This window comes from Ylistrum balloti, unplaced genomic scaffold (genome assembly GCF_031769215.1).
Source record: "Ylistrum balloti isolate Yb309-2 unplaced genomic scaffold, AGI_CSIRO_Ybal_v1 Utg370634, whole genome shotgun sequence".
Lineage (NCBI taxonomy): Eukaryota > Metazoa > Mollusca > Bivalvia > Pectinida > Pectinidae > Ylistrum > Ylistrum balloti.
This window is the reverse complement of record NW_026782387.1, coordinates 1-72,089: the sequence shown is the minus strand read 5'-3', so window position 1 is coordinate 72,089 and position 72,089 is coordinate 1. Positions and strand designations below refer to the sequence as shown.

Below are 72,089 nucleotides of genomic sequence, written 5' to 3'. Positions count from 1 at the left end.
TCAGTTTCATTAACTGTCTACCAAATAAAAATATGTTGGTTTGAAACCTGATAGTTACTTTTACTTAATTTCAAAACTTAATGAATTCAATTTATAATTTACAGTGGTATGAGGTATTGATAATACCAACTGAGTAGGTTTGGTGTCAGGTTTCCTGACGTTAATAACCCACTATACATAATATAGCCCACATACTAAAGCAACATGAATTTGCAATTTTTTATCACAATGTTTTATTATATTTAAAGTTTATTCAAATTATATAGGACCAAGTAATTTTGTATAGTATCTATGTTCTATGTTACTAATACAGTGGCTCAAGCATATTTCTTACCAGGAGCCGAGGAAGGGTAACTTGAGGACAGTTTATTCCCGAATGTAACCCTTATATTTGAACAGTATTTCTAAACAACTTTGTAGGGGCAATTCTGGGTCATCAGTGATAATGGACAATTTCAGGGTTTTGGAGAAAATGGATGTGATTTTTCCTTTTATAACACATTCTGAGAATAACCCCAGTAAGATTTTCAGAAAAAAAGAAAAAACAGATAAAAATTGCTATATCTTGCCCAGAATGATTCAGGTGCTATCATTTTTAAAAGTAGTTACATTATTACAAAAGTGAAAGATTTCAGAAAATCAATACATTGTGTTTACAAAGTAAAGTGAAGAAACACCTATTTCAAAATCATCAAAACCTTCATGAAGCTTACATAAAATCTAGACATCAGTTTTCTATATTAAAAATAAAAATAAGTAAAAGTGATTATACGTGTTAAAAAATAGTGTTATAAATGAGGACATCATAGATCTGCATCAAACAAAAATATTATATATTTATGATATATATTTATGATACAATGTTATATATTTATGATACAATGTTATATACTTATGATACAATGTTATATACTTATGATACAGTGTTATATACTTATGATACAATGTTATATATTTATGATACAATGTTATATACTTATGATACAATGTTATATACTTATATGCTTAAGATACAATATTTTATACTTATGATACAGTAATACATACTTATGATACAATGTTATTTACTTATGATTCAATATTATATATTTACTATACATTATACATTGAGAGTAATAATACGTTACACATCAAGAGTAAACAGTGAAAATACATTGGAACAAGGGAGACAACTCAAATTTTAAGATAATCAAAATATTGAGGCAATCAGTTAAAGAGACAGGAAAAATCCCTGGAGCTTAGACCGATGGGGCATTTTCATTAGTATTTAGTGTCAAGAATAAAGTGGACCTTCTTTTGTTGAAAAAAAAAGAAAATGAAAAATTGGAGGGGTTGATTTTCATTAGAGAGGCCAAGCTTTGCCCCTTTGGCCCATCCAGGATATGTAAACCCGAAGAGGTTCCCTGTAAACTAAAAAACAAGAGTGTGGGGTAAGCTATCTGACCACAAGTGTTTTTGCCACATATTTTTAGTTTCCACAGTTAGACCCCTATTCATTGCTTCCACCCAGGCCAAATAGTGGCATTAATTAAGTTAACAGGTATGGTATATATACTACCATCCAAACAGGACCTGTGTAGCATATGTAAACCTCACATCTGAACTTACACATAGTGTGTATTGACTCGTGAGGACAGATGGTGGAGAGATTAAAACAGGCTATAGGTAACAACATGTATATCTATTTTGTTATAGAGCAATGATTTCTGCAGGCCTCATGTAATTGAGGGGCTGTAGACTTTGAAGGTAAGGAAGAGGGAAATAGAAAAAATATGGACCTTAGAGTATATGGTTATGTAGGGCAGGAGACAGGGATCAATCAAATTCTGGTTTGGGACTCAGCAGGGTGATTCAACAAGTTCTGTTTTCTGCGTTATGATTTTTTCAAGGTTTTATGTTTAAAAAATGTACTTTAAAACAATCTACATTGCCTCCTGCCAATTTCACCATCAATTGGTGTCAGAAATGTAGAAATATCTAATTGCAGACATGATACGTAATAAATGTCTTTTATAACAACTATATAATATATTTCTTTTCCGATTTCAAAATATACTAGATCAATATTTTATGGAAAAATTAACAAAATGTGTTGGTTGGAATGAGATTCTCTAAGGACAGAAAGATCTTTCACATATAGGGATGGGGCAGAGGAAATGCAATCATGGGTATTTTGGGAGGGGGGGGGGGGGTGTTGAAATAAAATGTCCATTGGCAGCCTGTCCCATGGTATCTGGTGCCATCTCGTTTCATCCCATTCTAAATTGATGTCATAATGTTGGTATCATTAGACATCAATTTCACGATCAGATCATATGGCCTGCATAGCAGTAGGAGCATTAATATCTGATAGACATTATCTAGTTCACTGTAATGACAATCTCACCATAGTATTAGGGATTATGTCTTAATGCATTTGTAATGGAAGAAACACCCAGCCTCCACTGGGGTTCAAACTAGCAATCATCCAGTCTGTAAGTGGACACTCTTGCATTTAACAATATAAGTGAAATTCCCACCAGCATAGGTGAGTAAGCTAACATGAAATCTCAACTTCAAATTCCTTCACAAAATCTTTGACAACAATGACAGCAACAATCCTTGTTCTCCATGGAAACATTTCAGTCTCCTTTTATCATTGGAGTGGTCAATGGCACCAAATCTGTAATAGGAAAGAGTTGTGAAAAATACCCTGCACAAGCTGGAGTTCAAACTTGTACAGCCTCACACACCTGAATCAAGAGTAACCCCTTCTACAGCCTCAGACACCTGAATCAAGATTAACCCCTTCTACAGCCTCAGACACCTGAATCAAGAGTAACCCCTTCTACAGCCTCAGACACCTGAATCAAGAATAACCCCTTCTACAGCCTCAGACACCTGAATCAAGAGTAACCCCTTCTACAGCCTCAGACACCTGAATCAAGATTAACCCCTTCTACAGCCTCAGACACCTGAATCAAGAGTAACCCCTTCTACAGCCTCAGACACCTGAATCAAGAGTAACCTCTTCTACAGCCTCAGACACCTGAATCAAGAGTAACCCCTTCTACAGCCTCACATGCCTGAATCAAGAGTAACCCCTTCTACAGCCTCACATGCCTGAATCAAGAGTAACCCCTTCTACAGCCTCACATGCCTGAATCAAGAGTAACCCCTTCTACAGCCTCACACACCTGAATCAAGAGTAACCCCTTCTACAGCCTCAGACACCTGAATCAAGATTAACCCCTTCTACAGCCTCAGACACCTGAATCAAGAGTAACCCCTTCTACAGCCTCAGACACCTGAATCAAGAGTAACCCCTTCTACAGCCTCACATGCCTGAATCAAGAGTAACCCTTTCTACAGCCTCACATGCCTGAATCAAGAGTAACCCCTTCTACAGCCTCACATGCCTGAATCAAGAGTAACCCCTTCTACAGCCTCACACACCTGAATCAAGAGTAACCCCTTCTACAGCCTCACATGCCTGAATCAAGAGTAACCCCTTCTACAGCCTCAGACACCTGAATCAAGAGTAACCCCTTCTACAGCCTCAGACACCTGAATCAAGAGTAACCCCTTTTACAGCCTCACACGCCTGAATCAAGAGTAACCCCTTCTACAGCCTCACACACCTGAATCAAGAGTAACCCCTTCTACAGCCTCACACACCTGAATCGAGAATAACCCCTTCTACAGCCTCACATGCCTGAATCAAGAGTAACCCCTTCTACAGCCTCACACACCTGAATCAAGAGTAACCCCTTCTACAGCCTCACACACCTGAATCAAGAGTAACCCCTTCTACAGCCTCACACACCTGAATCAAGAGTAACCCCTTCTACAGCCTCACACACCTGAATCAAGAGTAACCCCTTCTACAGCCTCAGACACCTGAATAGAGAGTAATATTGTTACAGACCAGATCCATCTACATCAGGATTGCGAAAGAAAGCTTTCGAGATCAAACTTGACACTTTGTTTTTGAGGAAGTTAAGTGTTTAATCACGTCTACACCATGTGTTGAGATTCTGCAGTTACAACATATAATCTTAGCTGTGAAAGGTCTTATCCATCTGTAGGCAGGACCAGGATTGTAACATGTGTTTATAGCAATGGTTTGGTTAACTTCTGTAATTCTTATAATCCTAGTGATTGTTGGTATCTATAGTATATTTGGATTGATTAAGATTTAGTAGTTGACCTGTAGGAATTTTTTTTTCTGCAGGATTAAGGCCTAAGATGTGGCTCCATTCCAACTGGCACAACTATATGTTTCTCCCAATATTAACATTAAAGTTCCAAGAAAATGATAACAGTTAGGTTTACAAGTTGTCAGAAATTGTAACCAACTTGGTTGTCTAATTGCTTTAGGACAGTTTGAGCAAATCTAAGAGCAAAATATTCAAAACATACACAAAGTGCATGTAATGATTAAATTGTAGTATCATAGTGATCCAGACCTGCTAATTTTACTACTATTTTAAAGAAATTACTACTACTTTGTGCTGTTCATTACTACTTTTTCTCTATTTTTGATGTGTACATATATAGTGAATTTTGAATAATTGTTATTTTTCTTTGAAATATTCACAAAACTACATTATTTATGTTAAAAATTACTGAATTTTATTCTGAAATGTTGGCAAGTCTGGTGATCTGTTGTTTTTCCCAAATTCAAAGCCATATAGCAATGGAACCCATTCTGAAATTAAGAAAACAGGCAGAGATATATAAAATGATACAGTTTGTCAGTTGGCATGGTGATACAAGATGATACAGAATGCCAGTTGGCATCATAATACAGGGTGATACAAGATGCCAGTTGGCATAGTAATACAAGATGATCCAGGATGCCAGTTGAAATAGCAATACACAGTGCCAAGTGGCACGATAATCAATACAGGGTGCCAGTTGGCTGGTTGATACAGGATACCATATGGCAAGGTAATTCTCACATTTTCCTTCTTTGTCTTACAACCTAAACCTACAGGATGTTTCTACCAGATCAAACCTTTTTACTGGTTGGCATGATAATGCCTGTACCTGATACAGATTGATGTCAGTATAATTCCAGTTAATAATTTGAAGATGCCTTTGTAGCATAGTGGTATAGGCAAATGGCAGGGTAATATGTATATAGAATGTGAATTTTGTTAGTCAAAGCAGGTTGCCAGAATGACTTAATAATGTGATAACGGAAGGTATGGCAGAGGTCTAGACAGAGATATGATCAATGTTCAGAGTTCTGCATATAGAAATGTGAAAAAGTTTACATGTTTGTTTGCCCTATATTTTTCCACCCTACTCCCAAAGTAATGCGCTTTTACTCCAATAGTTGCTCCCTTATAAACACCCCTCTCCCTTCTTACTATAGAGGTGTTTTCATTGCCAGACTTATGCTGTGAATTCCAGAATATACAAACTTGTGATTCCAAAACGAAGTAACAAAAAGAATTCAATATCTGTCAACATAAGTGTTAACATGACCTGAGAGTCATTCATGGGCTCAAACATGAGCTCAAAAGTCAGTTCTGGACTCTAACATGAGCTCAGAGTCAGTCCTGGGCTCTAGCATGAGCTCAAAGTCAGTCCTGGGCTCTGACATGAAGTCAGAGTCAGTCCTTGGCTCTAACATGAGCTCAAAATCAGTCCTGGACTCTAAAATGAGCTCAAAGTCAATCCTGGGCTCTAACATGAGCTCAAAGTCAGTCCTGGGCTCTAACATGAGCTCAAAGTCAGTCCTGGGCTCTATCATGAGCTCAGAGGTACTCCTGGGCTCCATTATGAGCTCAGAGTCAGTCCACAGCTGTAACATGAGCCCAAAGTCAGTCCTGGGCTCTAACATGAGCTCAAAGTCAGTCCTGGGCTCTAACATGAGCTCAGAGTCAGTCCTGGGCTCTAACATGAGCTCAAAGTCAGTCCTGGGCTCTACTTGAGCCAGAGTCCACAGCTGTAACATGAGCCCAAAGTCAGTCCTGGGCTCTAACATGAGCTCAAAGTCAGTCCTGGGCTCTAACATGAGCCCAGAATCAGCCCTGGGCTCGAACATGAGCTCAAAGTCAGTCCTTGGCTCTAACATGAGCTCAAAGTCAGTCCTGGGCTTTAGCATGAGCTCAAAGTCAGTCCTGGGCTCTAACATGAGCTCAGAGTCAGTCCTTGGCTCTAACATGAGCTCAAAGTCAGTCCTGGGCTTTAGCATGAGCTCAAAGTCAGTACTGGGCTCTGACATGAGCTCAGAATCAGCCCTGGGCTCAAACATGAGCTCAAAGTCAGTCCTGGGCTCTAACATGAGCTCAGAGTCAGTCCTGGGCTCTAACATGACCTGAATGTTAGTCCTGACTCTAACATGAGCTCAAAGTCAGGCCTGTGCTCTAACATGAGCTTAAAAGTCAGTCCTGGGCTCTAACATGAGCTCAAAGTCAGCCCTGGGCTCTAACATGAGCTCAAAGTCAGTCCTGGGCAGTCTTTTTGGAGAATTTCACACCCCCTAGGTATTTATTAGAGTAAATATGATATACATATGTATAAATGAAAATATGGTATGAATCTATTACATCACAGAATAGGTTCAGATACATTGGGAAAAGCTCTGATTGGTTTGAAAGGTTGTTTATAATTTTATGGAGATATATCTGTAAATATCTTAGTAATGTTGTGACGATATCATTACGCTAAAATGGCACAGGGTGCTTTGGAAACTACAATATCACTAATGGTATAAAAAATTAACAGATGGAATCACAACTGTTAATGTAATACTGTGTATGATTGACCTTGTTGTGTAAGCATCTGTTGGACTAAGTAACCTTTGTCTGTGTCACTATTGGTTCCTCTGCCATATTGAATATAAACACAATTTGGCATCCGTCCCTGTAAAACAAACCACATGCTGTTGTTGTACAGATTCAGTCATCACTTTCACCAAACAGATGGTTTTTACTACCATTGTCTCAATGTAATAAATCTCAGTTTGGTGGTAGAGCATTACTTTACCATTAAGTCATTTCACCCTCAAGTTCTACAAACCTTCCTAAATCAACACATGTCAGAAAGTGTACCCACCATGATGATTGTAATTCTTTATCCTCCTTCCTTCCTTCCTAATACTGGCTAAGCTTTCTTTCTTTTACCTCAACAGCAAAGATGGCTGCCATGTTTAGGCTAGTATCAGAAGGATTTCCATTGCATTGACTTAATGAACTTTTTGAAATTTTCATGGGGGAAATTTTACATGCTCAAAAATAAAATCATAAGTAGATTGTGTGCAGCAATGAAATAACACTTGTAAGGTAGGTTATTAATTCAAATGAAATCATCAGATCTTGGAATGTAAGAATATTTTATCAAATTCACCTGTTGAAAATAGAAAAATTAGGGGTCTGAATCTCCTTCCTAAATAAGGAAGGTTGGCAAGTTTGTATTCATGAGATGATCAGGGATTAGATCAAGAAATTATCCAATGAAAACATTTGTTACATAAGCATTATCTTAAAAATACAATTAGGTGTACTGAATCTGTAATAATGTACAGAATTAATGCTGTTGATAACTAAGGATGTTGTATTCAGATTAATAGGTTTCAGTATATCTCTACAGTTATTAGTCCTTGTCTCAGCAACTGCAGCCATTCTCACCTAAAGAATAAGTGGCATGATTCATTATGGTCGTTTACTGTTATAGGCTCTACTAAAATCCATTGAAGTTTACACTCATCTCGTTCTGATACATTTACAAGACTTGACAAATTCTAATTTTATTCTTATAATACGATTTCAAACATGGTTATTATATTTTATAATGCTTGGCACTTCTTGCCCCTTTTAACAGAGACAGAGGTGATTATATCCTGCAAATGATTGGCATGTTTTACCTGTTTCAACAAAAGGCTACTGACATGGTTATACCATTCTGTGCATGTTTAGCACTTCTTGTCAGTGTTGATGAAACCAATAACATTTTTCTGTCCACCCACCAATACCTTGTGTGATTTGGTGCAGTCTGAGATTGAAGTAAACTTCATTGCTATTGAAGCCCGTTACAAACTAATTACTGTAGACAAGGATTTTCTGCAAAGAGAACATCATAATCTCCATCATAATTACATATTATGAAGAAACCACTTGTCTCTATGGTTAAATGTGAAATAAAAGAAATTTTCTGCTTCATGATGCATTTATTTTCTCATTAGCTAAATATTTAAACTGATGGTTAAACAATGTCAGGTCTGGAACAAGCATAACTTCTGTGGAATTACACCTGACTCATTATCTCCTCCAGTCCTGGTGCTCCAATACACTGAACACCCAAGCCCAATCTGTACTGGAGAATCCCACAGCTCCTACTGTCACTATTGGCAGTTTGATGGTGTTTCTGTGGGAGGCAGTGAGGTGAAGTGGAGTTGAAAATTAACAGTGTTAGTCTTGGTGTATATGGATGATTAGCAGGTCATTCACTAGTCAACACTTATGTTTATATATTTCTGTCTAATGGAAACATTGACTGTAGTTTAACTTTTGCATGTTTTGCCCTTTTGCCAATACCACATTTAACAAAAGGTTGGCATGAGTTTTATGTTCAAATACTGTAAGGAATCTGCCCTATATTTTAAACCAAACTTGAAACTTATGTTGAAAATGATTACAAAACCCACCTGTTTCCTAATATGGAACATAATTCAGTATTGGATTCTATATCTGTAGCTCTGTATATAGTATTCAGTATATATAGGTGTTAGGATTCAAGTATGGACATATTTATTGGTACACTAGGTGTATGAAGAAAGATGATGGGTGTGTGTGGCAGTAGTAATATGATAATGAGGTTAATTCAATCATGTGGAATTTTCAGATGGTGTTGAGTGAGTGTGTGTACACTAGATGTATGCAAATGAGGATATACACATACAGGTGTGAGGGTGAGTGATTGAAGGTGATGAATGGAAGTGCATTCAGTTGTATGTAAGTGAGGGTATACACATACAGGTGTGCGTGTGTGAGGATAATGGGTGAGTGTGAGTATACTTGTAAGTAAGTGAGGGTATGCACATACAAGTGTACGTTTGTGAGGGTAATGGGTGAGTGTGAGTATGCTTGTATGTAAGTGAGGGTATACACATACAGGTGTGTGTGTGTGAGGGTAATGGGTGAGTATGAGTATACTTGTATGTAAGTGAGGGTATGCACATACAAGTGTACGTTTGTGAGGGTAATGGGTGAGTGTGAGTATGCTTGTATGTAAGTGAGGGTAAACACATACAGGTGTGTGTGTGTGAGGGTAATGGGTGAGTGTGAGTATACTTGTATGTAAGTGAGGGTATGCACATACAAGTGTACGTTTGTGAGGGTAATGGGTGAGTGTGAGTATGCTTGTATGTAAGTGAGGGTATACACATACAGGTGTGTGTGTGTGTGTGTGAGGGTAATGGGTGAGTGTGAGTATACTTGTATGTAAGTGAGGGTATGCACATACAAGTGTACGTTTGTGAGGGTAATGGGTGAGTGTGAGTATGCTTGTATGTAAGTGAGGGTATGCACATACAGGTGTACATGTGTGAGGGTAATGGGTGAGTGTGAGTACGCTTGTTTGTAAGTGAGGGTATACACATACAGGTGTGCATGTGTGATGGTAATGGGTGAGTGTGAGTATGCTTGTATGTAAGTGAGGGTATACACATGTAGGTGTGCGTTTTTGAGGGTGATATGTGGATGTGGGTCCAGTTGTATAAAACTGAAGGTACATACATGGTTGATATGTGGAGTGTGTTACCTTCTTTGTGAGTCATACATGTATGATGGTGTATGGGTCAGGGTGGAAGTGGGTATTTTGCAAATGAAGAGCAAGCAATATCCAGCCTGCTGCTGGCTTTAACCTTGTCTTAGGTACTTTCTGATGCATGCAATTTTAATTTGGCCACAATTATTTTTAAATATTGCTTGATTCAAACAGCAAACATTTTCCGGCCAGTTTTCATTAAATTCTAATTTGGATTTGATTCATAAGTAGTGCTATCACTTGCTGATTTACATATACATGCTCATGCCCCACCAGGTGTATATACAAAGTAAGTACAGAAAGGCAGCATTTCGTAGATAGCCAGGAGAGGGTTCAGGAGCATTGTAAGACAGATGGTGGCACCATAGATAGAGTGGTGGAGAGTATACAGGCTGTTGAGGGCCAAATGGTGGCTTGGACTTTGGGTGTGTCAGCTAAAATGGGTGGTGGTGGTGACCTGTGGTGGCTTACATATGGCTACAAGTTTCAAGGGAGATAACTATGAAACAGTAGTGATACAGTATTTAAATGGTCACTCATTGAAAACAGATTTGATAATAGGTGATCCAATAAGTAAAGGCTTTGATTTTGATATCAAGAAACCTACTCTGATGGTGATAAGATCTGGTAAAATGTGTCATATTCCACACGGATTAAGAGGAGTCAGATATCTGGAATACCTTGTCATATTCCACACGGATTAAGAGGATTCAGATATCTGGGACACCTTGTCATATTCCACATGGATTAAGAGGATTCAGATATCTGGGACACCTTGTCATATTCCACATGGATTAAGAGGATTCAGATATCTGGAATACCTTGTCATATTCCACATGGATTAAGAGGATTCAGATATCTGGGACACCTTGTCATATTCCACATGGATTAAGAGGATTCAGATATCTGGGACACCTTGTCATATTCCACATGGATTAAGAGGATTCAGATATCTGGGACACCTTGTCATATTCCACATGGATTAAGAGGATTCAGATATCTGGGACACCTTGTCATATTCCACATGGATTAAGAGGATTCAGATATCTGGAATACCTTGTCATATTCCACATGGATTAAGTGGATTCAGATATTTGGAATACCTTGTCATATTCCACACGGATTAAGAGGATTCAGATATCTGGGACACCTTGTCATATTCCACATGGATTAAGAGGATTCAGATATCTGGGACACCTTGTCATATTCCACATGGATTAAGTGGATTCAGATATCTGGGACACCTTGTCATATTCCACATGGATTAAGTGGATTCAGATATCTGGAATTTTTTGTCATGTTTAATATAATGTTATCATTGTTTAAGTGTTAAATATATTAGATAAATATTGCTGATGTTTCCTTTAAGTCAACACGATGAAATCTTTAATTAGAAAGTTACTGGGATTTCTGCATGTGCATGTGAGGAAGTATTCTGTCTACTAGAAGTGTTAAATACCTGCATCTTCTGTCAGATCACAACACTTAAATTACCAGTCATGTTCGTGCTGGCTACTAATTAATTTACCGGTGGGTTAAACATCTTTTACTCTGTGTGTGAGTTTTCACTTCACAATTTACTAGTAGGCAAGCCATGTCTGGTATTAAACTGGGGTCGTTCAAAAAGCCTTTAGAGAATAGATGTATTTAAAGTTAAATTCCATGAGTTAGATATCAATAGATATTTTTTAATGTTGAAAATGAAAATATTTTTCAATGGAAATGCATTTATATGATAAAACAGAACATATTCAAAACCTATTAGATAGGAGTTTGTGGATTTTTCATTTTCACCAACTGATTCATTCAATATCAAAAAGATAGGAAGAAGATACAAGATATAGTTATATTTAATGTCAAGTGTGTTTTAACATTCAAACATTATCATAGTAGAATTATTGCTACAACAGAAGTAGCTTATAAGTGGTTAAAATGATATTCTCTAAGTCTATTATTGCCTGTTGATACCTGTCTCACCTTCATTTGCTGGCTTCTTTTTGATAATACTGATAAATATTTTGAGATAAAACAAGTCCCAGATAAGAATTGACCTTGTTGATGAGTGACCAAGTTAGGAAGGATACAAATGCGTATTATATGAACAATTTCAACAATTTCCGTTCTGTACAAGTTTAATTCCAGTTCTGATAAAATAAGACGTAAGCAGAACAAAAGTGGGCTGATAATGACAAAGATATTGAGTACTTGAGATCTGGAGGAAGTTCATCCTACAGACTGATATCTGAGATAGAATTTTGTTAGGACTCTACCGAACAGAGTGAGTGGTAGCCTTTACTGGTGAGTGGACACCAATCTGAGGTCTCTACCGGACAGTGTGAGTGGTAACCTTTATTGGTGAGTGGACATCAATCTGAGGTCTCTACCGGACAGTGTGAGTGGTAGCCTTTACTGGTGAGTGGACACCAATCTGAGGTCTCTACCGGACAGTGTGAGTGGTAACCTTTATTGGTGAGTGGACATCAATCTGAAGTCTCTACCGGACAGTGTGAGTGGTAGCCTTTACTGGTGAGTGGACACCAATCTGCGGTCTCTACTGGACAGTGTGAGTGGTAACCTTTACTGGTGAGTGGACACCAATCTGCGGTCTCTACCGGACAGTGTGAGTGATACCTTTACTGGTGAGTGGACACCAATCTGCGGTCTCTGCCGGACAGTGTGAGTGGTAGCCTTTACTGGTGAGTGGACACCAATCTGCGGTCTCTACTGGACAGTGTGAGTGGTAGCCTTTACTGGTGAGTGGACACCAATCTACAGTCTACTTCCAACATTGGGACATGTGTTCTACCAGTTTGATTGGTTGTCTTTCCGATGTCAGCAGCCAGAACACAGTATTTCTTACCTGTTAGCCACCTGTCATCTTGTGGTATCAATTCTAGGAGAATCGCAACAGAAGCAATAATTGGTATTTTTTGTTCTGGAGGTGTAACACTGGATGTTTGAACAGTATCTGTTTTCTGTATCCTTCAAAAAAAAAATCCTGATAAATCACTCTGAAAATGATATACCTGGGTATGCTTATATGTATATCATCCCCTTTGCACTCAAGAAACTTTTGTTGTGAAAACTTTAAGAAAAAGCATGGTCAGATTAAAAATTCTGATATATTGGATACATGTACTTTTGAAAGAGTATTAGGACTATGCTTCATTTTGTTAAAGCTTTTATTAGTAACAGAATTGGGATGCTTGTTTCTAAAGTACATGTAATTTGATGAGAATGATGTTCCCCCAGAAACTGATTGATTTAGTAATGTTACAATGTTTCTATTATCCCAGCAGTGTTAAAGACATTAACTGATTCTCTGTGTAGAAAAAGCAGGCACACCGCTAAGTTTAGATTAGAAAAACATTTTTGTATTGTCTTGTTTGTCTTGAGATTATACATCCGTGTACTGAGGGTTGCTCAGGAATAAGTAAGTTAACAGAGATTCTAGTTATTTTCTGAAAGCTCAGAAGAGTGGGACATTTTCAGGAGTTTTTGGTTAACACTTGAAAAAAATGGGTTGTTATATGTTAAATCAAATAAAAATAAACTAAAGAAAAATGGAGAAATTCTTGTGGAGGTTATGAGGCCTTTAGACAAACATTTCCGAGTGTCTCTCATTACAGTCAATGATTTTTTCCTTTTTGTTTTATTTCAAGAATTTTTGCAATATCTGTTTTGATCAAACTTTATTTAATGGAGATATTTAAATGGTTTTATAAAACAGTATCTAATTTAGTTGTTACTGGATATAAGGTTTTCACTTGTTGAATGAAAAAAAGCCCAGATCATTTGCTTATATCCCTTAACGTCTAGTATTTCCTTAACCCATTGTCCAGTATTCTGAAGGATTGACCAGTGATTGGATTAGAGGGACACATCTGAAGAATTCGTCCTAGATTAAAATAATTAATAAAGGAAAAAACATACAATGTAGATGACTGTAATCTTGGAAGGTGATTTTAGATTTGTCTATGGCACTGTAATAAGTATCCTTCTGTGCTTATCTAAGTCATGTCAATTACTGGTCACTCATCACAGGGATTTGTCTCATACTAAAATTTGTATACTTTGAGTTATACCAAATGAAGGAGAACTAGACCAGGACTTTGTAACATGGTGTAGATTCCATGTATACTGGAACTAAGAATCAATTTAATTGACCTTTGGAAGTTCTCCACTCAGACTGTATTGAATTGTTAAATAATTGACAGAAATCAATCAGGCTTACATCCACTTGAGGATAACAGTGGCAGTTATTTGTGTTAGCGTTTGAGCAGACCATAGTCACTGTGGAGGATAACTAATGGTGATTTGTACTGTACCTGATCTTGTCAATGTATGATGGTGATGTGCTGGAGGACATTACAGGGATTAAGTATCGTCTAGAGGTGATTTGATTGGTCCTTTACTAGTCACATGGTAACAAGATAGCATAGTTGTAGTGATATGAGATATTCCTGTATATTTAAGATTTGTTTCCAAATTTTGATGATCCATTTAGTAATGTGTTAATGACTGTGTTCACTGTTGATGAAAACTATTTACTTTAGATATATACACATGATCTTGCTTAAAAACCAATTTTTTCATCAATACTTTTCGAGATTTAAGATATCAATTATTATTTATAAGTCTCAATGTTATGGATCCGGTTATTAAATGGATTGAAAACCTTCATTGTTGAGACTCCTGGCTCTAAACTTTTCTCTTTTTTTTAGTTTTAATGGTGAAATACCAATCTGTATGGTTTTCTTGAAGGTAAAAGAACATTCAAAGTAAAGTCTGATTGTTTATTTTTCAAGATTTTTGAAAAACCACATGTGAACATAGTAATAGGACTATATCAGTTCAGAGTCTTGCATTCATATACACGTAGTCAGATTGTAGGACATTGTATTAATTAGCAAAACTACCTGGTTTTCTACTCAGAGATAAAACACTATTTAAAATGCTAATGGATGAAAAAGGACTTCAGGAAGTACACCAGGCATGCAGACCAAGGGCTAGTATGAGACTGTTTAGACAACAGCAGCAAAAACGCTTTGGGCATAAAGATCTGCAAAAATCCTTTAATCAAACAAGTGAAAAAAATATTACATGTGAATGTGGGAAACAAACTGGGAAAGAGTTGCAAGATTCTTTAAATGTTTATAATGATAATGTTAAATCTTCTCCTCGTGAAAGACTGGTAAATAAATACTTAGTTTTTATTGAACATAAGAAAAAGTATACCTCACACTTTAACACTTTAAACTCTGACAAAATTTGTGATTTAAATTCACCGGGTAGTGCACTTGCTAATAAGACTGTAATAAATGGTCTACAAATAAAATTTCAGACTAAAAGATGTCAAGGCCGTAAGTCAACTAAACAAAACTCTACCGATTTTTCTTCAAAGTCTGAAAAGAAAACAACAAAATTTCTCGGAAAGCTGTTGAAATTATCATGTACGGGTCAAGACCAGAAAGATAATAGATGTAAGAAATTTGAGAAAAAATTCAGTAAGGGGAAATGTGACGATGACCAACCAAATGACCTTGACTCTGACCTTGGTGGTTTTGAACTTAACAAGGAATCGGAAGCTCAAGATTTGTGGTCTGCAGTCTCTCCTGAAAGTTATGGTAGTGATATCTCCAGTGTAGTGGAGAAAGTGTGTGATCAGACAGAAGTAAGTCTACAGGGAAGTCCAGGACAATATGACATTTGTTCTAGTAAAATTGATGTTGTATGGGATGGAAAAGGTCAAATGTCAGATGTCAAACATCAGGATTGCACTTTACCGAAAAATTTTGTGAGAAAAAGTGTTAAGGACTCCAGAGGGAATAGGACACCCTCTGGAAAATTATGTGATAATGACTTAAGTCATCTAGACAAAGTAAGGCAAGACCAGAGACATAATTATGGCCTGGTGACAAAGCTGAGATATAGGAAGGAAAGATGTGAAGATGTAAACAGCGTGCCTCATCGAGAGGGGAGGTTACACAGACAGTTCTGTGACAGAACTCCTGATAGTGAGAGATCACTGCCTAGTTTATACGTAGACAGCCAGAGGAGTTCCCCTTCCTTAGGAGGATGTACCTTGAGTAATGATGAACATGATGTTAGTTTACAAAGAGATGAGGCTGAGAGAAGATATTTCAGTATGTACAAATGTGTAAAACCAGGAGATAATCCAGCACATTTTAATGATGACCATACTAAGAAAAAATGTACAAACATGATACATTATGACAAACATACTCAAAAATCTGCAAAGAGTAAAGTTTCTCTTTGTATGTCAAGGAATATTCAAACCTCATCCATAGTAAGACCTATAGTTGTGTGTGAACAGGACACAGACAGTGTAGATAGAGGCACGACACTAGGTTTGATACATACACATCCTGGCAATATTGGTGGTAATGTGAAGAAAGGACACCAGGACAACTATAGTCGTAAAACTTGGGTAGAAAGCTATGGGAATAATGTATGGAGACAAGACATGAACACAGGAGATCTGAAGCATGATGGATGCTTCAGGCCACAGAAAGGTTCTCCAGATAGGATTTACAGAGGCATGGAGGATAAGTCTAGCACTGATACCCTCAAGGTTAGAAAAATTAGAAGGATGCCCACTGCTTCAGCCTATGATCAGGAGTTCAGGCAAGATGTAAACCACGGACCACACAGAACAAACAAATTTACAATATGTACATGTCAGGAGCTAGGGCCTAGAGTAAAATGTGGCCTGGTTAAAACTAGTGAGGAACTGAGTCACAGAAATCAAAATGTACGCCCTGTTTACTATACAAATAACTCAATAGACTCTGGATATGACACTTCATATCACGTGAGCGATTCTGTTGAGCCAGTTGATGAGAGAGTATGGCAGTCAACAGATAGCTGTAATCCAAACCTTGGCATGACCGGCTGTCATCAAAATCATTGCTCGCAGAGGTACATACCGACAGAATCGGATGATTTTAGTAACCATAATATGTTCAAGGGCAGTTATATGTCTTGTACTCCTGAAAACAGGACAGAATATCTTGGATCACCATCACACTACCAACAGCAGGGATGGTATATGACAAGTCACACACCATACCACCACAAACAACAGTTACATACCCAGTGGCATCAGGAGGACAGTCTTGGGATAGACCACAGGTCATCACCATCTCGCACCCCAGAAACTCTGTGCCAATATCACACACATGGTCACTTGTGGAGGTCTGAGAGTAGGCTCCAAAATTCAGATGTTGAGGAATCAAACTTCCTGCCACAGATCTCGAAAAGTCACCATCTGAGCCACGTATCCAGAGATGAAAGGCATACTCAGTATGTCTCTCCTCAAAACACATCTCAAAAGTTATCTCACACAGGTCAGAGGTCAAGGAGTTCTGTTGGCAACAGAACAAGTGAGAAAGATTGGGGAACCTTCTGTAAGAATAGGACAGATTATCTGCCCTTGGTAACTGATACATTTACATTGCCAAATAAGGAAAAGCTCAGAAGAAAAAGCCCTCATTACAATGTTGATATTGATGGTGAAATAAAACCATTTCATCAGCAACAATTTAATGTTGCTGGTTCAGGGTACAGCTCAGTCTGTACAACTAAGTCCCCAGCACTACCCTCTCCTGGCTTTAAGTCCCCAGTACCCTCTCCTGTCTGTATATATTGTGGCAGGAACTTTCGAAATGCACTTCATGACAGTGTTGGCTCCATATCAAAGGTACATTTAGCATATAACAGATAAGGCTGTATGCTACTTTGCTACTGCTAGATTTATATATTACATTGCCACTATAACATTTAAGGTGTCTAGCTCTTTCTTCATGGATTTTACTGTATGTATCTGTTGTGATGAGAGCTCTGTACCCTTCAGATCAATGTAATGATCACCATGGTTACCTAATTCTAATAACGGTTCTGTAGTAGGTATTTATTGTGGTGAGTGCTTTGTACCCTCCAGGTCAATGTAATGATCACCATGGTTACCTAACTCTGATAACGGTTCAGCAGCAGGTATCTGTTGTGATTAGAACATTAAAGCATCAATTCTAAATTAGGTTTAAATATGATATGTATATAGATTGATTTATTTAAAACCAACCAAAAAGAACAAAAATGTCTTAAGTGAAATTGATTTTATTTATTGCAGAGTCCTCAGCATGCTAACATACAGCGGTCCAATAGGATAAATGCGGAGGGCAAATACCAGTCACAGGTCAGCGGGTCTGGTCACAAAGCATCCTCAAAGCACAAGGCTGGAGTTATCCATCAAGAGGTCAGTCAGGGTCATCAATTTTTTTAAATGTCTCAAAAGATGACATCTATTCCTTCACTTTGGATGTAATTCAAACATCATTGTTGAAGAGTTCAGGTGTAACAGAATGTGTCACCTTCATTCCTAAAGCCAGAGGCCAATACTGAGGATATCAGGGCTTAAAGGATGACTCACTCAAGTCCTTCACTCAAAAGTCAAAGGTCATCACTTAAGAGGTCAGAGGTTACCAAACAGATTATTTTATAGTCCTCACTCTCAACAATAGTGGAGTTATTACTATAGAGGTCATCAGATGGGAAATCATTGATAAACAGTTCAGGACTTCATGAGAAACTTCACAATATATTTACTGTTGAACTGTTTTATTCTACATTTACAAAGAACCTTTTTTTGATTCAAACATTTTTAAATGTTACAAATTTCTGTTGTCTGTTGCTTTCAAGACAGGTAGATTCAAAGGGTAGTTTAAAATGTCTTTTAGTGTGGTCAGAATATAACTAACCTTACAATATTTTGTTTCAGGGTGGTAAACTTGCAGCCACTGTAGCTCCTACCACACTGCCTCACCTTAGCCACCAGAAAGATCACCATCATAGCCACCACAAACATGGTCACCATGAAAATGACTCCAATACATTGCCGCAGCTGAACAAGTCTCAACCCGAACCAATCACGCGGCAAAACTCCTTCTCCACCACCGCCACGCCCGATCGCACAAAACGCGACCAATATGGCAATAAGCTCCCCATGTCTCCCTCGGGTAAGATCACATGTTAGTCCACTTTTGGTTTTAGAGAGAAACTATTTTGCCAACATTTAAAAGGTAAAATCTTAGACGTCAATATGGCCAGACCTGCAGATGTTAATACAAGTCATTTTGATTTGATTGTTCGGACTCGTTAGAAAGCAAATCAAGAGTAACTGGTCTGTCTTTTTAAATTAGTATGTGTATAGAGCCTTATTTAAAGTTATGTCGATCCGGGAGTTGTGCCATTAAGTAATAATATCAGAAATGAAATTTCAATCCTGTGTGATGCTTAAGAATGGTTTTGTTTTCATAAATAAACACATTACTCTATTATCATTATTATTTTGAAAGTATCAATTGTTTTACAATAATGTATAGTAATATAAAGTATATATGAGTAGAAATTTCACTTCTAAAAGAATAAAAAAAATAAATGTGTCTCTCTGGTGGTTTTATCCGAGGACAAATTTTAAAATGTCTTTGGTCTTGGAAATGTACTGGTGTCCTGTGTAGTGGCCCTGTCTGAGTCAGTACAGAATACACATACTCTGCTAATTGTTTAGAAATATTTAACTTGCAGAAAAAAACCTGCCCAAGAAGAGATTTCTTTTGAATAAGCATATATATATGTGATTTATTTTAAGTTCAGACCTTAGCAATAAAAATTAATGTTATTTCTTTCTATCAGTTCACAACAGATATCTGATACATTATAATCATTTTGATTCTCAGAGGCCCTAAAGCTGTACAGGAACAAGCTGACGGCCTTTGAGCAGACAGAAATCCTCGACTACCCAGAAATCTGGTTCTTGGGTTTGGAGGCTAAGAAGATAGAGGGCGTTCCTGGTGGTGCACAGAATAACGGATATGATGATGAAAATGGGTCTTACATCAAGGTACATGAGTTTGTTGTCTTGATCCAGTTCACCCAAATCTCCAAATCAGAACTTTGATTCAAGTTGTTATCTTTTCATCAATTTGAAATTGGAAATGACCTTTTATCATTAAAAACATGTGCATATTGATTAAATTGTGAGTTACTGGTATGAGAATTTGCTGACATGTAAAAAGAAAAATTAAATTGCTATATATCTTATTAAACCGATTTTTAAAAAAAAAAAAAAGTGGAAAGACGAAAACAATGCTTATCCAGTGAAAATGTTTATACAAATCTATGACTGAAAGTAAGATTTTAAAACTTTTTTGAAACATTTGAAATTTTATGAAATCTTTTTTTCACTGAACAGTCATTAAAATCATGTAATTTTATTACCATTATCTCCAAAGAGAGATAACTCAGATATGGAGTATATTTTTTGAAGATATATCTAAGAGAATAGAATAACTGCTGGCTAAAATACATAAACAGAGGACAGAAATGAAACTTGGTACTATAAAAAAAACAGGTAATGTTAGTCACAAAATTATCAGTTGTACAAGATGAAAAAAATCCAGAAAATCTATAGAACAGTCTTATTTAAAAATTTGTTTTTAGCTGGTTAACGACCATCTTGCATTCCGTTATGAAATTTTGGAGGTTCTGGGAAAAGGATCGTTTGGTCAAGTGATCAAGGCGATTGATCACAAACGGGGTACAGAGGTTGCAATCAAACTTATCAGAAATAAGAAGAGGTAATGTTATAGATTGTATATACATAAGCTAGCTACATGCCTTGCTGCTTATATACTGCTTGCTGTATCCTAGAAATTAGTATTGATATAGATCATAGAAACATTTAGCTGAAGTTTATCAATAACTTCAATAATATCAGGTGGTGAATCTAGTGGATATAGTTGTGAATGTGAGAGTATGGTGAGTGACATTATCTTCTCTTTGTGTATACAGTGGTGTAAATATGAGAGTATGGTGAGTGACATTATCTTCTCTTTATGTATACAGTGGTGTAAATATGAGAGTATGGTAAGTGACATTATCTTCTCTTTGTGTATACAGTGGTGTAAATATGAGAGTATGGTGAGCGTCATATCTTCACTTTGTGTATACAGTGATGTAAATATGAGAGTATGATGAGTGTCATATCTTCACTTTGTGTATACAGTGATGTAAATATGAGAGTATGGTGAGTGACATTATCTTCTCTTTGTGTATACAGTGGTGTAAATATGAGAGTATGGTGAGTGACATTATCTTCTCTCTGTGTATACAGTGGTGTAAATATGAGAGTATGATGAGTGTCATATCTTCTCTTTGTGTATACAGTGGTGTAAATATGAGAGTATGGTGAGTGACATTATCTTCTCTCTGTGTATACAGTGGTGTAAATATGAGAGTATGATGAGTGTCATATCTTCTCTTTGTGTATACAGTGGTGTAAATATGAGAGTATGGGGAGTGACATTATCGTCTCTTTGTGTATACAGTGGTGTAAATATGAGAGTATGGTAAGTGTCATATCTTCACTTTGTGTATACAGTGGTGTAAATATGAGAGTATGATGATTGTCATATCTTCTCTTTATGTATACAGTGGTGTAAATATGAGAGTATGGTGAGTGACATTATCTTCTCTTTGTGTATACAGTGGTGTAAATTTGAGAGTATGGTGAGTGACATTATCGTCTCTTTGTGTATACAGTGGTGTAAATATGAGAATATGATTGAGTGACATATCTTCTCTTTGTGTATACAGTGGTGTAAATATGAGAGTATGGTAAGTGTCATATCTTCTCTTTGTGTATACAGTGGTGTAAATATGAGAGTATGGTGAGTGACATTATCGTCTCTTTGTGTATACAGTGGTGTAAATATGAGAGTATGGTGAGTGACATTATCTTCTCTTTGTGTATACAGTGGTGTAAATATGAGAGTATGATGAGTGACATATCTTCTCTTTGTGTATACAGTGGTGTAAATATGAGAGTATGATGAGTGTCATATCTTCTCTTTGTGTATACAGTGGTGTAAATATGAGAGTATGGTGAGTGACATTATCTTCTCTTTGTGTATACAGTGGTGTAAATATGAGAGTATGATGAGTGACATATCTTCTCTTTGTGTATACAGTGGTGTAAATATGAGAGTATGATGTGTGTCATAATCTTCTTTCTGTAGACATGCATTTTGCATATAGAGATGTAAATAACTTCAACCAAAGGACATAGTTATCTGCTTTCATTGCCTGGTAGATCCCCTAATAGAACAACTTCTTTGCTATGATGGTGCTTTCTTTGCCCTTTCAAAATTTCATTCTACCAAAAATATATCAGTATTTTAGTCCCTTTTTCAATGTGAGGATCCCTTTGCCATGAAACTGGGGTTATTTAACAGACAAACAATATAAGATCAACTCAAAGGAGGTTACCCAAATCACTGAAGCGTGAAAGTCTACATGAATGGAAGATCTTTTCAAGGTGTTTTGAGATGAACTTGAAATTTCGGCACCAAGTGGCACAGCACGTTGGTTGCAGTGTTAGTACAATTCATATGAATCAAACTGGGACATCATCTGTTTACTTCCGAAGTGACAGACTCTACAATGGACCACAGAGGATGATTGTTATATATACAATTAATACACTTGGGTAATTGATTGGTAACTGCAGTAGGGATGACAAATCCATGGTTTGGTCATCATGTGCTATGTTTATAAAATATAAACTTTGTCTTATAGTGATTACTAAACAAGCTATCAGCTTATTTGTATCACTCTTGTTGGCCTGCATGTAAGTGCGAGAGGATCTGACTGTGGGTGGAAACAGGGATACCTAGGAAAACCCAAGTGGTTTTGCAGGTAATTCCCATACCTTTTCACAATCCCAGACTTGCCTGTGAAAGGTGAATGCATTACCACTGTGCCCACCAACCACCCATATGTCTTCCCAAACAGTTCACAACAGGTTGAAAGCCTACCAATGGAAAGTGCAGAGTTCCATCAATTGACCTTCTTTGTTGCTATGCCACCGTTATAATTGCCATAACTGGATCCAAGTTCACCATCATTGGACCTTCGACAATGGAACTATGATTTGTTTTCAGAAGTTACCTGATTTTAAATGAAACACAGTGGTATAAGAAACAAGTGTAGTGGCAACAGGTGGTGTTTTGGAAACTGCTGGGTCCCGGAACAGGACTGCTTTGTAGTCAGAAGTGTAATGGTTTAGAGCAATTCATTCATTCTGGAGGACATTGTACCTGACATGTGGTAGTAAATGGCAATTCAATATCACGAGGTAATCTTAAGGCCAGTGATTCTAACACACTCAAGACACCATGGCAACAGCACCATTTTTTAGCTGGATAACATGCCAGCACATCCCAGTTGTGTCACAGAACTTTCCTGTAACAAAATAATGCATTATAGAATCACTTGATTTGTTACCAATTGAATATGGTTGCAGGCGCAGGCTCAAGCCGTAAACAAAGAACGGAACAACATCTTTCCGTTGGTTACCATGCAACAGTACTGCAATGCTGTTTACCTCTCAAACAGTGGTCATACCCTTTGCTGATAGTGTTATATTTAAAATTGACCCCAACTGAACATAATTAAAGTTTTGTAATTAATCATGACAACAGTTTTATCTGAATTAAGCAATTTCTTTATTTGCACTGGATTGATAAGGAATAATAAAGGAAATAATTACTGAATGACAACATAAAATAGAGTTATCTTTCTTGTTCTGTTTAATTAGAACAGTATAGGTTAGATGTAAAGAAACTTGACAGTCATGGATGATTGAAAATCTGGAGTGGAACTTTTTTTAAATACATTAACATGATTGTGAAAATTTAATGCATGACATAATGAGACACATGTGTATTCAATATTCTATTCAAGTGAGATTGCAAATTTTTTTTAAAAGTAAATTTGTTGGTAATATTAGTTTCAAGGTATCAATAGCTAAGTCTGATCGTCAAGCTTTCTATTTTTCAGTTCAGTTAGTTTGTGAAACAAATTGCATTAAAGTATTTAGCTATGAGGTATAAATTAGTTGGAAGCAATGGTGAAAACCTACTTCATTGAGGTTTGGAGCATTTGACTTCTCTGTTTAAATGAGATTTAGAATAGTGCTTGTACCCCAGTGTAAAACTGTACCCAAAGAAGGGGGTATTGAACCACTAACAATTTAAACTATGTAAAAAACACACATGTAAAACCTGCATAGCTTATCCTGTATATGCTTGCTTATAACAAACGACCTATTCCTTCCTGTGTATGCTTGCGTAGTTATGACCTTGCTGTTTTGCGCTTGTTTTGAAGGTCATGCATGACCACATGGTGTATCGCTATGAGATCCTGGAAGTCCTGGGCAAGGGGTCCTTTGGTCAAGTGGTCAAGTGTTATGATCACAAGACTGACCAAATGGTAGCAATCAAAATCATACGAAACAAGAAAAGGTTTGTAATGTTCTTTTGTTGTAAAATATTGGTTGTTGTTTCCTTCATCTACTCTTTCTTCACTTTACATACTTGCTAACCAGATTTGATTTTGATTTTGCAGTTTTGTGATAAAAAACATCATATTAAAATGAGGTCCAGTGGTGACAAGATGTATTATTGACATCAGGAGCCATCATTTATAGTCCTGTGTCACTGCAATGTCAAAAATATGACCCATATTTATAAAAATTATGCCACACTCAAATTTGTACTCAATTTTGTATCCTACTTTAGGTGAAAGTAATTTTGAAAAGTATTGGAATTATTAATAACGATGATTGTACAGTTTTAAACCAATCTAGCTGTTGCTATGCCCGTGATTATAGCTGATTCCAACCTAACCTAATTGTTAATTATTAAGGATTGTCTCCTAGTTTAGAATGTTTGGTTTCTTGGCAGTCTTTGATAACAGTGATGACTTTTAATAAAGATATATGTAAGGTGTTGTATTACCTGTTTTTGCCTCACTGGCCAGGAGAGGATTTTGCCCAAATTTAGTCTGAAGCATTCTTGTGTGAACAGGTATCAATTTTCTTTAAATGGTTGATCTCTGGCCCTCCAGGTGGGAGGGGGCAAGAAACAGAGCAAATTCTTTTTAGATATTGCCCAAATTTAGTCTGAAGTAATTTTGTATTATTCCCCAAACCAAGAGAATGAGGCACTGATGAATGGAAGTATTTTATGAGCTTCACAGTATCTCCTCATATCACAAGTTTGTGACACACCATTTCTCTTCTCTTAATATCACCAGTTTGTGACACATCATTTCTCTCATCCTAATATCACCAGTTTGTGACACATCATTTGTCTTCTCTTAATATCACCAGTTTGTGACACATCATTTCTCTCATCCTAATATCACCAGTTTGTGACACATCATTTCTCTCATCCTAATATCGCCAGTTTGTGACACATCATTTGTCTTCTCCTTATATCACTAGTTTGTAACACATCATTTCTCTCATCCTAATATCACCACTTTGTGAGGCATCATTTCTCATTATATTAGTAACAATGCACGAACATTTGTGTATTTTTGTCAAGATGTTGTAATGAATGTAGAAAAATCTATTACTTACATATTGGAATCAAATATCTAATTAATACACAGTAAAATAAATCAGTTAATTGTTTGTTTTATGAAATCAATGATAAATTTGTAATGTTGTATACATGTTCCTATTGTCATGTTGTATTTACAGGGTCAGTCTAGGTCTCTGAGAAATATTCCCTATTTACTAGATTGAGAGTGAATTTCCCTGTTTTTATAAATGTTTAATAAATCAAGACAAAAAGTGAAATTTGCATACATACAATACTTTTGATATTTTTTTCTTAAAATTCCAAATGGATCAGTCATTAAATTAAAATCAAAAGTTTCTTGTATTAAAAGGAATTTTACGGTTAAACGGTACAGAAGTTGGTCTAGATGTAACCCTGATTCACACCATAAAGTGGACTATTGTTTAATTTCTTTGATGATGTTTTTTGTGATTCTATGACAAGAACTCCCCCAGATAATCCCAACAATAAAGAATTCTCCCCATCCACTGATAAATCAATTTTTTATGTCTTTTCCATTCCATGATAAATTCCTCAATATCATAAGCTCCCAATCCTTCGTTAAATATGTTTGAATTAATGTTGCCATTTTCCCCATATCTTTTATTTTCTGCCATTCTCCAGGTTCCATCACCAGGCCTTAGTGGAGGTAAAGATTCTGGATGCACTACGTCGTAAGGACAAAGACAACCAGTTTAATATCATACACATGGGAGAGTACTTCTGTTTCCGTAACCACTTGTGTATTACCTTCGAACTCATGGGGTAAGTCTGACTTTAAATCTCTGTGTCTGCATGTTAAATTTGTAAAACCTTTATTTGTTTCACAGCAATAAAAAAATAAATTATATTAGCTTATCCTAGTGCAGATGGTTAATGTGCAGAAGGAAACCACTGGTTTCTAGAGAAAACCCATATGGTCTGGTCCAGCAGAAAACCCATATGGTCTGGTCCAGCAGAAAACCCATATGGTCTGGTCCAACAAAAAACCCATATGGTCTTGTCCAGGAGAAATTCTATATGGTCTGGTGCAGCTTAAAACCCATAGGGTCTGGTCTGGTAGAAAACCAATATGGTCATGTCTAGTCTGTATGAGAGATTAACAGATGTCACCCTTGTAAAAAGACTGTCTTATATGTGGAGATTTTTTTTCTTTAGCTCCACCAATAGTGCTTATAAATAGTAAATGATTGGTCCAAGGTTTGCTCCCTAGCAAAGACAGTGAAAAAATGACCTCTGTTACTTAAGTTGATAAAGATTTGTGTCATAATCGCTATAACAGGAATAAATTTCAAAGTTTGAAAATAACATTGAAAATATGACTGTGTTTTGCAAAACTACAACACAGAAGAATTTGATCAGCAACTACCTTGCATAGTTGTAAAATGTTTTTTTGTTACTTGACAGAATGAACCTATATGAGTTGATCAAGAAGAACAATTTCCAGGGTTTCAGTATAGCTTTGATTCGTCGATTTGCCTTTTCCCTACTACAGTGTCTGAAGCTGCTGCAGCGTGACCGTATAATCCACTGTGATTTAAAACCAGTAAGAAATTTGACAATTTGTCTGAATTTTATGTAAACAGACAGACATTTTTCTTATGTTGACATCCAACATTTCATTCCCTTTGCCATCATGATCTACATTTATGACAGCAAAATCATAATTCCTGTAAAAAATAACTAGCTATGCATGATGTTATGGTATATATCCAGTAATCAGCACAGGAGCCAGCATACAATTTTAGTCATGTTCAAAGTGAAGAAGGTGAGCTTATTAGCAGGAGAGTGATATATAGCATTTGTTGAACAGCAATAAATATGCATAGGCTTTCTATAAAATCATAGAACTAAATTTTGTGTTTTTTTCAAAAATTTGCAGTTAGGTTGGCACTTCATTTTTGTGGATAATTATTGTTCATAAAATTCACTAGGACTATAATCCATATCAGTTCTTATTAAACGAACATTAATTGTTGGCTTGCTAGAATCTAGAATAACCTTTAGCTGTAATTACATTACAAGACAGTCTTTTTCAATACTATGCTTTCTTTACTACTTGTGGTTCAACCTAAGGCTGTAATCCAATATGGCTGACATTTAAACATTCGCTTCAAACAAATTGCTTTATAAAATTCAGTCACCTACCTTTCTTTTTATTGTTTGTAAGTACACATGGAAGCATTTAGGTATAAAACACATTATGGTTTATAAAGAACACACATACTAGCTTCTTTTTAACATGTTACATATATAGAGACAGCTCCAATGCCTAGTAATGTTATGGATACATATGTGTGAACATAGACACATTTGAATTGGTAACACAAGTTGTGAATTTTGTTAATGTGATTGACCTCTTATCTTTTGAAAGGTTACAGGGGTCAAATGTGTTAGAATCTTCAAACAACCTCTTCTCATTCATAAGAAAGTTTCAGACTGGTACTTTAATATAAGGGACTGAAGTAATGACATTATTGTATTAGTGTAGATAAAGAATCTGATTTCAAGCTTTCAAAAAATGTTTTTATGAACTAACAATGTCTTCTTTGAAAGCTGTAGAGTAGTTGAGCAATTTCGTTTAGGCCTATGAGGCCTCTTTCATATATATGTCTTTACAATCAGATGACCATTAAGGCCATGGGCCTCTGGTCTGTTAATCATTTCATGGACGTAAAAGTTTTTGGATTAAGTAACAAAAATAAATTCCCTCAAAATCAGTATTAAACAGGCTTGGGCATATTTGACTAAGTAAATATTACACATTAATGAATCAGGTCTGCTAGTGTGTTACTTCTGGATATCTACATGTTTGAATTTAGAATTATCTCGTGCCTATAATTAGCCAGTCTGACAATATATAGTCATCCACTTTTAATAAAAAAAATTTTGTATAACATTCACTTGTGAACTACAAATTGATATGTTCTTTCTTTTTTTCCCCTAGGAAAATATTTTATTACGACAGAGAGGTCAAAGTTCAATAAAGGTCATAGACTTTGGTTCAAGTTGTTATGAACATCAAAGAGGTAATTATAGATCTGGTTTCTGGTTCAGTGTCAAGGTTAAAAAAACGTTAAGGTTTATATACATTCACAGGAAAGAATTGTTTGTTTGTATAAGTATAAAATCCATATATATCAGTTAAATTGCCAAAATCTAATTTCTAGTGGAATAATTTGGCAAAATGAAGAAAAAAATCATAGATTAAAAAAATCATGGTTATACTCTTGTAATGAAGATTTGCTTATTACTATGCTAGTTAAAACATGTTAACGATGCTGTGATTGTACATATTTCAGTACTTTTCACATTGATAGTATGGTGCTGAGAAATGAGTACACAGATTACAACTACTATGAGCTGCTTATGTAGTAATTGTTATAGAGACACAAATTTGTGCTGATTTGCGAAAAAGTGAAAAATCACTAATATTCTATTGTTCCAAATGAAGTATGTTTATAGAAATACTTTGAAATACAGGTATTAATGTTCAATCATGTATTATTTCTCATGTTTAGAAAATGTCTATCTTACAGTGTATACCTACATCCAGAGTAGGTTTTACCGTTCTCCTGAAGTGATCCTCGGCTATCCTTACTCAATGGCTATAGATATGTGGAGTTTTGGCTGTATCTTGGCTGAACTCTACACCGGCTACCCACTCTTCCCAGGGGAAAACGAGGTGGAACAACTTGCTTGTATAATGGAAGTGTTAGGTTTACCACCCTCACAAGTCTTGGACCAGGCCACCAGGAGGAGACTATTCTTTGGTAACTGATATTCAACCCACTATCTTCACTCCCCTCTTGTGATGTAGTAACTGTCCACTTTAGCTAGGTTAAAGGGTCAAATGTCACATCCATCCATTACAAAAAAGCTTAATTGTGTACAAGATATTTCTTGAATTGATACATAGTAACATCGTGGAATAACATTGTAACTTGATTATTGTTGGTGGTCATTGGCCATCAACAGTGATTAAGCTAATTATTAGCTTGTTTTACAACTGATGAAGTTTATAAGTCTATAACATAACATACATGATGACTTAACCTTGTCAATCCTGTTGTAGATTCCAAGTGCAATCCACGATGCATCACCAACAGTAAGGGTAAGAAGAGACGTGTAGGATCAAAGGATCTGCAGCAGGCTGTCAAGACCAGTGACGCTAATTTTCTAGACTTCATCCGACGTTGTCTGGAGTAAGTCACATGTTGACATGGACAAATCGGTCAAATCTTACAGGCCACCTATATAACACATAGCTACATTATTATGTATCTATATCTATTGTTATAAGCCACAAGTACAACAGATACCAACAAATATCTCTCTTTACCTGTCCTTAAAGGCCAACAGTACTACAGATACCAACAAATATCTCTCTTTACCTGTCCTTAAAGGCCACCAGTACAACAAATATCTCCCTCTACCTGTCCTTAAAGGCCAACAGTACAACAGATACCAACAAATATCTCCCTCTACCTGTCCTTAAAGGCCAAAAGTACAACAGATACCAACAAATATCTCCCTCTACCTGTCCTTAAAGGCCACCAGTACAACAGATACCAACAAATATCTCCCTCTACCTGTCCATAAAGGCCACCAGTACAACAGATACCAACAAATATCTCACTTTACCTGTCCTTAAAGGCCAACAGTACAACAGATACCAACAAATATCTCTCTATACCTGTCCTTAAAGGCCACCAGTACAACAGATACCAACAAATATCTCACTTTACCTGTCCTTAAAGGCCAACAGTACAACAGATACCAACAAATATCTCCCTCTACCTGTCCTTAAAGGCCACCAGTACAACAGATACTAACAAATATCTCTCTATACCTGTCCTTAAAGGCCACCAGTACAACAGATACCAACAAATATCTCTCTATACCTGTCCTTAAAGGCCACCAGTACAACAGATACCAACAAATATCTCTCTATACCTGTCCTTAAAGGCCAACAGTACAACAGATACCAACAAATATCTCTCTATACCTGTCCTTAAAGGCCACCAGTACAACAGATACCAACAAATATCTCTCTCTACCTGTCCTTAAAGGCCACCAGTACAACAGATACCAACAAAGATCTCACTTTACCTGTCCTTAAAGGCCAACAGTACAACAGATACCAACAAATATCTCTCTATACCTGTCCTTAAAGGCCACCAGTACAACAGATACCAACAAAGATCTCACTTTACCTGTCCTTAAAGGCCAACAGTACAACAGATACCAACAAATATCTCTCTATACCTGTCCTTAAAGGCCACCAGTACAACAGATACCAACGAATATCTCACTTTACCTATCCTTAAAGGCCACCAGTACAACAGATACCAACAAATATCTCTCTCTACCTGTCCTTAAAGACCACCAGTACAACAGATACCTTTTTTTATTAAACTCATTGTAAATACTGTAGACTGGGAAATTTTCACCATACGTTAAGTAAATTTTCATCATTAAATTTTCACCATAATTAAATTTTCACCATTTTTGTCTATGAATAGTGAGGGCAATCATAAAATGGGGGCAAATTTTTTTACATTTTTGTACTCATTTTATATATCTCCTGAGGGATAAATAAACAGGATAAGGGCACTAGGGCAAAAAGTAAGCTGGGGCAAAAAAATCTGGCTGTACTGTACAGTCAAACCTAGCTACCAATAAATGCAGTTTTTTCTTTGGTTGGCCTTTATAGACAGGTCTGACTGTATAAATCTTTAGAGAATTTTTCTTTATAATCACAAGGAAACAGATTAAACATCTATGGTATTCATGTGATTAGCTAGGTTGTTGATGTCATGTGACTGACTTGGTTGTTTGTGACATTTGTTGGTTTTTTTTTTATAGATGGGACCCCAGTATAAGGCTGACACCAGAGGAGGCCCTGCAACATGAATGGATTAAAGAAGGGTTGGTTCATCGTAGAGGACGCGAGTCAAATCGTAATCAGAAGTCTGTACATCGAACTTCACCAGCTGTGTCTGAATCTACCAATGCCTCGGAGGTGTACAAACCTGATCCCTATAAGGTTCCAGCACAGCCCCCTGTAAAGGGTAATGGTAGGTCTTTTCAAGTGTACAAACCTGATCCCTATAATGTTCCAGTACAGCCCCCTGTAAAGGGTAATGGTAGGTCTTTTTAAGTGTACAAACCTGATCCCTATAAGGTTCCAGCACAGCCCCCTGTAAGGGTAAAATGATCTGTCTTTTCATTTGTCTGATGAAGGTGACTGTGTAGTGATCGAAACCTCACACTCTAATGATCTACTGGTTGTGTTATAAGACGAAGGTGACTGTGTAGTCATCGAAACGTCACACTGTTATCTTCTACTGGTTGTGTTATAAGATGAAGGTGACCGTGTAGTCATTGAAACGTCACACTCTTATCTTCTACTGGTTGTGATTTAAGATGAAGGTGATCATGTAGTCATCAAAACGCCACACTCTAATATTCTACAGGTTGTGGTATAAGAACTTCAAATCTAGTGTAATAATTTCTGTTTATGATCGGTCATATTGTCTCACTAACAACTTGGGTTTAGTATTCTGTGTTAGGTACTGTTGTTTAACAAAGAGATCAGCTCAGCATATCAAAAGCTATAACTGTCATTGAGGAAAACAAAAATTCAGAAAATATTTCAAAAAGAAGCATGATGTTTGTCTGTTTGATAGAACGCCAAAAGAGCGGAGAGAACTGGAAGGTGAACCTGAAGGAGAGAAAGAGTGCCAAAGTAAGGGAACGGGTCCCTCCTGTGGGGGCGTCGGCGGAGCAAAAACACGATGAAGTAGCTCGAGGTATGTAGAGTATCACAACAGATTTAAAAAGAAAAGGCAAGAATTAGAAAAGAATTAATGCATTTCTAAATTACAGAAGAAAAAAAACTACGATCGTGTCCTATATTTTCTCCAGAATATGGCAAAATAATTTAAATGTAATTATGCTTATATTTGTTCATATATCATTTAGATGATACAGTACTTGTAAGTGTGTTGACACTATTAAACATATCTTTAGATGCCGTATGGTAAAAGTAACTCCATATAAGACCTTTGACATTACAACTTATTTGAATCATATATTATTTAACTCAGACTTTGATCATTTTGTTACTAACCTAAAACTTCATGTTATTTCACTAACTATTTGTTACCATTTACATGTTGTATTGTTTGTTAAACTTTCCATTCTATGTTTCTAATGTTGAACTTACTAACCCTGACGTTTGCCCTTTTAGATTCTATTACTGATTTTACTAAAACTGACCTTAACCTTTGTGTTTCTAATGTTAACCTTATCAACCTCAGTTTATAAGTTTGAGTTTACAATGCTGACTAAACTAATCTTGACCTTGACCTTTGGGTTCCTAATTCTGACTTTACCAGCCCCAAACTAACCTAATGCTGACCTTACGAACTATGGCCATGGCCTTTGTGTTTCTAATGCTGACATTACTAACAATGACCATGACCTTTGTGTTTCTAATGCTGACCTTACTAACTATGACCATGACCTTTGTGTTTCTAATGCTGACCTTACTTACTATGACCATGACCTTTGTGTTTCTAATGCTGACCTTACTTACTATGACCATGACCTTTGTGTTTCTAATGCTGACCTTGACTACCCTTGTTTTGACTTTCCTTTATCTGATAAAGACCTTGACAACACTGTCATTTCTATTTCTAGGCAAATTTGACCTTCATATTTCTGATACTGATTTTGATGACCCTGACTTTGACTTTTCTTTTTCTGATGCTGACATTGATGACCTTGACCTTTGTGCTGAAGATTCTCTGCTGTACTCCTGTCATATTATAAGGCACACAGACTGCCTGCTACAATTTCAATGCTTATAGAACAGTAAAATTTTGGTTTTTGTCTGCTGTATTTCATGTTCATATAGCGTTTGTTATTTTGTAATCAAATCTAGATATGTATAAAGTTTACTGTTTTTTTATTTCTGCTGTATTTTTGGAATTTGACCAAGTAATCTTTGCCGACACCGGAAACGTCCACCGGTAATGACATTAGTCGGGAGTCGGGTAGTCTGAGGCTCGACATGGATACGCTAAATTGGTGTCAACGATATATAATTATATATTATTAAACATAACAAAGGGTAAGTACCCATTGTGATGCTAAGTATGATGGGATCGCAGTCGTTAGCGACACTGTGGACACTAGGCTTGATCGGACCATCCTGTCGATTGAAGATTGGATCCGTATTTCTATCCGACTACAGGTTCACAATAATTATTAATAATGCAGATCTTGTTTACACACCTGTTTACACCCATGGTCCCATCGATTATGACTGCGGTACACCGACTGATCACACAATGTTTATCCACTGAAAACAATTGTTTCTGATAATTACCGATTGATTACACGCCAGGATATATACTGATTTGTGGTTTGATATTGATAAGACTGTTTACCTGAATATTACATGTGCTTGTTGTCAAATAAACAAAAGTTTTATGTAGAAAAAAAAATTTTAATCTTATATGATTTTGATTAGCATCACTCTCCTAAAAATAAAATTGTAATTGCCAATAGCCCTGATTTACTTAGTTTTACAACACTAGATTCGCAGACATCTAGCTATACAAGTACATATTGTAGATAATGATAGAAGTGTATATACCATGTTTAAAGTACAGAAATATATAAAAAAGATTCAAATGATTGTGAATATTTTTTTCCAATGAAGGGAAAAAGTTCTAAGAAGAGGAAAAGGTAGAATGCTTGTGTTAGATTGGGTCGTGAATGTCTTGATTTCCTAGAAATATTTGTTGATGTTTCGTTGGATAACATAGGCTCTGGTTTGTGTTAAAACAGTGTTGTGTCAAACTATGATGTTCCAAGTTGCTTGAAAAGTAAGGTAAACTAACTCCTTATTAGGGCTATATATTGGTGTGAACTTAGCTTGAACTACATACACATTTCCTTGCACTAATCATATTAGTTTTCAGTTTTTTAAAGCTAGTATGAAATGTTATCTAGGCACAGATAATTGATAAATCAGGAGACTGGCTGATGATTTGTTGATAAATTGTTTGAAATATTCTGTAGGATATGCTTAGCCAAAAATATATTTCCAAATCAGTCACACACACCACTGATTTTATTCCAGGAATTCCCATCATTATGATGATTTCTCTAACCTACTTAGCTAGTATCGTTGACAGATTGTCATCTGGGTGACAAAAAATAAATCATTGAGAGTTCAGTCAAGGGAGGGAATGATACATTTATACTGAAAATCAGTAGAAGTTACTGCATGTTGAAAAATTACAGTGAATTTCTTTGTTTTACCAGCAATGGGCACAAAATTCTGCATGGTTTTGTATGAAAAGCCCAGACACTGGAAATCTGGGTCTGATATGAAATCTGAAATTTTATCTGTGTTAATTATCCTGATAAAGTTACAAGGGATGTTTTGTTATTTATTTATGGGACAATGGAATTAATTAGTTTCAGTGGTTAACTCCGCCGAACAGCAGTTAAGATATACATGGACAGACTAAATGGAAAAGAACATTTTTACTCAGCCTCCAGATGTAATAACACTTTTGAAACAGTAGGATTATTGGTTAGTGAGATATCTCTGTCTAAGATGTGGTAATATAACACTGATAACTCAGAGAAAACATTGATAAACATTAGCCATATCTTTCTCCATCTTCCACATTATTTAAATCTTGTTTTGACATATTTTTAAGAGTCAGAATTTATTATCATAATGATAGACATGGCTTTTATCAAATGGAAATTTGTGTGACGCCCAACAACAATACACTATATACAAATACAAAGTTATGTCATGTTTCTAAATATGTTATATATGAAGTAGTTTTGTAGTTGTATAATGAATTGTTTGTAGTTCACAACATATGCATTTATCATTTCATTATAGAGCATGCAAAATTATACTCTAAACTAAAAACATACAATGTATTGTAGACAATACTACAATAGTTTTATTTCTGGCATGATTTTTTGTTTTTACTTACATGTTATGGATATTATTTTATACATTGTGTGTTTTGTCAAGGAAAGAGGTTTGAATAAAATAAAGAATCTTTTTGAATTTTCCTTTTCATTTAACTTTTACATCAAAGTCATAACAGGTATCAGAATAAATGTTTTCATGTCAGTTCTAAAAATCATACTCATTCATTCAATTTATTTCGAAAATATGTGTGACTGAATTAACTTCAAAATTTAGAATTTTTAGCCTCTATTCTTTTGATCTTTTTTAAAAACAGATTAAAGGTCAGACAACAGACTATATTATTAAAACTGCAAAGTTTATATTTATACCTGTTAGTACTTTTGAAGGATATTTCATGTATTCAGCTAAGTGATGAAACTTTCTTTCCTCAGAAAACATGACTTTGTGAACTACTTACTTTTAGATTTTTTGCTTTGCTGTATATCTCAACTCACTTGTCTGTGTAGAGAATTTGTCCCAGGAAGACAACCTTATGTTGCTATAAAGAAAGCATCAGCAGTTTCAGTCACTGATGTTTATTGACATAAATTTCATCATAGATGCTTTCCACATTTAATACTTTTGTAAATACATACTTTAACAGGTGTTAAATTCAAAGGCTGAAATGCCTGTTAACTAAGACAAATACTTTGCTTGGAGAAATGACTGTAGGAATTGGTGGTTCATTCAAAAATGCATAATATTGTCAAAATTAAAGTAAAGAGTTTTTTCGAAATTGTATCTAAAATAATTAACTGCTAAGGTTGCAACAAGTCACTAGATGAAGAGGTACAAAGGGTCAGTTATACACAGGATAAGTGAGGCTTGGTATTTACCCTGCATGTGCTTGCTTGGTGGTGGTGTTGTTACAGTCCTGTTGTTCCCACTCTGTTTTATACAGGCCCGAATTACTTTACAGCTCCTAGTGCTAAATCCGTCACCAAGAGTGCTCGCAAACCCCCAGTCAGCACCGCCGATGCCAACACTGAAGGTCAAGTGGTTACCGAGGAGGTGGTCAAACTCAATCTCAGCCAACAGCTTCAGAAACAGGACAGTGGATTGGCTGATGATTCATCGTCCAATAAATTCTTGCCACCCATAGGGAAATAACTTTGTTTTAAGAAAATGTTTTTTGTGCAGACTCGCATTATAATGTACAAATTGAAGGAAATAAATTTTAAACTTAATTGTATGCTAATACACTCTCATAAAGATAGAAACACAATGTAAAATTAACCTGATTCATTTCAAAACAAATTGTACATACCACTTTGATATTCTACCACAAGCAAATTTGCTTGTTGTAACTGTGGGATACCTCACAATGTGTCATGTATCAATCCTATAATGTAAGCATTCATATTATAATTTGAATGTATATATGAGTGAAGCATTTTTAAGATCGACATTTCATTAATATTTAAGATACTGACTTGGGATGTTTGAGGTTATGATAAGTTATGATACGTTGTATATGATAAATATATTATCTGTTCCGCTGTAAACCCAGGGCATCAGGTCATCCTCTGACTCAAAGTGGTTTATTCTTCAGGACAGACCAACAGAGGACTTATTGTCAAACATGGGATAAATTTAAGATAAAATTGTACCTGTTCGCCCCATGTTTCAGAATGAAAGGGGCTGCATGTTTGTAAGCATATAGTCTTGGTAGATTGATATTACTTTGAGTGATTCTATGTGACTTCCTAATAGTTATGAGGACCATGTACACAAACAAAATCCATAAACATGCTGTATTCTACTTGGTAAGCACTGAAACACAATAGAGTCAACTTCTCAAAAGTATTAACAGTGGAAAGTGAAGTAAACAATTACCTTAAGGACTTTCTCGTTAGATCGTAAAGTAAACAATTACCTTGAGGACTTTCTCGTTAGATCGTAAAGTAAACAATTACCTTGAGGACTTTCTCGTTAGATCGTAAAGTAAACAATTACCTTGAGGACTTTCTCGTTAGATCGTAAAGTAAACAATTACCTTGAGGACTTTCTCGTTAGATCGTAAAGTAAACAATTACCTTGAGGACTTTCTCGTTAGATCGTAAAGTAAACAATTACCTTGAGGACTTTCTCGTTAGATCGTAAAGTAAACAATTACCTTGAGGACTTTCTCGTTAGATCGTAAAGTAAAAATACCTTGATGACTTTCTCGTTAGATCGTAAAGTAAACAATTACCTTGAGGACTTTCTCGTTAGATCGTAAAGTAAACAATTACCTTGAGGACTTTCTCGTTAGATCGTAAAGTAAACAATTACCTTGAGGACTTTCTCGTTAGATCGTAAAGTAAACAATTACCTTGAGGACTTTCTCGTTAGATCGTAAAGTAAACAATTACCTTAAGGACTTTCTCGTTAGATCGTAAAGTAAACAATTACCTTAAGGACTTTCTCGTTAGATCGTAAAGTAAACAATTACCTTAAGGACTTTCTCGTTAGATCGTAAAGTAAACAATTACCTTAAGGACTTTCTCGTTAGATCGTAAAGTAAACCATTACCTTGGGGACTTTCTCGTTAGATCGTAAAGTAAACAATTACCTTAAGGACTTTCTCGTTAGATCGTAAAGTAAACAATTACCTTAAGGACTTACTCGTTAGATCGTAAAGTAAACAATTACCTTGGGGACTTACTCGTTAGATCGTAAAGTAAACCATTACCTTGGGGACTTACTCGTTAGATTGGTGAAGTAAACAAATATTTTGTGGACTTACTCGTTAGATTGGTGAAGTAAACAAATATTTCCGGGACTTACTCGTTAGATTGGTGAAGTAAACAAATATTTCGGGGACTTACTCATTAGATTGGTGAAGTAAACAAATATTTCGGGGACTTACTCATTAGATTGGTGAAGTGAACAAATATTTTAGGGACTTACTCGTTAGATTGGTGAAGTGAACAACTATTTTGGGGACTTACTCGTTAGATTGGTGAAGTGAACAAATATTTTAGGGACTTACTCATTAGATTGGTGAAGTAAACAAATATTTTAGGGACTTACTTGTTAGATTGGTGAAGTAAACAAATATTTCGGGGACTTTTGTGTAACTATGCTATTTCTTGGAATGAAAGATTTCAAGTGTGCATTGAGATGTAAGTGTACTTATTACGTAGAATATGGGATTTAGCTGGCCACCAGTTATACACATATTTTACTGTTACCAAACCACAAACACACTTATAACTGTACAGTGCAGGGCAATCCCAGAAGGACAATCATATGTTTGTCACCATAAAACATTAATTTATTTTTACTTGCTTGAATGTTTTAAAAAGTGATGTTTTAGTGACACATACCCATTTATATATGTGTTATATTTCACACTTATGTGAACATATGTGTATATGTTATGTTTGTTGAACACATGCATTATTACATTTATATACAATATAGTCTTGTGTGTTATTGTTTAGATATAATTCCCATAGAAAAGTTAACTGGTACATGTATTGATGCAGCACATTTACAGTTTATTCCTATGTCTCTGTTGAGCTTGGTATGGTGCGCATGGTCCTGTGATACTTTTGTTAATACACCTAGATGGTTTTGTTTTTTAAAAAGTAAGGAGTAAGTAATATGGAAAATAATGTAGATTTTTTCCTGTTAATTTTAAGAAAAAAATTATTTATTCAGTTAGATTTTGTTTTAAAAGAGTTCAAGTTGGCTTACTCTACCTGTAACAGTTGGTGAGAAAAACATGTTTTACTTTTTTTACCTTAACAGGTGGTAATTCTCTACCATTTAGAAACAAATAAAATAAATGTGATTGCTTCACTTAATTTCATTAACCTAATGTCAAAGAATGATTTGGTAAACATTTTTTGAACGTCAATTTATCCCTGACCTTATGACTGTAAGATGTGGCCTAGATCAAGATTGTTTGGCTCTAGAAAATGTAAGGTACAATCTTGGATTCTTGACACTGTTAGTAACATTTTTCTTTTAATCCTGGACAAAGATACAACTTTGGATTCTACACATTGTTAGATATACACATGGGGTCTAGATATGTTAGACACAAGCTTGGGTTCTAGACAATGTTAGATACAGCCTTGGGTTCTAGACAATGTTAGATACAGCCTTGGGTTCTAGACAATGTTAGATACAGCCTTGGGTTCTAGACAATGTTACATACAGTCTGGGTTCTAGACAATGTTACATACAGTCTGGGTTCTAGACAATGTTAGATACAGCCTTGGGTTCTAGACAATGTTACATACAGTCTGGGTTCTAGACAATGTTAGATACAGCCTTGGGTTCTAGACAATGTTACATACAGTCTGGGTTCTAGACAATGTTAGATACAGCCTTGGGTTCTAGACAATGTTACATACAGTCTGGGTTCTAGACAATGTTAGATACAGCCTTGGGTTCTAGAAAATGTTACATCTGGGTTCTAGACAATGTTACATACAGTCTGGGTTCTACAGTCTGGGTTCTAGACAATGTTACATACAGTCTGGGTTCTAGACAATGTTAGATACAGCCTTGGGTTCTAGACAATGTTACATACAGTCTGGGTTCTAGACAATGTTACATACAGTCTGGGTTCTAGACAATGTTAGATACAGCCTTGGGTTCTAGACAATGTTAGATACAGCCTTGGGTTCTAGACAATGTTACATACAGTCTGGGTTCTAGACAATGAGACAAAAACAAGTAAGTTGATGTGGGACAGTTTTGTTTGTTCGTTTTCGATTGTTTCGATGAAAGCTAAGTTTTGTTTGATTTAATATCCAGTCTGCATAGAAAATTTGTATACAAGCATGCTTGGGCATATTGCATTGCAGCTTTACTGATTAAGGGCTTGGTCTTTTCAAATAATAATCTCCATGAAGTAACTTTCATAAAGCTTTGCCAGCTTTATGAACTACATAATGGCTTAAGGAAAATTGTCATAGAAGTAGAGATACTGGGATTTCATTTACAATTAGGCCAGGAAGAGTGTCATGGCAAGATTTTAGGTTCAAGTGAATCAGCAGACAAGGAACACAGCATTAAAATTAGCTTTTATGAACAAAATAAACTGCTTGTAGATATTGATTTTAAAGAGGAGATTGAGAAATGACAATTTAATGAAGTGTGTTGTGCTGATGAAGGAAATTGAAGACTTAAGGGTAGGATGCTGAAGATGATACAAGGGACAGTACTCAGTTTGCGTGTATACTTTTTAAAACAAACAAAATGTGGCTTTATTACTGATTATCCTTTTAGAACTCTATGTACGTTATATATGTATCCTGTTTTTGTAGTTTCTGTAGAGTTTTTGTGTTGACAGTATTCAGGTTCAGATGTCATAACTTGCATCATACAACAAATCTATAAAACTGTTTATAATAGACATAATAAAAACATGTTACTTATCAAATGAATAATTGGTGTGAAATAGCTGGACCTGGCAGATCAAGATGTGCAGTTACAGCAGGACCTCATTGACATGTTACTTGGTACCATCTACAGAATTTATTATAACCACTGTGAAAATTTACTTGTGTATTTAACTGTAAATAAGCCAATGTTAGCCATAGCACATTTAATTTAGTTCCATCTACTGCATAGTAAAAGGATTAAAGGGCAATAACTCTTTACAAAGACCAGGACTCAAGTTTATTAAGGATGAAATGGGGTATATCATATGATTTGGTTTTATGATGCGAGATGACACTGTTCAGAATCTAATTACCAAAGTCAGTATTTACTCTGTACATAGCATTTTTTGGTTTTGTTTGGTTATAGTATATTTATTTGTTACAGTTTTTATTTAGTATCGGTTCTTTAAAATCCGTCCACTACAAAAACATTTATGATTACAAATGTTAGGGAAAAAAAGTTTTGAAGAAAAAATAATTTCCATAAATACTAGTATATCATTTATTTATTTTCATATTGAATCTGAAGTTAACATAACCTTTCACTGAAGTACTAGGATTGTGCTGATTCAAATTAGGTGTAGGAATATACAAGGTAAACCAGTCTTAAGACAAAACTCAAAACAAAATAGTTCTCTCTGCAAAACCAATAAAATAATTAATTTGGAGGAATGGTTATGGGATAGAGAAACAGACAAATTTGTTTATCTCTACTTAGATAACTTTGGTTCATTAACCCTCCACTTTTCTTTCTTTTTAGCTCGTGTCTGGTTCATTAACCCTCCACTGTTCTTTCTGTCTTTAGCTCGTGTCTGGTTCATTAACTCTCCACTTTTCTTTCTATCTTTAGCTCGTGTCTGGTTCATTAACCCTTCACTTTTCTTTCTATCTCTAGCTCGTGTCTGGTTCATTAACCCTCCACTTTTCTTTCTATCTTTAGCTCGTGTCTGGTTCATTAACCCTTCACTTTTCTTTCTATCTCTAGCTCGTGTCTGGTTCATTAACCCTCCACTTTTCTTTCTATCTTTAGCTCGTGTCTGGTTCATTAACCCTCCACTTTTCTTTCTGTTCTTAGCAAGTGTCTTGTTGGTCATCTCTCCACTTTTTTTCTATTTACAGCAAGAATTAACACAGGACCGTAGGAACTAGAGGAAAACTAGAGAAAATTGAATATACTTTTTTGTATCCCTAAAGTGCTGGTATAAAATGAACATCTTAAGTTTATTGCAAGTACAGGATGATTTAAGATCCTCTTCATCAGACTCAACTCTACAGTAAAAATGAATTAAGTAAATTAAATGATAACAGTTTCAATTTCTATAGAATTTTATATTAAAATCATGTAAAATTACTTGATCTTCCCAATGCTTTCCAGTATCTATTTCAGAGAGAATGTACTATTGGTGCTGCGATTACATCTAGATTAGGGTATATTGGATTTTTTTTTTAAATGCATAACTATACACATCTGTACTTGTAACTTTCTAATTTGTAGACCTTACACTGTAGGTTATATGTCTAGATATATATATGATATATATTTTAAAGACATGAGTCTCACCTGTCAAAAGCCATATTTTGTGTTACTTATAACATTTAAACAAAGTGCAAAACTAATTTATTAAAATACAGTTGCTCAAGTTTTGTGTGAATTATTTCTTCTTATCAATGTTTCTTTGTATTTGTTTTGTCTTCCTTAGTATGAAATGTAATCATTTGTTGCAATCAATTTGTATCAACATACAGACCATGATAATTTATCTCATGATGTCTGTTGTGTTATATATTTTTGTTTATAATATCAGACGTCGTTGAAAACCTAGGAGACTCTTCACATGTAGTCTGACTGAAATAATAAGAGCAGAATCTCTTGGGTTTCCGACAATGTGTATAAGATAGTTTGAATTTTTTCAAATTTCTTTATACATTGGTGATTTGCCTCCAAGTTGGGGTTATAGGTGATGTAACCTTGCATCTGAAACATTTCACCTGTGTAAATTCAGGCTCTCTGTATACATCCTTATACCTTTTATCAAAGTTAAGGTTATATGCTTTATTACTCATATTCATATTTCTTAAGAGTTAAGGATGTATGCTACCTGATACCTTGATGTCAGCATTCAAATTATGCTTCTCATACACTTCTTATTTTTGAAGGGTTAAGGGAGTATGTTACCTAACATATATTTTCAAAGAGTTAAGGTAACATGCTACCTTACACATTGTATTGTTTGTTAATGTCATATACAATCTTTAAAATCCCTGTAATATTTGTCAAGAGATAGCATTGTGTCTTAAACATAACCATATTTAGTTTAAAAGTTAAGGCATGCTGCTTTCTCACTTTGTATTTATAATCTTTGTTAAAGTTGCTTTGTTACATATCCTACATGTAAGCATTGTTATTTTTAACTACCCATATATATGTCAGTATTCAGTTCTTTCCGTCCAGCTATTTATATCCAAATTGTCATTTGTATAATATATTTCACATGGTTTTTATAGTGAAGCACTCTTTTTCAGGGAGGTAAATAGTTTATGTTGCAGTAATATTTTCACTGACCTTTGTGCTGTAAAAATCTCACAAAACACAAATAACTTACAAAAAGAAATGTCTTCATAACAATGAACTGCTTATCATTAAATTATTCCACTTTCATCAAATGATAATTTAAATGCCATGCTATCTTAATTGGCAGTATACAAGGCTATTCATATTGATAGAAGCTAGATTTATGGATTCTGCAGAGTAAAATATAAAATTCAAATATATTTTATGTCAATCAATATCCTGCATGCATATTTTCAACCAATATTTCAAAAATGATTCAAAATAAATGCTTTGTTTAGTTTGTGCAATATTCATGAAGATACCAATTCTTACAGACAAACAAATGATTTTTTAATTCTACATGCAATAACATGCAATCAAAGTCACTGAATTTCCTTTCCAAACTGGGAATATCAAAATGGTTTCAATGTTTCCTGCAGAAAACTTCACACCGATATGCTCATTCATGATGCTAGATCATAGCAAAACCAATGATTTCATATTTTTTTTATTGAACAGATGAGATTTGGACATATTATTGGTAATTTCATGATCTTAGGGTTTGATGAGATGTTATCTCAAACTTGTGACAGAAATCTTAACACAAATTTATGATAGTTGTAAGTCGTCTGGAGTGAAAGTGATGTAATAGTTTTTGACCGACATATTTATTTATCATTGTGTAATTTTATGAAAGTTGATATGCTGTTATTTGTATAAATCCGTCCAAACTCAATAATTTCTTGGTTGTAATAATTATTTGTCTTCTCACGAAAATAAATATTGAATCAATCACTTTGTTTGTTATAAATGCATTAAAGCCGACTGCAATGGCTTTGTCATCATCAGATCACCAAGCCTCATTGATAAAACTCTCCAGAGAAGTCCATAACAAATTTTGCTGAAGTTTATGGATTGTTCAAGTACTCCAACTTAATGATCAACGAATGTCAAAGGGGCATAACTCTTAATGGGAAAAAAAAATCACATGCACAATAAGATTAACCAATTAGCTGAGTAAGTGTGAGTTTGGAAAAACTTACATCTGAACACAAATCAACACAATTCCATTCCACTGCTGTCCTTAATTCCATTGCAACAGGTCATTTCCAACAAACTTGTTTTTTTTTCTGTTGTTTTAGAAAATTCCTCATATGTGTCCAATCTGCTATCTGCCCACTCTCTGTGTTGACACCATTTGACAATCTGTCTCCTCCCATCGCTTTTATTGTTTACAATTATTTCCATGACTTTATTACTTAATTTCAAACTAATTGCAACAGAATTTATTTTCAGTTTGTAATACCGATTATAATAGATAAAAAGTCCCCAACAAGAGGCCTAGCAGCCTGGATGGTCATCCTGCGAGATAAGCAATATTGAATATAAAGGTTTAACTTAACCCCCTCCCCACACGCAAATGCTAGACCCTAGGGCCATGAAATTCACATTTTTTGTAAACCACCTTATGATGCTTCCATCAATGAAGAGCATTTGATACTACCATATCTGGGTGTTGAGAAGATGAGTTTTGAAATTTGAGTAAATTTGACCCTTTTGGCACCACTCATCAGCACCTGGGGTGGTCAACCAGAATCAATATGGGCATGCCATCATCCTTTGTTCATAATTCTAACCAAGTTTGGAATATTTCCAACGATAATTAAACAAATTATTCTCAAAAGTTTATTTTTCCAATATAAACTATAGTAAACATTACCCCCTCCTCAAGGCGAAATGTGAGATCCTGGGGCCATGAAATTCACAATTTTGGTAAAGCACCTTAAGATATTTCCATCCATGAAGAGCTTGTTACAGCCATATATGGGTGTTGAGAAGATGATTTTTGAAATTTGAGCAAATCTGACACTTTTGGCCCCACCCCTCATGCCCTCATGGGGTGGAGATCACACAATTCACTGTTTTGTTTCATCTTCGGCCAAGAAAGGTTTCTGCAAAACTTCATTGAAATCATTACAGGAGTTTTTGAAAAAAAGTTGAAAATGTTGAATTGTTTACAGATGCAGGATGCACAACACCAGATAAAGATGAACGCAATAGGTCACAATGAGACTTTGAGAATTTATAACTGCTAAAAGTTGTAGGGCTGATTGAAAGTCAAAATTAAACTATACAATTTCATAAGCATTTAAAAACATCATTAACAAATGCTGAAAAGTGCATTAAGTTATTCTTCATGTAAGCGAGTTTTAGTAGTAACCTTAAACTGGCAAAACTGTTACTGACATGACAACGTTGCTATAGATACACGTCCACATTTGTTTCAATCACTACAATTATACAGATGTATTATTTCAATGTTTGATCTCTGTCATTGATACAGATGACACAGAGTGAGTTATTTTATCAAAAATGGTTTATTTTTAAGACTGACTATGAATCCATATGACAAGTGAGACATCAGATTCAGTTATGTCTGTGCTAAAGCTAATTAGCACTGCAGCTCATTAAGTAATCAGAGAGTGTTCAAGGATTTCTTAACATGGGTTCTGTTGATCAGATATGTATAAGTATTGTCAGAAGTCAGTACAGTCTATACCATGTCAACTTGCTGTACAGTGATTTTGCAGCCATAATAAGCCTACACCATTCATAGTTTTGCATGGAAAGTCCAACACCTGAACAAAAACTGTCATTCAGTGAATCTATGGTCCTATATCTGTACAGGTATCATCACACACAAAGTGAGTCTACAGTCCAACACCTGTACAGGTATTGTCACACACAGTGGGAGTCTACAGTCCAACACTTGCACAGGTATTGTCACATACTGAGTAAGTCTACAGTCCAACACCTGTACAGGTATTGTCACATACTGAGAGAGTCTACAGTCCAACACCTGTACAGGTATTGTCACATACTGAGGAGTCTACAGTCCAACACCTGTACACTTATTGTCACATACTGAGTCTACAGTTCAACACCTGTACAGGTATTGTCACATACTGAGTCTACAGTCCAACACCTGTACAGGTATTGTCACATACTGAATCTACAGTCCAACACCTGTACAGGTATTGTCACATACTGAGTAAGTCTACAGTCCAACATCTGTACAGGTATTGTCACATACTGAGTAAGTATACATTCCAACACCTGTACAGGTATTGTCACATACTGAGAGAGTCTACAGTCCAACACCTGTACAGGTATTGTCACATACTGAGTAAGTATACATTCCAACACCTGTACAGGTATTGTCACATACTGAGAGAGTCTACAGTCCAACACCTGTACAGGTATTGTCACACATTGAGTGAGTCTACAGTCCAACACTTGTACAGGTATTGTCACATACTGAGTAAGTCTACAGTCCAACACTTGTACAGGTATTGTCACATACTGAGTAAGTCTACAGTCACACGCCTACAAGTATTGTCACATACTGAGTGAGTCTACATTCCAACACCTGTACAGGTATTGTCACAAACTGAGTGAGTCTACAGTCCAACACCTGTACAGGTATTGTCACATACTGAGAGATTCTACAGTCAAACACCTGTAAAGGTATTGTCACATACTTAGAGAGTCTACAGTCCAACACCTGTACAGGTATTGTCACATACTGAGTGAGTCTACAGTCCAACACTTGTACAGGTATTGTCACATAGTGAGTCTACAGTCCAACACCTGTACAGGTATTGTCACATACTGAGAGAGTCTACAGTCCAACACCTGTACAGGTATTGTCACATACTGAGTCTACCTGTACAGGTATTGTCACACACTGAGTGAGTCTACAGTCCAACACCCGTACAAATGAAGTCTGTTAACCTGGTTTGTAAAGCCTGATGCTGTCTTAACTAATCTGAATACCTTTGCTTAAAATGAATGAGTATAAAGCAGAATGCAGACAAACAAGTCTTTAGTCCATGACATCCAATAAGTCCACAAATATAGCATATGACAGTTTGACAAGGTCAACCTTGATATCATCTCGTCCAAGTGAAGCAAGAGTATCACAGAATTTTTTCTTCATTTCTCCGGAATTATCAAAGGGAATAAAGGGCTCTTCAAGCAAGTTGCTAGCACATGTGAACCTAAACCACTGCATGGACTTCAGTTTGCCAATAGAGCGTGTGATATCTAACAGGTTGTTCTCCGTCAGAATATTTCCAGAAATGTCCAAAGCTTTTAGCTTTGTCAAGTTCTGTGTTAATATGGTACAAAACTCTGAGATGCACGCATCAGGTAAATGGTTTTGAGTGAGGTTAAAGATATTCACATTAGGGAAATGTTTTGTGATTCTCAGCAGATATACAGGGGAGATACGGTCATTTTCATAAATTGAAAATTGACACACTTTACTTAGATTTAACTCTCTCAGATGTTTAGCGTGGTTTGACTCTGCTAATGCTGCTAAATCTTCTTCATTTAAGTCACATCCTCGAACACTCAGATACTCTAGTGGAGTTTTCAGAGCATCAAGAAGCTCTCCAAGGCATCCCAGTAAGTAGTTAAAGCCGAGATCTAGTCGAGTGAGGTGTGCAAATGACCCTAAAGTACTGACCATCTGAAGACGACCAGAAGTCCGGCTGCGCGTGCGACCTTCTTGCAGGTAAATGTTACAGTCTTGAAGGTCAAGGGCACGCAGGTGAGAAAACTTTTGAATGTCTGAACACACCATGAAAAATATACCATCCTCAAGTTGCTTTAAGGAGATCCCCTCCAGGTACTGCAAATAATAACAAAATCTTGACTTTATTGTATGATGGACATGATTTTGAAACATTTAGCAAACCTGTTACTATAGGTGTATACATATCTATCAGTCATTTTCTAAACTTTTTAACTGTTGAACTATTTTGCTCCAAGGCAAAATTTCCTCTGAATCATAGACGTAAAAATGACACTTCTTTGTACGTTTGGTGGCTTTATCACCTCATGAACAGTCAGGATCACTTTGAGGCCTTATCTCTTCGTAGTTTCTGGGGCTACATTACGAAAAATATACAGGAATTCTGTTGCAAGCTATTACAGAGCAATTAGGGTAAAATGTCTAGTGATAACACAACCATCTTAGCAAAAAATCAGTCTATTTTCCAGCTTTCTGAGAAACACAAACTGCCACAAGTAGGGCACGTAGAATGACCTCAGTACCTTGACCTTTGACCACTAACTCTAAAAAAACTGATTTGGTTTGATCATGCTTCCTCTCTTGAAGTAAAACAATTATGTAAAGACTGACTATCCTTCATGGAATAGTGTTCTATGAGCCACGCGGCATGCTCTACGAATTCAGACAGACAGATGGACAGATGTGAAAATACTTCCCACTACTAATTTATTGCAAAGTCATACTGAAACAAAAGAAAAAGGAAATGAAATTGTTAAATGAAATTCCTTTAAACCATTGACACGCAGAAACCCTTTTTCGACCAATCATCACTAAAAACAAAAGGACTAATTGTTGAATTCATAAAAGCACTCAAAGTGCGAGAAGAATGCCAATGAAAATTTAAGCCATGATGTGACAGCCATGAAAATCCCATGAAAACAACAAAAATGTCAAATATTCATGGCTACCAAAGCTAGTAATATCCAGAAAAAACATGAAACTTATTCCCAAATTTAATGGCCAGCATTAGTCATTAGTTTTTGTAATTATAAACACATCTGTTCATTACTTTCTTAACGGCATCTTGAAAAATATGTAAACATGGCATATTCTTATTGGTGGATGGGATTTTCATGGTTATTTTCATGTTTCATGATTCAGTCTATCTCAAGACTTAAATTTCTTTTTTTAACATATCAAGGGTTTAAAGAGAGGCATGTTGCAGACAAAATATTTTTCAACTAAAGATATACTTTTATATCAGAGATTGTGATGAGGGGTAAAAAAATTTTGAAAAAAAAAATTAAAAAAATTATGTACTGTCTTTTCAGATACATTCAACTGCAAAATCTTTAGAGCTATTTCATCATAGCTCTCCCTGAGCTATTTCATCATAGCTCTCCCTGCTCTCCTATACAATCACAATTATCTAATGTTAGAACATTCAAACCTCCATGTCTTGTCCTCGTAAGACGATGAATGGTGCCAGTGACTCTGTGATCTCATCTCCGAGTGAAGGGTCAGATCTGTAACACATACACAAATGTCATTACAGCAGTGAAATCTGATATAAATAGGATCATAAATGTGTTTTTGTTTCATATAAGATTTACGAAACAAGTCTAGCAAGTTATTATCAACGACAAGCCAAAACTTAAAAACCAGTCTTTTAAACTCAATTACAACAAAAATCTTTAACTTTCCTCTTGCTTTTTAATTTAATTTGTGGTTCCTCTTAATACATCAATTCATATGCCCAACAAAACATATAAAAACATGGATATATGAGCTATGCTTGTGGTTTCATGTACCCACAAAATTATGTGCCATTGAAAACGGGTATTTTTCTAAACCACAAAATTTGAGCCCAAAGAAAAAGAATGACATTACAATAAAAAAATAATTAAAAATTAATATTAACTAACTTAAGATTCACACTTCCATCACAGTTCCTGATCAGCAAATGGCAAGTGTGTGTCTATTTGTAAATCTACCTGTTAAATATTTAATAACAATAGTATTTTTTGCTCCTTAATATGGACCAAAGACAACCATAAATGAATCAGATGTAGTAACTGATATGATGATATAATGAGTTATAGTACAGAAGATTTTAGACTCATTAATATATAAATGTCAACAAAGATAAATATCACAATTGGTCTGTTGTGTCATATCATAAAGCCATGTCATAAACATTGTATGACACTTATGTAATAAAATAAGTCATGTCTTAATGACATCACATGATTGTTGTGGAAGTGAAAGAATGTACTGCACACATTGAAAAATCTGTCTTATAGGGAAATTAATTTTAAAGATTTTGCTCATTTTTCAGAAAAACAGGCTACAGGTACTTGTTTCTCCAGAAGAGATTTTGGTCATGTTACCTTTTATAAGATAGAATAATATAATTGCACACTTGCTAACAGAATTTTTGTGGGAACTTTATCACTCTTTGGGAAGATCATGTGTATGTTTATAGAAATTCACACAAGAGGAGATAACTCATCTATCAATGCTTGAAAAAGAATGAAAAAAAAAGAAAAATGGAAATGTGCCATAATTTCCATGCAAAGGCACTTCTTGGAGAACTTTTAGATTATTCAGACTATGCATGTCAAAAGATTTTAACACATCTGGCTCATCATCAAGGTCTTCCATCCCAGCCTGGCAAAATACCAAGACCATCTGCCTTCTTGATTTCAAAATGGACTCTAGTGACCAATAAATATATAATATGTAAACAGGGGTGATACTCTGTAGACAGTTACAGATGAGGTAGTAACTACTTGTTTTCATATCTGATATATATGTCAGACACAGACACGTAGACAGGTGTGATACTCCGTAGACAGTTACAGATGGGGTAGTAACTACTTGTTTTCATACCTGATATATATGTTAGACACAGACACGTAGACAGGTGTGATACTCCGTAGACAGTTACAGATGGGGTAGTAACTACTTGTTTTCATACCTGATATATATGTTAGACACAGACACGTAGACAGGTGTGATACTCCGTAGACAGTTACAGATGGGGTAGTAACTACTTGTTTTCATACCTGATATATATGTTAGACACAGACACGTAGACAGGTGTGATACTCCGTAGACAGTTACAGATGAGGTAGTCCAGGAACAATGTGTTACTATTGGTGAATTGGATGCTGTCAAGTTTTACAACCATTCGTTCTCCTGAAACAGAAGAATCCCGATATCACTGAAAACTTTAATACTGAACAATAGCTATGTCAATATATACTATTTATCACATATAGATAACTGGATTTATCAAATCTCTATGAATGTAGATTCTGTATCTAAGTTGTATCTTATCTCAAGGAAAGTGGATTCAGTATCTGGGCTCTATCTTACCTCTAGGAATGTGAATTCTCTATCTGGGTTCTGTCTTATCTCAAGGAAAGTGGATTCAGTATCTGGGCTCTATCTTACCTCTAGGAATGTGAATTCTCTATCTGGGTTCTGTCTTACCTCGAGGAATGTGGATTCTGTATCTGGGTTCTATAGTTCTATCAAATAGTAACCTCGGTAACACCTCTTCTGTCAGCTGACTGGCTGCTACACCTAAGAAAGTGAAAGTAAAATACATTCACTGCTTCAGAGTGACATAAATGCATATTTCAAGGTTTTTTTTTACACATTTTAAAGGTGTGACTATTAAAAAGCTAAATAACTGAACATCAATTGAAATTTGTATACCTGTGAAACATTTTTGATGTTGTGGATGCATGTGAATTTTACTATAATTCTACGACAATGAAATAAAGAACCACTTGTCTCTAAAGAGACAACTAGGTACTCCAAATACTACATATACATAATTATGTTTAGTTGGCACTTCTGCCACAGTATACAAACCATACACAGCAGAATTATGTTCATAGGACTTTATTTCTACATATAGAATATCTACAAAGGGTAATGACACTCAGTCATACCAAAGTTGAACAATTTTTCAAATGCAACAGTATTATTTTGTTTCACTTAAAAAATAAAAGAGATAATCATAAAAATAAAGAAATCATCACATGCATCGTTATTGTTGTTAAAACCATTGCGAAAACTAGTAAATTATGCATCTCAAATTCTCTGTTGATTTAAACACATTTTATTTGCCTTGTAAAATGACAAAAAGGGTTGGACACAAGTTCATATAGCTTACAATGTATACAATAGCCTATTGCATCCTGGGATCGATAGGTTATCGCGTCAAATTCTAGAACAACCGCAATGCTTGTTTACGATAAAAATGGCTTGTGTAACTTACAAAAAATAATATGGGACTAGAAGAATTGTGTAAGCATGCAAGAGTCTTTGCTACTATTTAACATTACAGACACTATTGGAGATATTAAGTAAACTCTATGTAACATCTAGCCCTATTTCTGTTTGTAGACAGTCTTTGAAGGCTCTCAAGCCAAGCAAGTTTGATAATTGCTATTTCACGTTTTTGAAACATGTCAATATAATAAAGGATTATCTGTGAATATTTCTTTTGCAAACTTATAGTAAAATGTTTCACTGAAAATCTTGATAAATCGCCTTCCGTTTTCTGTTATACAATAACTTCGGTCAATATAACAATTACCACAATATCAGAAAGGGCTTATATTCCAGTGCATCTTATATGTGGATAAAGATAAAAAAAAATCTCTGAAAAACCAGTCCTGCGGCTTATACTCAGGTGCAATTTATAGGCTGAAAATACAGTAGGCAAAAATATTATGTTGGTTTTCTATAAAAATACATTTTTGATCTTTTCTTTTCTATCTTAAAATCCTTACCTGCCGTTTTAGCTATGACCTTTGCTAAATATTTCGGTTTCACTTGTGACTTTTTTAATGACATAAGGGGCCACATCTGGATCACGAGCTGACAGAATGTTGGATCTGTAAAAATAACAAACAACAACAAATTCAGTAAAGGTAAATATTTTGTACTATCAGTGATACACGATTCTAGCTCGTAGACCCGAGTCATTAACCAGTGTGATTAAATATCTAGTTACAGTCATTCAACACTGAGGATCAAAATTTGTTTCAAGGGTTTTGAAGTTTATACATTCATGAACATTTTGTAGGGGCTGTTCCTGTACTTCTGGTTAAACATCATTTTGTAGGGGCTGTTCCTGTACTTCTGGTTAAACAACATTTTGTAGGGGCTGTTCCTGTTTCTGGTTAAACAACATTTTGTAGGGGCTGGTTAAACAACATTTTGTAGGGGCTGTTCCTGTACTTCTGGTTAAACAACATTTTGTAGGGGCTGTTTCTGTACTTCTGGTTAAACAACATTTTGTAGGGGCTGTTCCTGTACTTCTGGTTAAACAACATTTTGTAGGGGCTGTTTCTGTACTTCTGGTTAAACAACATTTTTTAGGGGCTGTTCCTGTACTTCTGGTTAAACATCATTTTGTAGGGGCTGTTCCTGTACTTCTGGTTAAACAACATTTTGTAGGGGCTGTTCCTGTACTTCTGGTTAAACAACATTTTGTAGGGGCTGTTTCTGTACTTCTGGTTAAACAACATTTTGTAGGGGCTGTTCCTGTACTTCAGGTTAAACAACATTTTGATATTTACAACTAAAAAAAAGAATATCAGTGAAACAGATTAATTACCCCCAAAACAACTTTATTGGACACAAAATTTTACATTTCAGCAATGGGCAATAATTCTGTGATTAAAGGGTTTTGGGCCCTTCCTTTAGTACACTGTAAATCCTCTTAGTAAGACCAATGTATACACACCAAGCTTCATGATCATTGCTTGATTGAAGGCAAAGTTATGCTCTTTACACGGAAGGATGGAATATGGATTAAGTGACAACTAAATGCCCTGCCAAAAATTTTCCAGAATTTTGTAGATCATTCTCATTTTATGGCCAATACCATGTTGACTTTTGAACTCTGGTATTCAGTACAAATCAAACTTCTTGACTATAGCATTAGGACTTCTAATGTTATAGAGCAATACCATTTAACACTAAGTCTTAGAATTAAGATGTTACACAGCAGGCTTACAATAGAGACTTTCATCCCCTTTGAGAAAGATGAAGCAGAAACACACAATGTGGGGAAAAATTTTGCGGTTGCATAGGTAAACAAAAGGCTTCATAATCTCTCCACAGGTGTTGAGATCTCTTTATCTCATCCACAATGAGGCCATCATGGTTGCTTTTCTCTATCCTTTTGGATGTCTGTATATGTAATCATAAAGTTGTAGTTATCTCAATGCTTGGCAATACTGACAGTTTTAAATTGTCTCAGTAAGTAGCATCATTTAATTGTTACCATGGTATTGTACAATTGTTACCGTGGTATCGTACAATTGTCATGAACCGAATATTCCCCATCCCACTCCTATCTCCAAACTGAGGTATGACAAAGAAATCTCATACTGTTAACTGTTACACCAGTACATGGTATGTTTTTAAAGCTGTACATGGGAATACCTACTGAGTTTGAACCCTCTGAAGTCCACTGTAGTGATTTTACAAAACTTTGTCCGGTTCCTGATCCCTCGAAACACTACCAGATCAAAATGAAAACCAGTTCCTTCCTGGAAAATGTCTGCATGGTCAGAACCTAGAATCTCTTTAAAACTGAAAAACAAAAATTTGTGCAATTTTATATTTGTTATGTTATAAATCAGCTGATTCCCTATAGGTCAATGTTACTCATACATAATATCAACAAGAAAGTTTTTATGTTATCAATGCCTGTGCATTTGGTGAATGGACCTTAAAATATTAAAAGGATAAAAATCCTTAGATGGGTGTCAATAATGTGGATGTACATACAATGAAATATTACAATGTTTCTCTGCTTTAATGATTAACAACATCATTTAAACAATATACAATATCAGGGGTATTGAGAAATATTTTAAACCGCTAGGCACAGGACTAGTGGACTGAAAAATTTACTTGTCCGGATTGGAAATTTACTTGTCCAAATTCAGCAATGAAATGGCAATTTAATCAGCGAGGATGTGATTATTTTTCTATTTTTATTTTAAGTTTTAGTGAAAATCACTATGCAGTGATTTCTGCTATGCGTCAAACATTGTGCGCGACTTAGGCCTAGCTGTAGAGTTTGTTCATATCCTACTGACTAAGTGCTGCTAAATACAGACCGGTACATGTTGGTACCATCCGAGAGCACCTGACATCAGCTTGACTGCGGGTAAATGACTAAGGTATTCCGAATGCTATATTTGATGTCATGGGAGTTCCGGTGTAATCAAAAGTTAGAGTGCAGGCTGGAATATTTTATTTTCGAAGTACCGTAAACATGTTTCTTTGTTTAAAATTTTCTTTACATTTTTAGTAACATTAATTTCATTGGGAAAAAGCACTTGTCCAACGGACGACTGACAAAGATAAATCTGGTTGTCCGAGACAATTTTCACTCGTCCATGATGACCGGACGTGTGCTTTTCAGCACCCCTGAATACACACGTGTCAAACATGCTTGAATCAAATAAATTGGACAAGTCAAATGTTTTGTCCCAATTTTTACTCTTCTTTACCTTAGTAAATCAAACACTGTTGAGTCAAATATATGAAGCATATCTGGTCAACAATTAATGAAAACATTGTCAACCTTTTGATGCACAATGTCTCATGTTCATATAAACATGGCCAAGTCGAACTATCAGGTAAGTCTTATATTTAATTTGATCCTGTCGACTTTGGCTTATCTGTGTGTAACTGTACAAAGAAATATTTCCTTTGTCTCAGAAAGAACAGAAACCCTTACCATAAATCTTTAAGTGGCCAATTTGACAGAACAGCACTGGCAGTCTCCGATTCCTTTTTCTCTATGGCTGCCCTTAACACACTGGGAGCTAGATGTGCCGGTATGGTTTTGATTGCTCGTTCAGCATTGCTTGGGTTCCTGTTCAAGGCAAAGCAGCTCAAGTTCACGAGGTTGTTTGGTTTGAGGGCTTCTTTTACCTTGGTAGTGTTTTGATTTAAGACAAGGTTGTCATAGTTAACTTTGTCCAGTGCTTTAAACATCTCGGTGGTCAGTCGGTCTTGATCTGTAATAAATACATCCATGTTATCCAGTTTACAACATGACTGCCATGTGAATTGAAGATTATGCCCTTGTAATATTTTTGTGTGTTACACATATGCAATATATTGTGGACATGATAGAGCCAAAATTGTGTCAAGTGTGAAGTAATGTCTGTTTAAAAGAAACCCTGATGTCTGTTTAAAATAAACCCTGGTATGTAAAATAATATGTCTAGTAGATAACCAGATGTGCTAAAAAAGACCTTACATTTTGTTTCCATTAAAATTGCATGTCCAAATAGAAAATTCTTGACTCATTCCATAAATCATGTTTCAAATGGAAACTATAGGAAGATAATCCAAACACTTTCAAACAGTCTTTTACAGAAACTACAATGAGGATACTTCACGTTCAAACTTATTCTTATATTAGGCATTTTACAACATCAGAAAATGCTGATAATTTGCTAATGCAACATATACAGAGCCGGATAGAGATCTCAGTGAGCTAAGTTAGTCTGAAGTGACTAGTATTTCACCTGGGTGATATATACCGAGCTAAAACAAAATTTGCACCACAAGAGGCTAACATAAAATCACTGAGATATAATGAACAATTTGCCCTACTTGAATTGGAAGGAAGAGGCTGGTACATATATATTTTGCCATGGTAACATGCTCTCTATTAAAGAACATATTCATCATTCAGGTGTTAACAGAAGTGCTTAAAAGACCTAACAAATTTTAATCAGTTAATTTTTAATTTTCAGGTCCTATGTTGGTCAGAACATTTTTCCATTTTTAACTATATATACCAGTATCTTTCCCTCAACTATTTTATATAAGTTCATCTCATGCCAACATCAAATATATTGTTCATCTAATGTGTCCGAATAAACAGGAAAATGAAATAAAAAACTGTCAAAATGCTTTTTAGAAATTCCAGACTTTGGGGAGGGGGATCTCCTGGTGTTATTGATAAAGCAAATGAAGTCTTCAAAAGGTCAGTTGAAAACTAAAAAGAATAAATCTCTTGAAAAGATTGAAATGCTGAAACAATATATAAACACAAGGGCAATAACTCTTCCAAAAATACACAATACAATTGCCTTCAAGGTAAACACAATTTCAAGTAATGGCAATAAAAGTCAATTGAAATTAAATTAGAAAGTCATTAGTAACAAATAATTAAGGAGTTGACAGGAGACTACCAGACAAATCTAAATCCTTGAAAAAAAAACAACAAAAAAAAAAAAACTACAAACAAGCAAAACGCAATACAATGAATCATATTGCTTTTGATGAAAACACAACATTGCATCCAGGGATTTCCATAAGAGCCGGTCGCCAATTTGGCCGACTACTTTGATCATTTGGCCGCCTACACCAATCCAGTTCCGTAATAATGTTCCGTACACGACTACACGTACATGGCAGGCCAGCCTCCTACTTTCACTACACAGCCTACTACTAACAAAATTATGGAAAACCCTGGCATATGATAAATTGATAACAAAAACAGCTGCATGATCTGATTAAATGCCACTCAGGTAAAAAAAAACATCACACAAATTCAAGTTATGGTGAACAAGTTTCCAATCTTAAAATTAATTAGAATTACTGCCATTTTTTCATAATATTTATCTTAACTTTGAGGTATAATTTTCCACAAAGATAACTTTACGAGGCATAATAATATCAAACCATAATATATAACATATTATCCAATCCCAATCTTTCCCAGCATATATGCAACATCTTTTGTCAGTTAGTCAATGGTAATAGATCAGGCAGCGCGACGATTTACCTAAATACACCCAAATATATCCAAATAAAGCCAAATACACCCAAATACATCCAAATATACCCAAATACATCCAAATAAAGCCAAATTGTACCCAAATATACCAAAATCTTACCCAAATTCGTTCTCCTTTCATTTTTTTCTGTTTTTTGCCCATTAGCCTATCTGGTATTACGGAATTTATATGAATTGCCTTAGTAAATGGAAGCTAAAATTAGACAAAGATAGTCTATTTTATCATGTGTATATCGTTTATTAGTAATAAAATAAAATACCATTAACGTATATAACAGATATACGTGCCTAATAATACAGAGCCTGAGACAGCATGTTCCTGTAAATCGATTTGACTTTATCTGAGTATATTTGGGTAAAATTTGGCTTAATTTGCATGTATTAGGGTAAATTGTCGCGCCCTAGATCAGGCCTATTGTGTCTTTGTAAAAACAAAAACAACAACGAAATCAAGTAATCAGTACACCAATAATTGTGACCATAATCATTCAAGAATCTCCCTTTTCCATATTGCATGATTGTACATACTGTGTGTGTGCAACTTTGTAAAACGTTCATGTTTTTGGACTTCTCATGCGATTTTAGACTTTGCCAATCTATGTCTGCTGAGATATGTAGCAATATTCAAGTCTAAAACTAGCCACAGGGATTTGTTACAAATATCCTAAAACATATTTTTTATGCTAATACCAGCCGTAGTACAAACCATGGTGCTTGAATTGAATGCAAACGCTGATGTAAGTGACAGTGAGATATATGTTGTTCACAACATTTTACAAATTACAGTCTGTAACTAGTTTGTTTGGATGTTTTGATAACGAGAAAATGGTTTTTCTGGAATAAAATGTTTTACATACTATCAATGCATTTACCTTTCCTTTTATCGTCTGAGGAATTACTGTAATTACAGCAACAATCATAATTTTCTCCCTCCGCTGTGCATTGTGGATAACAAATCGCCACAAAATTTACAGTCGAATAAATTATCAGACTTTTTATTGGTGTGAAAAGAGCTTTTAGTATATTCTCATAAAGAGAAATTGAATATACATCAGTATCAGTAAGTTATTTTTTTTTTCGACGAACCTTGAATAAGCTTGGTAAATTATATTTAAGTATAGCATATGACAATCCAAATAATATTTCTTTTCGAATGTATTTATCTAAATCATAACCGGAAGTAACTTCGTTTGTTGTTATTTGATACGGAAAGTAGAAATTGTAATTCAAATGAAATGTTTGACAACATCATAATGTGATTGATTAACGATAATTCTGTAGAATGTTATTTTTGTTTCGAGTTCTTAGGCATACATTCTAAAACAATTGTTAAAGTTGGCATTTTTAGTACTTGAAACTATCGTTGTAAGTTGCGCATGCGCATGACAACTTTCGCTTTTGGTAACTCCACCATTCATTGTGTCCCCTTCCTGGAAGTTTAAGCTGGTGAGTGCTTCCAATCAACATATCGGGTGTGTATAAGTTTATTACAAGACAAAATATTCTTCGTCTTGATGTCTGTCTTATATTCTTTGTTTTGAGATCAAGAAAATAGTATCTCATAATTTTCAATTGACTAGTTGTGCCTACGTTAATTGCCGCAGAGCATAATCTGATGATCTGCTTGGCCTGCTGCAGTGCAGTAGTGCACAATTTGCGAAACAGGACGTTATTTAGTATCATAGAAACCTTTCACCAAGTTGTCGGATGATATTTATCTATATCTATGTAAGAGGTTTCAAGGAGTTACACTGATTATAGTAAATATCCTTATAGAGTTTTGACACTTTTTATTAAAATAGGTTCATGTACGTAAATGGATCAAGAGATCGGTTGAAGAGGACATTTTGTGTTAACTACATCATATCATGAAACATATGACACTTGCAGAAAAAAAAAACGATTAAATCTATTCACAATAAAATATTGTGAGTTTATATGTTCCGTTAATATATTTTATGTTAAGAAGTTAGTCAATATCTTTCTTCTTTCAGGTTTATTTTACTATCATGTTTGGCAATAATGAAGTAATATTTCATATAAATTAACTGTACGATTTGGATAAGGTTTTCTAACCCAACCAGAATATTTTTGATATGTTGAAATACACAAGCACTAGGTATGTTTGGCAAAAAGATTAATATCACATTTAGGATACAACCTGAAATAAATTTAATAATGATGTAAGTAGCAATGACTGATACTCTGTAGGGAAGCTGATATTCATTTAGAATATTTATAAAGTGCTAACCATGGTTATATCCCCGTAATTATGGCTATTTCCCAGAAACCATGGTTATATCCCAGTAACTATGGTTATTTCCTAGTAACTCTTGTTATGTCCCAGAAACCATGGTTATGTCCCAGAAACCATGGTTTTATCCCAGTAGCTATGGTCATATCCCAATAACCATGGTTATATCCAAGTAATCCTGGTTATATCCCAGTCACTATGGTCATATCCCAGAATCCATGGTTATATTCTGACTGAATAAGTACAATGTATGAATTTTATCACCAAACACTTATCCCATAATAATTTCCTTGTTCAGTATCACCAACCTCTTGTCATCTAATATCCAGTTATAACTGGTGTTGTAATTTATCAAATAGGTATGCATTTAGATGATGTTCTTGTCTTTGATAGAACATTATTTCAACAAAAAATTAGATCCAAAAATTGATTTTGAAGAAGGTCAATCCTATGCTCAATATCAGGTTGACCACAAAAATTCAGGTACATTAAATTGGCATTACTGTCTTATTCCCTAAATAACAATTTGTAATATTTGCTTTTATATTCCCAAACTCATATGAGTGTGTACATATTTCTGCACACCAGGAGGCACTGTCTACTTGTACTAATTCATTCCAAATCAGATATCAGTTCACAAGATTATGTTCTGTCACAATTTTGTTTGTAAACTAATTTGCCTAAACCTGCATCAATCCTATCCTCATCACATACTTTTTAGCCAGCTGCTATCAGATGTGACAGTCCTTAAACAAGTTTTGTTATTAATTTTCTTGAGAAGTACTGGATGGATATTTCCGATCTTTCCAAAATTTTGCTATTACTTAAGGAGTACTGGATGGTTCTTTATCAAATTTATTGTGTTCCTAATTGTGCCATTTTGATTTTTGGTCTGATCTGAAAAACAAAATAGCCGACATGTGACCATCTCGGATTTTACAATTAACATCTTAAGGGAAAAAATCCAATGATGGTGGGCCCTAAGATCCTATTACAACTTTTCATTTTGTTGAAATTATACCACCAGATCATAACTGTCATGTGTAGCATCTTAAGTATAAGAAAATGAAAGTACACCAGAAGAATGTTACAAAACATGATAAGATAATTTGCTGAAAAGACCTTAAGATATATTTAGTTTTTATTTGAATATTAACAATTTTATTTCGGTTTCATTCAGATTTCCAAGCATGATGCTTTGCGAGGCTGTATGATTACTCAAAATGGCAGGAAGAAATCCAGTGCGTGAAAAAAAACGTTGCAGAGAGATACTTGGTGTCTCGGAAGGAGCCAGCGATGGTAAGATAGCCATAGTTATTCTGACGTTTTATTGACTTTTTCAGATTGATCTGGAGAATTTGTAAACTCCAGACAAATTTGAAAAAAGTTTGATAAAACAGTAGACTAATTAAGATTAATGGTAAGGTAGTACACATTTAACACATGCTGTGATAGACATTTGGAATGGAGGATGAGGCATACAGGCTGACACTGACAGTGGACTGGATAGTAATAAGTTACAAAGATTGTAAGACAACATTTATAATTTATGATATTTCACTTCAAAGAAGGTTGTACTTATATATACATGCTTACAGTGAATGATAAAGAGAATAAACGGTTAATGTCTTTAATGATATATTTTGGTGGGGATGAAGAGAACCAAAATTCCTGAGTCATTTTCCTCTTTCTGTCCCAAGCCAAATTACAGCTTATATTTTAGGACACTGGCCATGTATTCTGTTTATCTTGTAACAATGATAGAAAATTTAGACTATCAAAACTTAACCTGACATTGACATTACACTGAGAGATGCCTGACATAAGTCAATAGAATTGCTAAGTAGGGAATAGATAAAACAGTAGCTTTATGAAGTTTTGTAAATAGACTTGTGTGTTACAACAAATAAGATCTCTGATTTAAACCATTATTTATATTTTCAAGAGTATTTGAAACTAGTTCTGTCAAACTAATTACATGATAAATTACAGCTGTTTTCTATCACTACAGAATACAACAACAATTTATCTGCCAGGTAGCACCAGTTGTAGGATAAAATCATTTCCATGTACATGAATTACCTTACACAGATGCTGGAGAGGCGACATATCAGTGGTGTGCATGTATTGTTGAATATCTATGAGATGAAAATTTTCACTAAAAATCAACCTACTGATGACAGTGATGGTGAAAATGGATAGCATTTTCTTAACTGGCGCTATAGAACAGCCTCTGTTTTCATTCATAGAGTTAAAAGTTAATTTTGTTTGTTACAGATGAGATCAAAAAAGCTTACAAAAAGCTGGCGCTACGTTATCATCCAGATAAGGTAACTGTCATCATTCAGATAAAGTATCTGTTATCATTCAGATAAGGTAACTGTTATCATTCAGATAAGGTATCTGTTATCATTCAGATAGGGTAATTGTCATCATTCAGATAAGGTATCTGTCATCATTCAGATAAGGTATCCGTCATCATTCAGATAAGGTATCTGTCATCATTCAGATAAAGTATCCGTCATCATTCAGATAAAGTATCCGTCATCATTCAGATAAGGTATCCGTCATCATTCAGATAAGGTATCCGTCATCATTCAGATAAGGTATCTGTCATCATTCAGATAAGGTATCTGTCATCATTCAGATAAGGTATCTGTCATCATTCAGATAAGGTATCTGTCATCATTCAGATAAGGTATCCGTCATCATTCAGATAAGGTATCCGTCATCATTCAGATAAGGTATCTGTCATCATTCAGATAAGGTATCTGTCATCATTCAGATAAGGTATCCGTCATCATTCAGATAAGGTATCTGTCATCATTCAGATAAGGTAACTTTTATATTTCTCTTTTTTTTTTTTTTTTTTCAAAATATGTGAAAATATTATTGTCCATATCTGACAAATGTTTTCTTGGACTTGCACAATCCCTTTATTATTTGTGTGTGATTTCTTCATTTTGATAATAACACTTTCTTTCCTTATTATAAAGAAAACAAATTTTAGGCTTTCAGAGTTATTGATTTGGCATGACAGCTCTACTTCAAAATAGCCTGATATAATTTTGCCATATTGTTGGTGATGATACCAGACAATTCTTTGGCTAAAAAATAAGGACATGCCTCCTCTAGAGGTTTTGGGATGCAGATTGGAGAAGTTTACAAAGGTGAAATGATAAAATCTGATTTTGCCCTACATGCCTGTAGGACATGATATAATAAGAAAAGCATTCAAAATGATGTCCTTTTTTTTTTTTTATATTTATTTTGTTTTTGCATTTTTTCATTGTATGTACACAAAGAAGTTCACACACACACACGCCCTTACATACATACATACATATGTCCAACATGTATCATCATACACATTATCATCACACACATCATCATTAAACATGTATCATCATACACATCATCATCATACACATCATAATTAAACATGTACCATCATACACATCATCATTAAACATATATTCTCATACACATCATCATCATACACATCATCATTAACATGTATCGTCATACACATCATCATTAAACATGTATTATCATACACATCATCACCATACACATCACAATTAACGTGTATCATCATACATATCATCATCATACAACACATCACCATTAACATGTATCATCATACACATCATCCTCATACACATCATCATTAAACATGTATTATCATACACAATCATTAAACATGCATGTATTATTATACACATCATCACCATACACATCATCATTAAACATGCATGTATTATTATACACATCATCACCATACACATCACCATTAACATGTATCATCATACATATCATGTAAGTATTATTATACACATCATCCTCATACACATCATCATTAAACATGTATTATCATACACATCATCATTAAACATGTATTATCATACACATCATCCTAATACACATATATATCATCATTAGCATGCATCATCATACACATCATCACTAACATGCATCATCATCATCATCATCATCTACGGATTTGTCAAATTGTGAGTGTTCATCATATATCTAATGTACAGCATAAATAATCAACTTTTTTTATATTTATTTTATTTTTTGCATTTTTTCATTGTATGTACACAAAGAAGTTCACACACACACGCCCTTACATACCTACATACATACATACATATAAGAAAAAAGGAGAGAAGAGACAGATTATGATAGAAAATGGTTAGATAGAGGAGAGAAAGAAGGCAGATGGCTAGAGAGAGGAAGAGAGAAAGAAAGCAGATAGGGAAGGAAACAGGAAGGAATTCAAGACTTAAATAAAACTATATAAAGCAGATGGTGATTTTAAATAATTTACCAAACTGAAAATTTGTTGGTACAGATGATGGCCATTGTCAGGGACTGGTAACCATATCAGGTTTATTGATTCATATTCAAAATTAAGTATTGAGTATCTTAATTATGTTTGAATAAAAAAATCATATATCGATATAGTACCAGAGTGGTAGTAATATTAGTCGTTCATGATTTTTATAAATTTCTCCCATTTTTTCCACCCTAGTGCAAATTTGTCTTTAACCCTTTCCCCTTTAGTATACGTGATATATTTTTGAACCTTATAATAATCATGGATGGCACAGGTTAGAGCATTAATGCTGAGGGACTTATGTAAACATCTAGTTCTGTAAATATATTGTTTTATGAGTAAAATAATTTGGTTATCAACACTATATATTAGGTTGGTCCCATTATCTATCTTGCCAAAAAGTATTGTTTGTTTGTTAACAGTAAAAGGAATATATAAAGCATCTAGTAATCTATCTAGACTTTGCAAAAGATTCTGGACTTCATCACATTCCCAAAACAGGTGTACAATTGTTTCTGTCTCAGCATTACAGAGAGTACATAAAGGACTATCTAATATCCTTACTTTAAAAAGAAATGAGTTTGTAGTTAAGATGTTGTGGGAAATTCTAAACTGTAGCCATTGAAATTTGGAACTTTTAGTGACTTGAAAAGGTAATGTATATATAGCTAGCCAGTCATCATTTGTGAAATCAAAATGTTCCCCCCACTTTTCCCTTCCCTTGGACACAAGTGATTTAATATTGTTAAGTATTCCATAAAATCTCTTTGAACCTTTATTGATATCTAAAAAAATAGATATGTGGACTGGTAGAGAAGGACGTATAAATTTATACTCAACAATATTATAATTCTGCAAGCTTTTCCTTATTGCTGAAATTATTGCATAATATTTCAAAAAATCAGTGTTTATGTTAAATTTCTGAATAAATTCCTCATATGAAAACAAAGTGTTATTACTAAAATCCTTAACAAAATCACCAATTAGATAAACACCTTTTTCATACCAGTGTGGGTAGAAGATTGTTTTACCTCCAATGGTAATATTACAATTATACCATACAGGTGTTAGCAAGAGTGATTTCCCTTTGATTGTTTTCATATTTTCTGAATTTTCTAATCTCCCCCAAGCTTTTAATACATCTTTCCAAAACAAATTATCACATATATCTGTACTTACCTGAATAAAAGTGCCTCCAATATCTAAAAGCCTATTAATGTTTACGGATTTTATCAGAATACATTTCCATTTTCCAGAAGACTGATATAACCGTTTGATCCAACTCAATTTCAATGAATCGATAAAATTAGCAACATGCAGCATTTTTAACCCACCAACTGTATAATCCTGAACTATAGTTTCTCTTTTAACTTTATCAACTTTACTGTGCCATAGAAATTCAAATAATATAGAGTTAATTGTCTGGATTGTTTTACCATCTGGATTGGGCAGGGAAATAAATAAATGATTAAACTGTGAAATCATCAAAGATTTAATTAAGTGGATTTTTCCTATGGGAGTTAAATTGCGTCTACTCCAAGTATTTATAAGGCTTTTTAGTTTTACTATTTTCTTATCAAAGTTCATTCTGACCATTTCATGGAGATTAACACTGAAATCAATACCCAATAAACAAAATGTTTCTTTTCCCCATTGTAAGTCTAATTCTGGTAAAAATTTATCTTGACTGTGTTTCTTGCTACCGATCCAAATGACTTCTGTTTTATCGGTATTCATTTTTAAGCCTGAGACATCTGCAAATGTTTGTAATTCACTTATTGATTCTCTTAGGGAGTGTTCTGTACCATCTAAAGTCAAATAAGTATCATCTGCATACTGAGAAACTAGAATGTCTGTATCATCAACTTGGATGCCATGTATATTTTTATTGTTTCTGAATCTAATTGCAAGAATTTCTGCACAGAGAATAAAGATGTATGGTGCTACCGGATCGCCCTGACGACAGCCTCTTTTAATAGAAAAGAATGATGACAGATTACCCCCTTGATTTACTGAAGCCCCTACATTTCTATGAAAAAGTTTTATCCAGTTACGTATACTATTTCCAAAGCCAAAATAAATCAATACCTTTTCTATGAATTTCCAGGACACTGAGTCAAATGCCTTTTCAAAATCTACCATAAGAATCATACCAGGAATGTCATTATCTTCTGTGAATTTCATAACATCATATAGTAGCCTAGTGTTTTCACCAATGTATCGACCCGCTAAAAACCCCGTCTGATCCTTATTTATGAGTTTATCAAGTACGGATTTTATCCTTTTTGCAATTACCCCTGAAGCTATTTTATATACAATGTTCAATAGAGTTATTGGTCTCCAGTTTTTAATAAAATGGCGTGGCTTACCTTTCTTTGGAATGCAAGTAATAATCCCATAACGTTGTGTGATTGATAATTCCCCTGTAATGTATCCATAGTTTAAAGACCTAACAATAAAAAGACCAAGTTGTTTCCAGAAAAACTTGAAAAATTCAGCCGTATAACCATCTGAACCAGGACTTTTGTTATTTTTCATATTTTTTAGAATATTATATGCTTCTTTAATAGTTACTAATCCTTCTAAATTTCTAGACTCAGCTTCATTAAGTTTTGGAATGTTTTCAAAATCAAGAAAAGTTTCGAGAGTTATATCATCTAAATTATTATTTGAGTCATAAAGTTTTTCATAAAAATACCTTATTTCATTCAAAATATCTTCTTGTTTTGTTACAAAACTACCATTACTAAGCTGTACTTTAGGGATAATTTTAGAAGTGAAATTTCTATTTTCTAGATTAAAAAAGTAACTAGTTGGCTTTTCTCCTTCCTCTTCCCATTTAGCTCTTGATCTCACTATACTTCCCTTAATTTTTTTAACTCTAATTTCCTCCAGTTCCCTCTTCTTTCTATCTATTTCTGCTACATCAATAATCTCTTCTTTTTCCAATGCCTCAATAGACTTATTAAGCTCATTTTCCTGTATATTTTGTAATTTCTTTTTGTAAGCAGCATACGATATAGTTTTACCTCTAATATTCATCAACAAAGTTTCAAGAAATAACTGATCATTGATTTTCAACTGTAATTCATCATCCGCAATAAGATCAAGATTTTCCAAATTGTAAACAGGAAGACAGTATTGCACTTTTGTTTCATTAATTACATTTTTAACAACGTCTATATATTCTGTATCATATAAAAGAGAGTTATTAAATTTCCATAATCCTTTACCTTTTTTAAATTCCTGAAGTTTAACTGTAAGTTTCGGAAAAGAGTGATCAGAACGATAACCTGCCTCTATAGATGGCCCTTTCACACTACCTAATAAATTTTCTGAAATTAAAAAGAAATCTAATCTTGACTGTTTCAATGGATTTTTTTTCCTCCAAGTATACCTTTGGTAATCAGGGTAATACTCTCTAAAAATATCAACTAGATTATAATTTTTAATAATATCTAAAACTTTATCTCTAGCTTTTGGGTTATTCACAGTGGTGTAACTATTATCGTAATCTTTATTTGGATCTAGAACAAGATTAAAATCTCCACATATCATTACCTTATCATTTCCAAAACTATCAATTGTGTCAGACAATGTATTGTAAAAAAATGGATCATCTAAGTTGGGCCCATACAAGTTAATAAGCGTAATACACATATCTTTCAGTTGAACTTCAACTGCCAGAAAATTCCCAGTCATATCCTTCTTTTCCTTAGTTACTTTAAATTCAAAATTATTATTAAATAGAATAGCAACACCCCTAGAATTCGATTTAAAAGAATTAAAATAGCATTCATATCCCCACTCACTACGAATCATGCCTTCCTTTTCCCTGATGAAATGGGTATCTTGTATACAATAGATATTATAATGTTTCTGTCTTAAATAAGAAAACACATCTTTTCGTTTGATATGATCCCCCAGTCCCTGACAGTTAGCCGATAGAATATTTAATTCATCCATAATCGAAGTGATATATGTGATCACCAGTAGGAAAAAGCTTCACCATAAAAAAACTTGCGAGAAACAGGAAAGCGGCAGAGAGAAAGCTAGTAGTCGAGAGAACCATCTCTAGATCCAGATGAGGTAGAAGAAAAAGGAGCATTAAAGTTCTGCAGAGAAGAAATGAAAGAGGTGTAAGTAAAAGCATTTTTGAGTGGCCAAGACACACTGGACCACCACCGAGCACTTACAAAATCCAGCTGAGAGCAGGCCTGCTTGTTGTTATCACGGATAGCCGGAAGTCAAATGTACAGACTAAACATAAGGGTAAAAACCGGACCGGATCAAATTTTCCGGAAATATATGGTATTACAAGGAAAATGAATACGGCTATTATGGCATCATTCAAATAGAGAATATATATATATATATCTGTAAAAATACTAAATCAAATAATAATGAATGGGATATATATAAGGTAATAGATAAATAAATAGATCATAATATAAGTACATGAGGAAAAAGAAGAAAATTTAGATCACCATAAGCAAACGAAAGCAACTCACCCTATAAGCAATAGGAAGTCCTTAATCCATTACATCCCATGAATTCTATACACTCACATCGCACATACATGTATGCCACAACCATTATATTATATATACGAGAAAAAAAAAAAAAAACCCAGACAACGTCGGTCTTTGAGACACTAGCTTGTCTGAGAGATCGGCACCAGTTCACATGACTGGTGTGTAAAGTCCTTACCGATCTCTATTATGGCACAGTTAGATCCTGAAGTTGTCATCGTTTAATAGGAATGATTCCTCCAGTGGCGTGTCAAACATGAGTCTTCGTCTTTTCCCATTAGTAAGAACCACGAACAGTTTTCCGTCAGAACTGTAGGAGTTCTTTACACAGTTCATTCTGTATGCGTCCTTGAGTATCTGCTGATTTAATCGCGTAAGATCCTCAAACACCACAAAGTTAGTTCCTTTCAGCTTCTTGCGGGCACGAAGAATTTCCTGTTTTTTCCATCTATGTGTAAACTTTACAATAATGTTCCGTGATTTGGAGGCACTAAATTTACCCAGCCTATGGGCGATGTCAATATCTCTCTCCTGCACAGGAACCTTCAAAGTATCACGGACAAATGTAACAACCGAGCGAACACAGTCCTCTACAGTTTCTTTCATGTTTTCATCTTGGATCCCAACAATCCTCAAAGAATTCTTTCGTCCCTGTTGCTCAAGGCCATTGTATTTGCCAATCATTTCACTATGCTTTTCCTTGACTTTTTCACACTGTTCCTCCAATTTCGACACTGTGAGTCTGAGATCCGTATTCTCATCCTCAAGATCTGAGACTCTGTTCTCCAGTAGCTCGATTCTCTCCGCGTGCTCTCTCTGTATCTCAATCTTTAGTTTCTCGAGTTTTGCGTCTAGAATATCCTCAGTAACAAGTGTCCTGAGAATCATAGAAATTTCATCAAGTCTCTTGTCCGTAGATTTTTCGGTAGGATTAGATCCAATACCGCTGCTTCTGTTGGTGGCACTCTGGGTACGAGTCTTACTCGGAGGCATCGTGAATAACGTCCAGATGGAATAAACAGATATTATATATATAATTTCAACGTCCGACTATGTAAGTTGGTTACACACACAGAGGCGTACCAGGCAAGCGTGCTACATAAAGGCGCTACGTATGAGACCAGTAGTGCTGAGTAGTGGTCAAGTTCTGCCGGTCAGTCCATGATAACTATTCATTAACACATAATATGTATTTTCTGGTGAAAATACACAAGATCGTCACTTTCACTCCGATAGATAAAGCTATCAACTAGCCCATATCCAAATATAAGGTTGTTATACTCTGTTTCTGTAGAGAAAATTCGGCGTTTTTACGGAGCGATATGAAAGTCGACTGTCCCAATTCGACCAGGTTTCAGCACGAGCAAGAAGATTTGACGGTCCTTCGATAAAAATCTCGAAACAATCTATGATAACGGCAACTTTAAGACCAAAGTTCTTTCTAAACTCCATGGGATAGTTGATCTCAACTGTTCTCGGTCGGGCCACATGATTAGATCTTTCATTCTAACATACATGATATGTATAACACGGTTGAATGTTCTGGATACTGTTGATGCAGATACACCAAATCTGTAAGCTAAATCTTGCACACTCAGGTCTAGTCGAAGCTTCATCAGCACCAAAAACAATTTCTGAAAGTTTGTTAAAATATTTCTGCCATTGCCACTGATGTGTGGATAAAAAAAATTGAATAATGCCATCAGGCTTAAATATCCAGGAAGACCTGTGAAGTATTTCACCTTCTCATCCTTGTCTTTTAGAGACTCTGGTGTGATGTCCTGCTCTTGTAACTTCTTCCTTAAATCCAAGTTTTCAGTGGTCAGAAGCATTATGGGTAGAGTTGTGACGTCACGAGAACACTAAGAATTGAACGATGCCCGAAAATCTCATACCTGCTAGAACACACAGGAATTCAAGCGGATAGCCACACGCAACACAATATATCAAGCTGCTGAAAATCTTGATGGTTTGTACTCTGATATGATTGAATATTTCTTATTTTCGTTTTCAGATTAGAATCATGACATAAAATATTGACCAATAACGATATGAAAAATTGTATCTTTACTCGACTCAGTTACAAATCCTGAATGACCAAGAACAGGTCGAGGGAGTAGTATTACATAATTTACTAATAAATAGCAGCAAGGTGAAGACATCTTCAGTGATATTTACATTGACTTGGGAAATAAATATTACTATACACAAGTAAGGTTATTTCCTGGATATAAATATTACTATATATAAGTTACTATATATAAGTAAGGTTATTTCCCATGTTACTATAAATACGTAGTCGATTGTGTGTTACTATATATAAGTAAGGCTATTTCACATGTTACTATAAATACTTAGTCGATTCTGAATAAAGGCATATTATGCCTCTCCAAATCCTGTCCGTATGTTAGTGTGGAGTCACTTCTTAGAATTCAATTATGTTAGCAGTTGATTTGCATTTTTCCTGAAATTCTTGGTCATGTTTGTGATATACAAGTATAGCAGTTTGGTTACGAAAAATACATCCATACATGTATATATATTTATAAACTCCATAACAATTACAAAAAATGAAACCTTGAGGTGTTTCTATTTATTTACTTTTGCTTTATTTGCTTTCGTTAACACATATATTAGTTATTATGTAAAGGGCGAATAATTAAAATGATGCATTTTAATGTGTTTTCTGCTCTGAAGTTGAAAATACAAATGAAAAATCATGTCGATTACATACTAATTAGCTATAATATATTCTAGCAACGTAGATAAATGTGGTTGCCTTGATGTTGGCCCCAAAATCTTACTGGTGACGCATTTCATTCACAAATTCACCATTTCACATAACGTTATGCGTGAGGTATAACTATTTCCACGTAACGTTATGCGTGAGGTATATAACATTTTATGACTAGGTTCGGGGGAACATCGTATGCATTCCGTGGATTTAGATACTGTAGTTGAGCTCTGTTTCCTTACCTGGTACATGTAACTCTCCTGAACATGTTTAAGGATTTCCTGCGTCTGACCTTAGTGTTGATTTCCCGCGTTATTTTTTTGGTAAATAAGACCAGAGGTACAACCACATTACAAACACAAATGTTTGAAGGAGAAAAGTAGAATTTCGACACTTTAAAATTGAAGTTATTATACCGAGAGAACACGTGGATGTATAAGAGTGCATAGAATGTCATTCTTTCCTGCAGAGACATGTTAGAAATGCCAGTCTATTAAAGGGTCACGTGAATATTCAACAAAGTATGACATCACGGACATTGAACCAATGACAGTACCCGATATTTCTGAAGCCTATGACTACTTAA

The 72,089-nt window shown here is 35.0% G+C and overlaps 3 protein-coding genes across 3 annotated transcripts; 1 reads left to right on the top strand and 2 right to left on the bottom strand.

The window, feature by feature from the left end:
- Positions 1-17,087: 17,087 nt before the first annotated feature.
- LOC132557154 (dual specificity tyrosine-phosphorylation-regulated kinase 4-like) lies at positions 17,088-36,417 on the top strand. The gene is made up of 13 exons (XM_060221646.1): positions 17,088-17,189; positions 17,912-18,037; positions 18,560-18,797; positions 19,518-19,681; positions 24,007-24,143; positions 25,872-26,012; positions 26,655-26,793; positions 28,195-28,276; positions 28,787-29,020; positions 29,323-29,452; positions 31,116-31,321; positions 31,940-32,062; positions 36,167-36,417. The coding sequence occupies exons 1-13, from the start codon at positions 17,088-17,090 to the stop codon at positions 36,373-36,375; spliced, it is 2,031 nt and encodes a 676-aa protein (XP_060077629.1). The 3' UTR covers positions 36,376-36,417.
- A 9,148-nt stretch (positions 36,418-45,565) lies between these two features.
- On the bottom strand, positions 45,566-58,591 carry LOC132557153 (uncharacterized). The gene is made up of 8 exons (XM_060221645.1): positions 58,514-58,591; positions 55,563-55,845; positions 54,258-54,403; positions 52,591-52,695; positions 51,278-51,370; positions 50,848-50,980; positions 49,230-49,305; positions 45,566-47,896 (listed from the first exon to the last, which is right to left on the bottom strand). The coding sequence occupies exons 2-8, from the start codon at positions 55,820-55,822 to the stop codon at positions 47,087-47,089; spliced, it is 1,623 nt and encodes a 540-aa protein (XP_060077628.1). The 5' UTR covers positions 55,823-55,845; positions 58,514-58,591; the 3' UTR covers positions 45,566-47,086.
- A 10,376-nt stretch (positions 58,592-68,967) lies between these two features.
- Positions 68,968-69,762, bottom strand: LOC132557151 (rab11 family-interacting protein 4B-like). Its single transcript, XM_060221643.1, has one exon. The coding sequence runs from the start codon at positions 69,760-69,762 to the stop codon at positions 68,968-68,970; it is 795 nt and encodes a 264-aa protein (XP_060077626.1).
- Positions 69,763-72,089: the final 2,327 nt, after the last annotated feature.

Excerpts from the sequence above, each read along its gene's own strand:
- LOC132557151 (XM_060221643.1), bottom strand. The coding sequence starts at position 69,762 with ATGCCTCCGAGTAAGACTCGTACCCAGAGTGCCACCAACAGAAGCAGC.
- LOC132557153 (XM_060221645.1), bottom strand. The coding sequence starts at position 55,822 with ATGTTTAAAGCACTGGACAAAGTTAACTATGACAACCTTGTCTTAAAT. Across the intron at positions 49,306-50,847 it reads GTGTCTAACATATATATCAG|ATCTGACCCTTCACTCGGAG; the intron begins GTATGAAAACAA and ends TATGTGTTACAG. Across the intron at positions 47,897-49,229 it reads TACGAGGACAAGACATGGAG|TACCTGGAGGGGATCTCCTT; the intron begins GTTTGAATGTTC and ends TATTATTTGCAG.
- LOC132557154 (XM_060221646.1), top strand. The coding sequence starts at position 17,088 with ATGTCTCTCCTCAAAACACATCTCAAAAGTTATCTCACACAGGTCAGA. Across the intron at positions 19,682-24,006 it reads AAAATGGGTCTTACATCAAG|GTCATGCATGACCACATGGT; the intron begins GTACATGAGTTT and ends CTTGTTTTGAAG. Across the intron at positions 24,144-25,871 it reads ATCATACGAAACAAGAAAAG|GTTCCATCACCAGGCCTTAG; the intron begins GTTTGTAATGTT and ends GCCATTCTCCAG.